The sequence below is a fragment of the Aedes aegypti genome, chromosome 1 (genome assembly GCF_002204515.2).
Source record: "Aedes aegypti strain LVP_AGWG chromosome 1, AaegL5.0 Primary Assembly, whole genome shotgun sequence".
Lineage (NCBI taxonomy): Eukaryota > Metazoa > Arthropoda > Insecta > Diptera > Culicidae > Aedes > Aedes aegypti.
In genome coordinates this window covers 159,039,546-159,111,634 of record NC_035107.1, presented here as the reverse complement: position 1 = coordinate 159,111,634, position 72,089 = coordinate 159,039,546, and the positions used below count along the sequence as shown (strand labels likewise).

Here is a 72,089-nt window from a genome sequence, read left to right as displayed (position 1 = left end):
ATGTTGAAGGTTCACTGTATGGTATTTGTTTTGTTTTAACTGCTATTGTTTTCCTGGAAACTTTGATTATACCACTAAGGTCGAACTTTTGCCCCACCTTACTCTAAAGAGCTGCTCTACATCATTTTTTATTTTATTGATAGCAGTTCTGGTTATCAATGCTGTTCAGGATTCAAGTGGTCATAATTGTTTATCCAAAAAGCTCTTGCCGTGTCTTTGGTGGAAACGTAACGGACCAAAATTATCAAAAATCTTAATGCAAAAAAGGCTATTTTTTGATTGAATAGGATTTTGAAATAAACGCAAGAGTCTTTCAAAAAGTCTTCAACTGTTAACAAAAAAAATCTGCGTCATATCTAAAATAGATAATAATATAATAATTGTACAATGAAGGAAATATGAATATTTTTTGACAAATGCTCTCCTTATTTAGTATACAGTAGAGAATCAACTTGCAATGAAGAATTCATTAAGGTTATGCAATCCTGCATGATGAAATAAAATTATACTTATCCTAAATGATGAAAAGCATTTGTTGAATTAAAGTGAAACTGCAAAGCATTCTTGATATCGATAAAAAGGGTTTTTTCTTCACAGTTATTGAAAAAGTGCAAGATAATTTTTAAAATGCCAGAAAGGTAGGCTTTCGGTCAAATTAGTATAATGATATAATGCTAGTGGTTACTTCGGTATTCTCCGTGAATATTTTTGGTGGCCACAGTTAACTAAAAAAGCAGTTGAGTGCGTCATCAAGCAAGAACTCTTTCTTATGATCTACGAGATGTCGATCTAATTGATACTGATGTCACAAATGTTGGCTATATGTCAAATTTTTATAGGCTACCAATTAAAAGATTAAATCACATGTTGAGTAATCCATTGAAATTAGAATTATGATACCGTACTCCACAGAATCCATAATATATCTAAAATAAATTAAGTGCATACATTATTAATAAAAAATGACACATTTAATTCAATTAAAAAAGAGTTTATGATGACGCCCTAAAAAGCCATTCGTAACCAAGTTTGTAGCACATGGTATTTTTTCTTGATTCTATTCAAATGAAATTTTAATGCATTCTTTAGCAGGTATCATTCCAAACATTACATTCAATTCTTCAATCTAGATGTTCTGGGTTAAGAAACACGATCATATTACATTTAATTTTTTTCATTTGCCGCGGCAGCTCAGAATGTTTACAGCTGAACTAATTTCACCTTATAAATTTACTTAACATAACATAAATGTTATGGTGGTTCAAAATATCGCTTTTGCTCCACACTGAACTTTCGATTCTAATTTTGATCGACCTTCCCAAATTTGAGCTCATTTGGATGAAAACTGAGACTGCACAATCCGTTCGAAGTTTGTAAGGGAATTACTATGGGAATACCCAGTAATTTGTTCAATCGGTTATAGGGTTCTGCATAAAACTCAACCTCTCTCATTCACTCTTCCATAAATTGTGTAAACAAGGCCAGTAAACGTCAAAATCGCATAGAAAATTAAAACAGGCCTGTAGCATTCACCCATGTGCCCTTTCGGAATAGTACTGAGCTAACACTGTTAGAAACATTTATTAGTTTTAACTTTGTCCAAGACTGTTTTCAAATCGGACGCCTCAGAGATATTAACAAAAATGATATGCATACGTCATAGGTGAACCCAACACGATTCTGCACAATCCATACATCATACCAAGGGGTAGGTACACGACGTTCGGCATAAGTACAATAGACATAAATAAAATAATAGTAGTGAAAGCCGATTCTCATACAAAATGCCCAACATTGGCATGCTGTAACTTTGTTTCCCTATGAGCAATCGGCATGAAATTTTGGCAAAGAACTACAAATTTCCTCAATTTCGTTCTCACTAAATATGAATTTTTTACAATACCGGTTAAAAAGCTAAGCACCAAGTGAAATCGCTATGAGTTATTGAGTTTTTCTTTACTCATCGTTTCAACAATTACCACCCAAGCTATAATTGTATAAACAAACCAATTACTATAAAAATGTTACTGAACACAAATTCACAAAAGATAAACTATTATTATTTTGAGCAATTTCACCTGGTGTTTAACTTTTTACCCGCAATTTTTTTTTTATTTTGTGATAATGAAATCGAGGCTGTTTGTAGCTCCCTGTCAAAATTTCATGCCGATTACTCATAGGGAATTACAGCTTTCACTACTATTATTCTGACACAACTGTACATTGGGCTTAATGGACGTAAGACATAATGGACGATTTGCATAATTTTCGAAATTAGTCTGAAATCAGTCTAACAAGAGATGTGTGCAAAAATTTGGAAACATACCTTGTTTTCTTTTTGTGGAAGGCTCAAGAGCTCAAAATCGATCAAGAAAAATTGATAAGCATCATTGGTGATGATGTACATGATTTAATTACCGCTTAAAGGCCCAAGTAAAAATGGTGCCAAACCAAAAAATCGAAGAAAATGAAAACACACAGCTGTTTTATTTGGCAAATAAAAAAGCTGTGTGTTTTATTTTCTTCGGTTTGTCTATTTAAAAAGAGAAAACAACTTTTCCACTTTTGACTTTTGCGCCATTTTTACTTGGGCCTTAACGTTGTATGATACCTACTATGACTTCGTGAGAAATGTGGGTCAATTAAGGAGGATCTAACAAATATGAATATCATACTATAGAAGATGCTATCAACTTTGGTGGTCATCTTTCAAGTGTGGTAATGCATATACAATTGTTATTATTTCTATCACCGGTCTTACCATTGACAAATACTTTACCTTACCTCACCTTGGTATTACCTTCTTCAAATCAAAAGCTGTTCTTTTTTTTCTACTGTCGATAAATGATTGACAATACAATTGTTCCTATTACAATAGGAAGTTTTGCCTTCTTTTGCTGTTCTTCCGAGTCATACCTTACCAATAATTATTGATATTCTAGCTTAAAAATGTAATCAATGATTTTCCCTTTTTTAAATAAAAAGCTGTTCTTTATGTTTTTGCTCGATGTAATTGTTCCCTGTTAAGATATTGAAATTTAAATCACGAGTTCTGTGACAAGGGTTTAACAAATGCTTCTAGTATACTAAAAATCAATGATTGATGGAATAACAAAAATCAGCACCAATGATTCATAGAAAGCTCTCAGTTCACTAACTTTACTCTAAATGCTCTGAAAATTCTCAGAACTCTGAATCCTGGTTATGACTGGTTCGAAATGGAAATGTTATCTAAAACGAGGGTAGGATGATAACCAGAAAATTGCTGTTGAAGATGATTGTCAACCTTGTTCTGTTTCATTTGATTAATGCAGTAGTGTTGATCACTTGCATTTAAATTAATAATGTCTTCTTAAAAGATTTGCTCTTCTTTATTTCTAAGGCTGTTTTCCAACGAGTACATTCAAGAGTAGCAGTAGTGTGGACCTTACTACTGCAACCAAGGCACCCAAACAAATCTTCCTTTTGTCATATAATTCGAAATAGTTGACTAATTTATAAAACGGGTGATTCTCTCGTTGATCACACCACATGGGAAGTAATTTTTTTCATCAGTCACGCATTATCCAATAGTTAAAACATTCACTTCCCCCCTTTCCGAAATATGAGTGTAGTTTTTGAATATATCCGGCATAAATCAAAATCGAAAAGAAAAAATCAAATCAAAAAGAACTGTATAAATTATGGTTTGCCTTACTTGCTTAACTTAGTAGCTAGGGTTTAATGAACCATAAAACGACTTTACTAAGCTACTGGACCTCGGAAACGAACATCAAGGCTTATGGTTCATCTACGATTCGAAAATATTCTCTCTTAGTGGGACAGTTTCGAACAATAATTGGACAATGTTTGATAACATGACATTGGGTGATATGAATAAAAGCGTTAACCTTTACTACATGTAGCATCTACTCAAAAAGAAAATCCACGAAGTTTACTACATTTTTAGTATGAATAAAAAACTTTTCGAACATGAAGCTTTCACTACATACGGGTAGCAGTGAGCTGTATGCTGCACGTGAAGAAAAATTCCAATCAGAGTGTAGCGTAAAATCAATAAGATCAATTATCGCTTATTTACACGACAAATCATGTGAAAATATGAATATTACTGTATTCCCGCTATACATCACGTAATCGATTATGAACACAAATTCATGTAGGCTATGTAATTTACACGATTCTGACGGTTCTGTTTGATCTTTCGAACTTGACGCTTGCTTTTGCCGTGAGCGAGCGCCGAGGGCAGGATCAAACATGTCGCGCGTCCCGGTCTCGTAAGTGAAAAAATGACGTGATAGGGGAGTTCTGGTTGGGCGTAAAGTGAAAAAGTGCCGCGATCCGGTTAGTTCTGTTTGATCTTTCGACCTTGATGCTTGCTTTTGCCCGGAGCGAGCGACGAGGCAGGATCAAACATGTTCGCGCGTCGGTCTCGTAAGTGAAAAAAGTGGACGTGATAGGGGAGTTCGGTTGGAGTAAGTGAAAAAGTGCCGCGATCGGTTAGTTCTGTTTGATCTTTCGACCTTGACGCTTGCTTTTGCCGGAGCGAGCGACGAGGGCAGGATCAAACCATGTCGCGCGTCGGTCTCGTAAGTGAAAAAGTGACGTGATCGGGAAGTTCGGTTGGAGTAAGTGAAAAAGTGCCGCGATCGGTTAGTTCTGTTTGATCTTTCGACCTTGACGCTTGCTTTTGCCGGAGCGAGCGACGAGGGCAGGATCAAACATGTCGCGCGTCGGTCTCGTAGTGAAAAAGTGACGTGATAGGGGAGTTCGGTTGGAGTAAGTGAAAAAGTGCCGCGAATCGGTTAGTTCTGTTTGATCTTTCGACCTTGACGCTTGCTTTTGCCGGAGCGAGCGACGAGGGCAGGATCAAACATGTCGCGCGTCGGTCTCGTAAGTGAAAAAGTGACGTGATCGGGAAGTTCGGTTGGAGTAAGTGAAAAAGTGCCCGCGATCGGTTAGTTCTGTTTGATCTTTCGACCTTGACGCTTGCTTTTGCCGGAGCGAGCGACGAGGGCAGGATCAAACATGTCGCGCGTCGGTCTGCGTAAGTGAAAAAGTGGCGTGATCGGGAGTTCGGTTGAGTAAGTTAAAAAGTGCCGCGATCGGTTCGTTCTTTTTGATCTTTCGACGACTTTGACGCTTGCTCCTGGGCAGTGCGTCAAGAAAGCCCGAGCTATCGTCTGTGTTTTTTTTTCGAGTAGCGCGCCTATTTTTTTTTTTTTTTTTTTTTTTTCTGGGTGCTAGCCGAGCAAACGAGTGAAGCTGAAAGTGGATTGTTGGCTGCTCAGTCAAGGATAACGGATCAATTGGTGAGCTCGTTTCATGCTACTATTTGTAATCTATAAAATAATGTATGACTGCACATTTAATCGTTACAATGGTGGAATGTAAATATGATGTTTCAACAAACTATGGATGGTTCGTCACTGTGAGTGTCGACACAAACTCTGATTCATGATTTTTTATGTTTAACTTTTTTTTTTCGGGGTGTTCTGAATACCTATTTTTGTAATTAAAAAAAACTTTGAATGGTTCGACACTACAAGTGTAGACTTGCGAAAGGTCCACTTTATTCAACAAACTTTGGATGGTTCGTCACTGTAAGTGTCGGCATAAGAATAAGAGTGTTCTATGATGTCCCAACCAATTGAGTCTTTTGTTTTTTTCATGAGTAATATATAATAACACATGCTTTCGTACTGACAGCTGTAGGATGTTTACATTTAGGTATTTGTTTAAACAACTTTGAATGGTTCGTCACCTCAAGTGTCAACATAATTTTCCTCTACATAGAAATTAAATGAACATTATATTTACGTATAGCATGTATATATCTCACAAATCATTGTTTATCATGGTCTAATCGCTTATCAAAGTGAATCCTTTGACCCAACGATCTTCCCCATTAACAAACATCCCTCCCAGTAACCTTTGTGGAGATGCAGAGGCAAACACGGTCTCCAATAGCAAGGTTTACACACTAACATTCCTTCCCTCAATCCCACCTGACTACAAGGACGTGGCCGGCGCCGTTATTGACCTTGTATAAATAGAGGCACTGAATTATGCACACTGAAGAAGATTATGGCCAATCCCAGCTGAACTTCTAGTTGATTCTTTGTGCATTTTCACTGACTTCGGTCAATCACGGAATAGGCAACCATTGATATGTGTAGTCAGTTCTAAGCTAAGCTAAGCTAAGCTAAGCTAGCTATGTAATTTTACACGATTCATAGTTAGTATACTCTTTATGAGCATGAAAATATTATGATGATTCGACATCAAAGATTTTCCAGAGAATTTTGAAATTTCAGCTTGAAATCTGTATCCTATGGAGAGATCTTGAGATTATAGCAACATACAATTAGAAAATTACTAGATTTTTTTAAATTCCAGTACTAAGATTCTGATGTAAAATCCGAAACTCTCGTTGATTCCGAAATCTCATAGATTCTTACAGAAATACCTTCTCAAAGATTACAAAATAATTTCAAAAGATCAATAATCGAATAAAATACTGGATTTTTAATATTTCCACAAGAATCCCAGAATGGCGGACATAATCCCAGAACTATTATAACAAATCTAGAATGTCTATCGGAATCTTCAGAAATTCCGAAATTCCAAAGTAAATCCGAGAACTTAGGATGTGACAATACTCACGTAAAGTTCAGTATTACTGTATAAATACTTGAATTCCCACAGTCATCCAAGGATTCCCCAGAAAACAATATAATTATCGTAATGCCGAAATTCACGCGAAACTTCAAAATTCCTTATGTGTTCCTTATGTAGCATTTGCTACCGAGAATGCAGTAAGCTCAACTTTACAACATTTTATTCATACCGCCAATTAATACTAATCACCGGCTATACTCTTTTACCACAACAAATATACCATACATGTACCAAATTGGTGACAAAAAGCACTTTGGTTAGAATATGGTACGTACATTTTCAGTTAAAGCAAATTTCTATGCGGGTCCTTAAGTAAAAAAGTATATGTTTCAAAATTATTTCCAAATTGGTACACCTATACCAAACGTATATTATGCCTGACGTATTTATAACTAACATCCTTATACCTAACGTTCTTATGTATAACGTCTTTATGTCTAATGGGGTATACTCCTAAGGGGTAAACCCACACTTTTGCACGATAACTTAAATGGCTATTTCAATAATTCTAAGCAGTTTTCCGGTTTTCCACCAAAATTTCGCAAGTGCTCATAAAGAAATAGGATTACGGTTCTGATGACGCATTAATTTATAATATTGGCGATCCAATGCGAAGTAGATTAGCATTTTTTTAAATGTCACAAGTTTAAGTGCAAATATAGTAAATAAAATTATTAAAATGTTTTTGCTAAGATATCTACGAAGTAAAATTATCTCATAGCCTTTCGAATGCACCGTAGGGATGGTACACAAATTATGTCACGCCAAACTTCAACTTTTTTGATTTGTTTTGTTTAAGATTTTCAGTTTGGATAAAAATAAATAATCAATGTGGCCATTGATTATTAATTTTTATCCAAACGGAAAATCTAAAACATCGTCCGATGTAAAAACGATCTTCGATAAATCAAAAAAGAAGTGAACGACTCCTAGGAGCACAAGTCGGCAATTGTACCATCTTTGGATTCCGAGATGTTTCACCTTAACAGTCGAACATATCATGTGAAATATCGTTGTGACCTGGGAGGGAGAAACCGATACGAAATTTATGTACGTCAAGGTGAGCCGAGATTCTGCTGTCACGAACTGTCACTGTGAGCCCAGATCTTAAACATAGCATAAGCATAAGCATAAGCATAGATGACCGTACAATTCGTAGTTGCTAACTCCGTGATTGACCAGAACAATCGAAGTTGCACAGGGAATTAATGAATGGGGCTTGGGATTAGCTTACCATTCTTCAATGTGCACAAATCGAGAGCTCAAATTTAAAAGTCAATAACGGCGCCGGCCACGTCCTTACGGTCATCGGGGAATGGAAGGAATGTTAGTGTGACTACCGTTGTTACTAGAGACCGAGATCACCTCTGCATCTCCACGGTTGTCATGGAGAGGATATTGGGTTAGTGGGATAAGGTAAAGATCTGGGAGTCACCAATGTTTGGTGATGCGAGCCATGATATAATCACGCCTAACCGGATTCGCGAAATAATTCGATAATCGCCTTTAACTCCGAACAAGTGTTCGTCACTCGCCCACGCAAGAGCAAGCGACGCGATCAATAGATCAAACACTACTAGCGATCCGCGGCGCTTTTTCATTTCTCTGAGCGAACGACGCGCGACAAGTTTGATCCTGCCCCCATCGCCCGCCCCCGCAGGAGCAAGCGTCAAGGTCGAAGGATCAAACACTACTCTATTCAAAAGATGTTTTTACCAATGACGAAAACTGAAAATCACATGTACATATTTTAAATTATATGAAACAGGAATAATGCCGACACCTGTAGTGACGAACCATACATAGTTTTGTTTGAAAATTACATATGAGTACCACTGTGCATCTTGTCTCGATATGGTACAAGTTTTAAAAAATACGTCAACATTCACAATGTCGAACAATTCAAAAGATAATTTTTTAATAACGTATAAAAGAGACAAATATATGTATATTGAAATTGTACAAGAAAAAAACACAATGCCGACACTTATAGTGACGAACCATACAAAGTTTGTTTTAAAATTACTCAAAAGTTACGCTTTCAAGAAAATATGTGTTATCACAAGAATGAAACGAACTCACCAGTTGGTAATCCATCCTCGACTGAACACAAAACTGACACTGACAGCAAAACTTCTTGGCGTCCCGAAAACAAACCGTCTTGCTTGTGCCCTCCAAACACCTACCCAGCAAGACGCTCCAAAACAAAAAAAAATCTTAGGAGCCGAAAACACGCGCGAAACCGTGAGCCAAATCTATCGGACGACGCAAAACCGAACTGCCCCGCTTGGGCTTCACGAAGCACTACCCAGCAGGACGCTTGGAAACAGGAAAATAAAAAAAAAAATTCCGGCGACGAAAACATGCGCGAAACCGTGAGCCAAATCTATCGGACGACGCAAAACCGAACTGTCCTGCTTGGGCTTCACGAAGCACTACCCAGCAAGACGCTTGAAAACAGGAAAAAAAAAAATCTCCGGCGACGAAAACATGCGCGAAACCGTGAGCCAAATCTATCGGACGACGCAAAACTGAACTGTCCTGCTTGGGCTTCACGAAGCACTACCCAGCAAGACGCTTGAAAACAGGAAAAAAAAAATCTCCGGCGACGAAAACATGCGCGAAACCGTGAGCCAAATCTATCGGACGACGCAAAACCGAACTGTCCTGCTTGGGCTTCACGAAGCACTACCCAGCAAGACGCTTGAAAACAGGGGAAAAAAAAAAAAATTTCCGGCGACGAAAACATGCGCGAAACCGTGAGCCAAATTTATCGGACGACGCAAAACCGAACTGTCCTGCTTGGGCTTCACGAAGCACTACCCAGCAAGACGCTTGAAAACAGGAAAAAAAAAATCTCCGGCGACGAAAACATGCGCGAAACCGTGAGCCAAATTTATCGGACGACGCAAAACCGAACTGTCCTGCTTGGGCTTCACGAAGCACTACCCAGCAAGACGCTTGAAAACAGGAAAAAAAAAAAATCTCCGGCGACGAAAACATGCGCGAAACCGTGAGCCAAATCTATCGGACGACGCAAAACCGAACTGTCCTGCTTGGGCTTCACGAAGCACTACCCAGCAAGACGCTTGAAAAACAGGGGAAAAAAAAATCTCCGGCGACGAAAAACATGCGCGAAACCGTGAGCCAAATTTATCGGACGACGCAAAAACTGAACTGTCCTGCTTGGGCTTCCACGAAGCACTACCCAGCAAGACGCTTGAAAACAGGAAAAAAAAATCTCCGGCGACGAAAACATGCGCGAAACCGTGAGCCAAATTTATCGGACGACGCAAAACCGAACTGTCCTGCTTGGGCTTCACGAAGCACTACCCAGCAAGACGCTTGAAAACAGGAAAAAAAAAATCTCCGGCGACGAAAACATGCGCGAAACCGTGAGCCAAATCTATCGGACGACGCAAAACCGAACTGTCCTGCTTGGGCTTCACGAAGCACTCACTGTGAGCCCAGATCCAGTGTTGCCACATTTCTATCTGTACTGAAGGCTCAAAAATCTTTTTTATCTGTACCAGTGATTCTAAAAATCTGTACCCAAAATCTGTACCACATCCAACATAAATTGTTGGAAGAAATCCTAATCAAATTGAAAATTTCATATAGTTTTCATTGATATAATTTCACTTATTATGTATCTGTTATTAAATTCAATAAAAATAGTACCTTGCAATAATGGTTTTGAGGAAATCAGTTCCAATTTCAAGTATCCTGTTACAAACATCTTCAATTCCAAAAATCTGTACCAATCTGTACCTTTTCGTGAAAATCTGTAATCTGTACCGTACAGAATCTGTACCAAAATCTATCAGAAAATCTGTACCTTTCCAGATAAATCTGTACTTGTGGCAACACTGCCCAGATCTTAAACAATGGACAAACATGATAAAAGCGCGTAATTCATCAAAACACATTTTTGCATTTTATCAAATGTGACAAATAATCGATTGAAAAGCTATTCATGCTGATTCAAAAGTAATGTCACGATAGCAACTTTTATTCTGGTTGAATATAAAGTATTCAAATACTCATAATTGTACTTTTTCCAATAAAAACGAAAATTAACTGCATAGAAAACTTTGGCCCTTTTTCCATGTTTGTCCAGAAAGATCGAAGGTACACAACAAAAGAAAGCTAGCGATTTTCATCAAGTCTGCCTTGATTGTCGTTGGCAAGTTGGAGTTTTCTTGCAGTTTGAAATAACTTTGTGTCATATTTCGTGTGTAGTATCGGTGCCTCCCTCCCAGGTTGTGACATCTTCATTCGATGTTTATACACGGAAAAATGGGGCATGCGCAGTAGCTTTGTTTTTATACATTATCGCAGATGTTTTTCAAACTACCCCTCATTACCGTAACTAAGGCAAGAGTGGTTGGTACTTTGTTACTGAGCTTCTAAGTTTTGCCGACAAATTACAAATTTCAACTTTTCGATTTGCGATTTTTTTCCCAACGACGTTACACGGCTGTTCCGCGAGACCATGCTTAGAGTAGCTCGTAGATTACAAAAAAAAATCAGTTTTTTGGCATGTTGTATGGTGAGCACGGTGCCCCGACAGACTGCTGTTATGAAAAAAAGTCCATTAAAACTGAGTACATACAGGGCTCGATTCCTGAAGTCGCTCTGCACCTCTGGGTAATTTTTTCCAAATTTCTAGGAGAAATCTCGAGAAATTGTGACTTGAAATGTTTGGCTAACTTTGTATATCATTCATATTAAAAATACGCAATAACACCGAAAAACCTACAAAAACACTAAAAAAATGCCCAAACTGTTATACACTAGTATATAATTGTTATCATTGTTATGTTTAGAAATATTTACAACTGACTAAGCTTACCAGAGTGGCTTAAGTATATGGCTTAAATCAGTAAGCTTAGTTTAATTACATATGAAAAAATGGGTTCTATAAAAGTAACACATTAAATGACGAATATTATTTTATTGAGCTTAGTTTTCGACTTTCAATCTAAGCGACCAGCCCACCGAAGTCTGCAGCATTTATTTTGCTTAATAATATTAGCTTATTTGTACATCTGGTACTACTCTTGATGTATAGGTATAGTTTTCCACTGAGTATACTCAACACTTTACGTTGAAATTGTTGTATTCTGCATTCTCAGCCACATCAGAATTTTTACTACATCGAAAACATCATTGTCACATGTCAAAAGTGTTCCAAAGATTACCAAAGCCTTCAACAACTTCAAACAAATGCCCAATAAGTACTACCCAAGTTTCAATATCAATAGGACACCCACTCTCTTGCTACCATGTATTGCAGTTTGCATTTGACGTGCACATCCAGTCTAACTGGGCTTCAAATGCGGTAACACAAAGTAACTACACGGTTAAAAACGAAAATACTAATTAGCGTGGTAATTATTATATTTATAATATAATCCTATTTTATGCATTCTGAGGATTATGAAATAAGCATTCAGCTATTTCATTTTATACTTTGTCATGCATTTTCGCGACTTATATTTTGTCGGGCATATGGACTGTCTCTCACTATTCTTGAGACTTGTGAAATCAAACTTTTTCATTGATCGTAAGTTATCCACGCCGTCGCGCGGGATCTCACCGCGTTTTCTTAGAAATCTCTTAGGTTTCGCGATAAATTTAAACATTTCCTCAAGTTAAAAACCGTGTACTCGAGTGGTCATCGTGGCTGCACATCTGTTAACCGGGTTGCAAGCTAAAATCAAGGCAGAAAACCAAAATTGTAAGGAAGGTTCCAGGATAATGGGCACTCCCATATCGTCGGCTATTCAACTTTCCTCCGAAATCGCTTCCGGAAGGATTTGCTCCCAAGAAAAGTTTTCACCCGAAGCGATGATGAATATGACGGTAAGTCGACTGATTGCAAAATTTATGGTGTTCAGTTATCATTATATCACTATTTCGCAGTGAATTTCGTTGAGGTGTTTGATCCCGGTGGTCGTAAGAAGCGAAGAAGATTGACAACAGGAGCAGTTGCTAGCACGGAGAAACACAATTTCAGCGATACAGCGGTGGACAAAACTGGAATGACGTTGTTTGCCTAGGCAAGCAGCAAAAAGTTTTATAAAAATGTTAAATAAAGACAAAATGTTCATTATTTTTTTGTTTTTCTCTTTTCATTTTTCAAAACAAACAAAAATGGCTAATTTTATTTGTTTTATAGAATTATGCAGCTTTATGCATTACCAATAATAATTTTAGAAAATTCTTTCGCCGATATAAAACCAAGTTATACTAGCAAAGATTTTTGCGCTAAAATGCATCCCAATGAGTGAATAGACTGAATGTAGTTTTAGTATGACATTTAATCTTTTTAGTATTTTCTTTTTTCTGCGTGTAAAGGCTACTTATCACCGCCAACCTAGCAAAGAAAACTAAAGTTTGACTTCTCCTTCCTTGTTAAAAATCTTACCGCGTTTGGTGTCCCCGCATTTGATATTTGCGTTTCAGACGCACACAGCAATACTTAGTTTCTAACGAGAATTCATCGTGAAATTACATGGATTAGAAAATCTTTGACATCCAAGATGGCACATAAAAGTGCATGATGGCGATCTTTGGGTGTTGGAAACCCAACCCACCAACCAAAATGTACGTATAACGAAGCTTAAGTGTGCTTATGTGAGGCTTACATGTGAAAAATATCGCGAAAAGGCCTTATGAACTCAGAAATTAGTGTTTAATGCGACGAAACTCATCAATCTGACGATTTCATCGACCGTATTTTGTGGGTTTGATGTAATTTTCATGAATTAACGAGCTTTTACGAGAATTTGTATGCGACTTCTGGTTGTCTGGGAATGCAATATGGGTATTTTCAAACGAGCTCGACAAGTAGATTTCGGAAATCGATGTTTCGATCCGTTTTGTGAAAAGCAATGAAAACCTAAGATTTCCTGGACAAGCTCAACAAGTAGATATCAGGGATCGATGTTTGACGTCATTTTGGATTCCAAGATGGCTGACCAGTGAGCAAGATGGTCATTTGAATTTTATGAAAACCAATGGAAATGTATGCAATATGAGTATTTTTGGAACGGGTTCGACAAATACATGTCGGAATGTGTGAATTCCGACATCTACTCGTCGAAACCATTTACAACCGGAATTCGCAGCCATCTTGTTCTCTGCCCTACCTATACTACATAGGTTCCAAAAATACCCACACTACATAGATTATCAATGATTTTCACAAACCAGAGATAGCCATATATCTCTTTGATCGTTTACATTGATTAAAAAATGGCATCAAACTTCAAATTCCGATATCTACTCACCGAGCTGAAAATATCCATATCGCATAAGTTATGTTCTAGGACCTTTATTATTTTCCTTGTTTATTAACGATCTTCCTAATACTTTGCGTTTTTGTTCGATTCACTTATTCGCCGATGATGTTCAAATCTATTTCAGTGTTACCGGTATTTTTAGTATGGCTGAAATAGCTAGGAAAATTAATCATGACTTGAATTGCATTCTTCAATGGTCGTTAAATAATTTGTTGGCTATAAATCCGTCAAAAACAAAAGCTATGATTATATCAAAACTAAGATACCCTCCCGTAGAACCAGAGCTTTATTTTGATGGTCAAAGAAAAGAATTTTACGACAAAATAGATTATCTAGGGATTATCTTTACATCCAATTTATCATGGGATGCTTTTATCAATTCCCAATGTGGAAAAATATACGGTTCACTCAAAAGGTTAAATACTGTGAGCAGGCATTTTGAAATCTCAACAAAAATCAAACTTTTTGAGTCGTTAATATATCCGCATTTTATGTACGGCGAATTTATTTATAGCAATGCATCTGCTGTTTCACTCAATAAACTAAGAGTTGCATTAAATTCGTGTATTAGATATGTATATAATTTATCGAGATATTCCAGTGTTTCACAATTTCAAAGTTCTTTAATCGGATGTAATTTTGCCAAATTCCATGAATTTAGAAGTTGTATACAAATGTACAGACTAATCTAAGTCTAAGGAGCCAGAAGGAATACCAGAACAAATAGTTTATTGATTCCTCAGCATTCAACATCATACTATGGTAATTCAATGTTGTTGAGGGGCATTGTCACCAAACCTTAAATTAACCAATATTTTAAGTAGCTTTAAAGAGGGTCCTTACGTTACATAAATCAAATGAATAAAATAAATAAATAAATAAATATATAACTTTCCGTTGAATTTCACAAACCGAAAGTATCCATTATGCTCTCTGAACCCCCATGATGGATTCCGAAGAGGGTGGGACATTTCGCATAAATACGATGGGCATAATGAGAATTATATGCCCCTTCTTCTTCTTCCTCTGGCGTTACGTTCCCACTGGGACAGAGCCTGCTTCTCAGCTTAGTGTTCTTATGAGCAGTTCCAAAGTTATTAACTTAGAGCTTACTATGCCAATGACCATTTTTGCTTGCGTATATCGTGTGGCAGGTACGAAGATACTCTATGCCCTGGGAAGTCGAGAAAATTTCTAACCCGAAAAGATCCTCGTCCGGTGGGATTCGAACCCACGACCCTCAGCTTGGTCTTGCTGAATAGCTGCGCTTTTACCGCTACGGCTATCTGGGCCCCATAATTATATGCACCTGTTCCTATAAAAAACTGCTTTATGCGAAATGTCCTTTATACCAAACGGCCGTATGCGAAACGTCCTTAGGCGAAACGTCTTTATGCGAAATGGGCCATCCCCGATTCCGAAATGGCGTCTGAAATCTTCTTGTTCTGAAAATACGCATATTGCATGTGTAAAGTTATGATTTTTACTTAATTTGGTATCTTATATCACGTTGCGCCCCACCTCACGTCTACCACAACTAAATCAGCTGTATTTCATTTGTAAATTGTCTTTTTTTATTCGTAGATCCTAATACAACACAAAAATCAGTTATATACAATAAAGAACAGCCAAGAAAATATGGTGGGTTAGAAATGGGTGGCACAATAGATGTAATAACTGGTACCCAACAGGGAAGAAAAGTCGGAAGTATTCCATTTTTGTCGTTATTTTGTTTCTCTATCACCATCCCAACGAATCCGGCAGTAAATGTGAGGTAAAATTTTGCCAAATCTGTTTTGAGAATTCAAAATTGGCGTTTGCAAGACAACTTTAATTGTGATAAAAGTGTAGGAAAAATGCATTTTATTGAAATCTTTACAAATATTACATCATTTAGGTAACGGCTAGACAGATTAAGCATATTCAATATATAAGTTTTCATAAAAATAACCCAACTTTTATTCGTCAATATGATACTTGATATACATATTTTCATTAATAACAACATACTTAAGGCTAATTAGCCCGTCATTTGTTTTGGGAGCCTACTATGCCTTAAAGTTAATTCTGTATTCCCAACAAGTTTTGACCACGCGAACGCTTACTTTGCAAAGGAAATTTAGATACAATCATAAAAACAAACTCCGATATTGCATGAATCGATAACTGTTTTTTTCTCATTGAAACTGTACTGATAACATGAATTTCAAAATCCGAATTCCATATTATTCTCACTAAGGATATTTTTCTCACTTCTCATTGCTTTTCCGTAGTATCACGGTAATGAATAAATTTCTTCCTGTTACTCCTGTCAGTAGAGTATCAACATCGGTCGGGCATGGACGCGAATGAAATTCGCTATTCGGTGTGACTAATAGTGTAGAGTAGGCCTTTGTAAATTAGCACAGCTGGAATCTAGCTTGCTGCGATTATGCCTGAGAAAAATGTAAAAAGCGCTCCAGTTATTCAACAAATGGCTAAAATTCGATTGCACAGTGATTTGAAATCAGTTGAGACCAATAGAGGTGTCAAGTTGATATTTTCAACTAGTCAATTTGGAACCCCCGTACACCATTAGCATCAAAATGAAAAAATCATATTACGACTGTGCTGTACATCGATAAGCGACATACAAGAAGAAAATACGCTTGATATCCATTTAAATGAAGATTTCTTGATCTCTCTTGAACTCTTTGAAGAATCTCGGAGGTCAGAATTCATGTGAGAAAAATTACCTCATCGAAAATAAAACCAATTATCGATCCTTACACCGCTCAAGTGAGCTGTAGTTCAAGTGAAAAGGTTTTTTTCCTGTCTGCTACTTTGTAATGTACAACAATTGGTGTTTGAGCTACTTTATTCCGATGAAAAGTGCGCGGTTGAAAACCTTGGAAAAAAGGAATTATGAAAGTGATTAGTTAAGTGAAAAATAATATTTTTTTTTAATTTTATTTTATTATTATTATTATTTTATTTTGTTAAAAACACGGTCAACTGCAAGTGAAGAAAATAAATGCACGACTGATTTCAGTACAGAACCAATATCGAACAGAATAATGATAACTAATACCTTTCTTACAAGAAGGAACTTCATTAATTTGTCGCTTTGTCGGTGCATTTTACTGTATACGTGAAGTAAGGAAAATGTCAAAATGAAAATGCACGTCTGTCTAAATGTATTGGTGCGTCTATCCGTACGCCGAAAGATGCACAAAGCAAAACAGTGTGAAAACAAAGTCATGTGCAGAACGTAATATTTACAACGATAAACCATCACCACAGCCACCCACCACCCACCGCCTACTGTTTCATAGCAAGGAAGGCAACATGCGTACATAATGTCAACAGTCATCGCGATTCCGCCAGTGCCAAATTTCATCAACGCAGTTTACATGAAAAAAGATCGGGATATAATCAAAATCGTTCGTGCTTTTGATGACCACTGCTCATAAATTGTGTCACCTGTTTGTCATAAAAACATCGGTTTTGTCCATGCAGTCGTAGCTAAAATCACACATTCAAGTGTGTCCATTCATAGCTTCATCGTATCAATCAACGGCATTGACACCCATCATTCATCTGTCGAATTCAGACAACCACAGCAGTGTAATATGGACGGTAGTATAAAACGATATAGCTCTCAAAATTTTCATTATTTTCGAAATGGGCATTCTCATAATAATGTATTCAAATCTTTTTTGTTATTAAAAGTTTGTCAGAAATACTAAGGACATGTTTCTGCAAGGATTATTACAGAAAATTGAATTGCTTGGTAATATCTCAAAAATCGCTTTTTGGACAAATCTACTTTTGGAGAATTAATAATTTATCTTAACCTAAGTTTCACTTTTGAGGAATCTATACTGCCTAATTTGTAACAGTTGTTCTGGCAAATATTCACTGTCATATTATGTTTAACGCAATATTATAGTGAACATTTTAGCATAGCATAGCATAGCATAGACTTTAACACAATATGATAGTGAACATTTTCCACAAAAACTCCTCCATAAAGATACATTTTCCACAAAAACTCCTCCAAAAAGATACATTTTCCACAAAAACTCCTCCAAAAAGATACATTTTCAACAAACGTCTAGGAAGATTTTCTTTTTCATTAACAAAGCGTCAACAATTCTCCTAAACGATGGTTTGAAATAAAAACTATATTACCTAATATCGACTTATAGGAAGTTGACTGTATTTATCGATGCTACAAGCTGGAACCCATTTAACTACTTAAGGACCAGTGCCCAATAGGCCATCCCTCATTTTTCGAAAATGCAAATTGTTATATGTTCGCAATAGTAAAGTGCTCGTTTTGGTAAGAAAAAAAATCAGGTAAAAATGTGAAGTCCGTACGTGGACGCTAAGTGGTCCCCAACGGCCCTGAAGGTATCAAGTGTAGATAACCCCTGTTCGCAAAATCGAGCTCGCTGCTCTAGTGCACGCAACATGAGTATGAAAAGCCACTAGCAACACTCCTGCGCGCCTTGATAGTCAGCATTTAGAAGAAGTTTTTTTTCTTTGTGGTTATGAATGTTATGTCAACTAGCTTTATTCAATAGATTTTTATTGTTAAAAACACGTTATTACTCTGGGCTAGTGCCACATTGTTAGGTAAATGTTGGCGAATAAAGAAATAGTAGTTTACGGAACAAGTTGCAGAATGAAGATTTTTACAGCACGAGTCGTAAATTTGTCCTACAAGGCTTGTCGAGTAAGATAATTACGACGAGTGCTGTAAAAATCGAGTTCTGCAATGAGTTGCGTGCAACGTTTTTTGCAATTTCGCAGAAGACCACTTGACGCTATCAGAAATCATATCAGGTTACATTATCATTATTTTGCAAATTTTGAAAATTGTTGTGTAATTATTCATTACGACACTCAAAGCAGTTGCGTAATGAAAAAGCGTTGCGCAATGAACCATTACGCAACTGAAAATAGTTGTGTAATGACTATAACAGCACTGCATACTTCAGTGCAGGAAAGTAGGCCGTTTAATGACAGATTGGCGTGAGGAAATAGGGCCTATTACGATGAGAAATTGCAAAACACATTTTTTGCAATTACGTAGAAAACAACTTGAGGGTATCAGAAATTATATCGGAATGCATTCACCATCATTTTACAATTTCTGAAAAATGATTCATTACGCATCGCAAAACAGTTGCGTAATGAGAAAGCGTTGCGTAATGAATCATTAGAACACTGATTTCAGTTGCGTAATGACTATTCCCGCACTACATACTTCAGTGCAGGAAAGTAGGTCGTTTCATGACAGATTGGCGTGATGAAAAACAGCCTATTACGATGATAAATTACAAAAATATGTTTTTGCAATTTCTCATCGTAATAGGCTGTTTTTCATCACGCCAGTCTGTCATGAAACGGCCTACTTTCCTGCACTGAAGTATGCAGTGCGGGAATATTCATTACCTAACTGAAACCAGTGCTGTAATGATTCATTACGCCACGCTTTCTCATTACGCAACTGTTTTGAGTTGCGTAATGAATCATATCACAACAATTTCTCAGAAATTGTAAAATAATGGCGAATGCATTCTGATATTATTTCTGATACCCTCAAGGGGTCTTCTACGAAATTGCAAAAAATGTTGTACGTAACTCTTTGCAGAACTCGATTTTTTTTTCGTGATTATCCTACTCGGCAAGCCTCGTAGGATAAATTTACGACTCGTGCTGTAAAAATCATCATTCTGCAACTTGTTGCGTAAACTACTATTCTTTTACTCGATCTAAATAAGTGACTGGAATAACTGCCGACAGGTGAATTTTCAAAAATTCTAAATGTCCTCGCAATTTAAGACATCTGTACTTAATGAGTACCAGCCCAAGTTAAAATAACGTTTTATATTATGGACATCTCTATAACAGTGTACGCTGACATAAAATTCACGGTCGACCAACAGATCCGTGAATTCCGAACGAAGCATGTGGATGTTCCCGGATTCCTCGATGGAATTGTTGCAGAATCCTTCGTCGGAATCCGTCGGGGACGACGACTCTGTCGCCGAACATGATGCAACCGTCGCAAACGCTGAGCGATTCTCGGCGTTGGAAGTAGGATTACGAACTTCTATGTTCACTATCAATGCACGCAGAAATATTTGTTTCTAGTGGCTTTTCCTACTCAAGTTGTGTGCCGTTGAGCAGCGAGCTCGATTTTGCGCTCAAGGATCATCTACATACGGACTTCAAAATTTTACCTGATTTTTTTCTTACCAAAACGATGAACTTATAACATTTCGCATTTTGGAAAAAATAAGGGGCAGCCTAGTACCCAGGTTTTGAGTTTTCAAAATAATTGATTTATGGATCAATTTTTGCGTTAAGTTGTAGTGATTTTTAATAAAATTTGTGTTCATCTCGGTAACTCCGGGATTTTCGATAAGTCATAAATCCAAGGTTTTTTTGTCCCGGATGAACACTCTAGTGATTATATATTGTAATACGATTCAACATTATGATTCTAAAACCAATTTAATTAGATATATGTGCTCATTTTGGAACCGATATCGGGATATGCGGGATAAGCGGTACCGTAAAACGGGGTAACTTTGATAGTTTTTTCGAAGAAAACTTGAATATTTATGCATGCTGTTTCAAAGAATTATAGTTTATATTTTTAAAACAAGTACTGGCATCCTAGCTATCGATAGCAACTGTAAGATTGCCGAAAGATTTATTTTGAATAAACAAATAAACAACTAAGCGTATGGTAAATGGACTGTTGAAGACCCATGCCTGGAAAAGAGACTAAACAGATACAAAAACAAGCCATCCTTGAAATATTCCTATTTTTTTTTAAAGATTCTTCTTGACGTCGGTTTTTGAAATAATGCGGTTCTTACGCGGTAAAAAAACGATTGAAAAAAAAACTGCGCAAAAATAAACCGTGTAATTGTATGACTCTCAACAACTCTTCAAGAGTTGATCCAGTAATTCTTTTACGGATTGCCCAAGAAAACCCTCCAGGATGTTTGATATCTTTCCCAGGGAGGACTTCAGACCTTCCATCATTTCTACTCAAGATTATTGATTAAAACTTTTTCGAAAATTCAACCAGTAATTTCTCTTAATGTTTCTGATTTATCCTTAACATTGAAGTTCGTTTTTTTTGTCATTTCAACTAGAAATATCTTTATGGATATTAAAAGAAAAATATTTCTGAAATTTCCAAAAAAAAGTTTCAAGGAATATGTATAGACATTCTGCCAGGAATACGACCTAGACTTCCTCCAGGGAACTGTCAACCACACCAAATTCGCAGACAAATACTGGTGTACACTCTGGAAAAATCATGAATCATGTGATTTAACGCCGTTAAGATGTACATAAAAGAAGCGAGCCGAATGGCGTATATTTGTGTCGAATTTTAAATACGTTTGTGTCTGATTCGGAAAATGTCGATCGCAGATAAGATCTGATGGGATGCATGTATTATCATCCAAATATTTTTCAACTCAATACTAGTTAGATTTATTTGTTATCTTTGTTATCGAGACTTTCAGCCTTTGGCTGTTTCGTCTCCGGAACTAGTTAGATGTTTTTAAAGTAGTTTCTGACAAAATGATAAAATCATAACAGAATAATTTTCAGAAATCAAAAAGTGAAGTTTTTGATTTCTGGGTAAAGTTGATCAATTGTTGACGAGCGTTTTCTCTGTAATTGAATTTTTATCCTCGATGCAACAATTTTCAAAATGTAACAATTTTTGATTGTAATAGGTTTTCATATAGTCATTTCAATAATGTATGCATGTTTAGTGTAACGCACTATGATGAATCTGAAACGTTTGAGCTCCTTTTCAAAAGTTATAATGTTAGTGAATCATGAGTCACGCTGTTTATAACACGCTGGCTAGGAAAATTCATCGTGCCTCGTGTTTCCGATCGCCATTCAGCAACATTAATCGTGACTCTTCTAAAAAGAACCGCGATTCGTTCACTCATTTTGGAGAGTCGACTCTTTTGATTGATTCGAATTAAGGCTCCCCCAGATCTAAGCGACTTTTTACGGCGACAGCGACAGTCAATCGCCGCGATTTCGCTGATATTTCGCTGCATGCACTGTTTGATGAGCGCGTCTAAGCCACAGCGACGCGAATACGCAGCGATTCGTGTCGTGTCAGTCAAGATGGTTCCATAGAAGAGTGCTTGCAGCGACACAACAACTAAATCGCGACATTTTTTTTTTGTCGCTGTCGCCGTAAAAAGTCGCGTAGATTTGGAGGAGCCTTTACGGTACTTGATCGAATACATGGATAAGATCTGTTCACATTTGGGTCTGAAGCAAGTTTCCTTTGTATTATTTTAATTCTTCGTGTGACTTCGTTATGTATTTCTACATAGATTGAAACAATTAAATTTCATCGGAAAAATCTAAATTATAGTAGTAGAAATTACAGCACGAATCGTACATTTATCCAACGAGGCTTGCCAAGTTGGATAATTAAGACGGGTGCTGTAAACATCGAGTGCTTCAACGAGTTGCGTACAACATTTTTTGCAATTTCGTAGAAGACCACATGAGGGTATCAGATGCATTCTCTATTTTTAGCCATTTTTGAGCATTATTGTGTTATTATTGAATACACAACTCAAAATAGTTGTGTAATGGAAAAGTGATGCGTTATGGTTGTTACCGCACTGCATAATTCAGTGCAGGAGAGTAGGCCGTTTCATGACAGATTGGTGTGATGAAAAACAGCCTATAACGATGAGAAATGAGGATTTTTCTGATATACTATGGTAAAATAATCACACTTATTTGAATCAGTTTAGCGCTGTAATAGTAATATAGTAGTTTACGGAACAAGTTGCAGAATGATGATTTTTACAGCACGAGTCGTAAATTTATCCAACGAGGCTTGGCGAGTAGGATAATTACGACGAGTGTTGTAAAAATCGAGTTCTGCAATGAGTTACGTACAACTTTTTTTGCAATTTCGTAGAAGACCACTTGAGGTTATCTGAAATAATATCGGAATTCACCATTATTTTATAATTTCTGAAAAACTGTTGTGTTATGATTCATTACGCAACTCAAAACAGTTGCGTAATGAGAAAGCGTTGCGTAATGAATTATTACAGCACTGGTTTCAGTTGCGTAATGACTATTCCCGCACTGCATACTTCAGTGCAGGAAAGTAGGCCGTATCATGACAGATTGGCGTGATAAAAAAACAGCCAATTACGATGAGAAATTGCAAAAAATATATGTTCAATGATTTAGAGAAAATAATAAATTACGATACCGTGCGGGGTGACATTGGGACATAAGATTGACTTAAGTTAGTTACTTTTACTGAAAACTAATACCAGAATAATAATAAAAAATAAAAACAATATGGCAAGCTTCAATAGTTTGTTCTTAATAGCCATTATATGGTCATAGATTAATATTTTAGCGTTCATACTAGCCATAAGATGCATCTAAAAGGGCGGTCGAAGTCCAGGTCACCACTGATTTTCGTTGTTTTCAAAATCATGCAATCTGAATACGACTGCGCAATAGACTGATGCAAAATTTGAAGTTTTACTCCCTTATGCCTTAAAGATGACAATTATGGTAAATATCATCCTCCAAAAGTTTGAGGTGATTTGAAAGAAAGCTGAATGTGCACTCGCCGTTTGAGGTTTATATGAAAATTACTTTGGGAAAAGCCAACTCTTTATCTTAAGTCATGAAACTCTTCGTCTTGATATTCTATGCAAAAGTTTATACACTCGTCTCAGTTGAAATGCTACCAGTTACAACTTTGAAGAAGATCACATTTTGATAGAACCTCTAGGTAATTAGTTATTATCGATATCAAATTCTATACCACGCTTAGATGACCATTCAGTTACTTTCAGAGCAACACTGCTTTTTTGCAGTACAACATAAATACAGGATTTATTGGAATACTTTGACCTGTTCTTCCAGTTAGGGGCTGCATTGTTGCCTGCCGAGCAGTTGGTGAAGCATGTTACATGCAAACCCGAATTTTCTTTATTTCCTATAAATACTACTGTAATCCGGGGTATCATTGATCAGCGGGTTAACATTGATCGGAACGATTCATCTCGTATAAGTTGGTATCGTCATTTATTGATGAAACATTTCCAAAGCATGAATGTTGCTTCTCTTTCTTATACTTATAAGCTATTAAAAATTAAGATTTTTGCAAAAATTGCGTTAACTTTATGCGTAAATTTGTCAAGTTTGTGAAACAATGATTTCAATGGTTAAGGATGACACTACCAAAGATTCATGTCTCACATAAGTTCTGCAAGCGATATCAGCAAGGAAAATACGGTTCTCACTAAAAATGGCATCGCCAAAAACGATTCCGTTGTCACAAATTTTATAAGTATGTTCAATTAGGAAACATTAACGAATTACTGTTAAGAATGTAGAATTCCCTTAGGAAATTGCCTACCTTTAGGCGTATTCCGCTGTTCGATGTGTTTTTAATTTTAAAATAACTCAAAAAGTAAATGAGATGTAAGAGTTTCGGCATCATATTCGGCTTCAGGGGCCATGATTTATGTAAGTAACGACATTTTCAATATTACCGAACATTGTTTACATGGGTGATCAATGTTACCCCATATCAGCTAAATGAAAAAATCGCCTAAAACATTTTTGTAAACATGCTTAAATCTTTCAAAAAACAAACTACAGTATATAGTCACGAGCTATGAGTGGCAGTACTTGTTTTAAAAATATAAAACTCACAACATTTACATTTTTGGATGAAATATTCAAGAAATATCCTGAAAACTGATCAATGTTACCCCGGATTACGGTACTTACAAAGCAGAGGCTAATAGATAATTTAAAAAATATTTTCAAGTTTACCGTCATAGGGGACTACTTTATAACAAGGTTCATCACATGTGGAACTCTCTACTAGCCAATACCAATAACTAAAATGGTTATTTTTGTCTCCATTCAATACGATATATGTATTACCCTTATATTACGACGGATATGTAAAATATTACACTAGATCAGCACTAAATAATGGTAAAATCTTTATGCAGATAAGTAAAACGGTACTTAACACGCCAAAAAAACATGTTATTATTGAATGTTTTGAGAAAAAATCACTTTGGGCGCAAAAATATCAGCTATTCCCCTACTATACTTCAGAAACCACTACTGGGCCTCATTTTGGTTTATTATTATGATTTTGTTGATGATGTTTACATTTTCATAAATTTCACTCCAACAATCTTCGTTTACCATATAGGTGGCACACTTGCCCCAACAAGTATAGACTTCAACCAAACTGGATTTCGTATGTAAAACTATATACTTTTTTCATTCAAATGCCACTATAACTTACGCATTTGAATAGTTTCACGATGTGCAGTACGTTAGATAAATCTGTTAATAATTTACCTTTCATCGTGCTATTTAAAAACAACGAAATCTTATAAGAATCTACTCGAATTTGGTTGTTTTTACAAAAGTCGATGTGAATACGTGAAAAATAGAGTAATTTTCATCCTATTTTGATCATTGCACATTGGACCGAATCGACAATTTAGCCGGAAAAAAGTGTTATCTCTGTTCTCGTCGAATTTAGACGTTCGATGTCTTGAGAGAAGTTATTCGTAATTGAGTTTTGCATCTTTTAAGGAAAAAGTTTAATAGGGTGGCCCATATTTAAGCTAAAATTTTGACTCAAATTTTTTTGTTTGATGAAATTTGTGGCTACGCTCTTCTGCAAACTTTTATAAAACATTATTTTGAACAACTTTGTCGAAGACACTTTTGATCTAACTCTTCATTTGAGCTAAGTAAATTGATTTTGAAAGTATTAACCTAGGGTGGACCCAAAAAATCAGTTATTTTGATCTAACTTTTTTGTTTTCAGTTTTACGTGAATGTGGTCTTTAGAAGAGTTGTAGAGGAAGTAAAGATACACGTTTTTGCTGAACATCGCTAGTTTGTAATCCTTGTGATTTTGAAGTTATAAGCAAATTTAAGTGAAAAACTATGAAATCTTAAGATGCCCATAACTCATGAAGTTGGTTCGATAAAATTTTTCTTTAAGTGGCATTCGAAAGGCCATACAATAGGCAACTTTTGCTGCAAAAACTGCGAGAACGTATTTTTTGTAAATTGAGAAAATTCACTTCAAAAATATACTTAAAAAACTCGAAATTCGCTTGTAACTCACAAGATTTTAAAGTTAATGGCGTGCTGTCTTCTGCAAAGTTGTAGAATTTAACTAGATCTATAACTTTTCCATACTCCAATTTGAGGAGAAATGTGAAACAAAAATATTAGAACTTATAAAACATTTTACTATTAATTAATACAAAATTATTCAAGTAGTAGCAATATAATTGTACTTTTATTCTATCAATAATTTTCCAAACCTGCACACTTTTTGATAACCTTGGCTTCTTCAATAATATTAGATTATTCCACCATTTCCATAGTTCTGTATCCCAGGACACTATTGTATGTATTCAGTCACAATAATAGCAGTCACAATGACGAAACAGTTAAAGTTTCTTATATTGCATTGGCATAATTTTACATTTTGAATTATACGTGAATTATACCACTGAGTACTGATAAAATAATAATAAAATCATAATACCATACAAAGTTTACAACAGCAAGTATATGAAAGCGACTGCTGATATACTAACTTAATGTTTTATAGTAATAAATATAAGGTGACCTACATCTGATTCGTATCATCATTTCTTCATATTTTGTTGCACATTTCTCTTAAGATTGGTGTATGGGAAAGTTGTAGATCTAATGAAAGTCTTCAACTTTGCTGAAGATAGCACGCCGTTAACTTTAAAATCTTGTGAATTACAAGCGAATTTCGTGTTTTTTAAGTGTGTCTTTGAAGTGAATTTTCTCAATTTACAAAAAATACGTTCTCCCAGTTTTTGCAGCAAAAGTTGCCTATTGTATGGCTTTTCGAATGCCACTTAAAGAAAAATTTTATCGAACCAACTTCATGAGTTATGGGCATCTAAAGATTTCATAGTTTTTCACTTAAATTTGCTTATAACTTCAAAATCACAAGAATTACAAACTTACGATGTTCAGCAAAAACGTGTATCTTTACTTCCTCTACAACTCTTCTAAAGACCACATTCACGTAAAACTGAAAACAAAAAAGTTAGATCAAAATAACTGATTTTTTGGGTCCACCCTAAGTTAATACTTTCAAAATCGATTTACTAAGCTCAAATGAAGAGTTAGATCAAAAGTGTCTTCGACAAAGTTGTTCAAAATAATATTTTCTAAAAGTTTGCAGAAGAGCGCAGCCACAAATTTCGTCAAACAAAAAAGTTTGAGTCAAAATTTTAGCTTAAATATGGGCCACCCTATTTAACTTTTTCCTTAAAAGATGCAAAACTCAATTACGAATAACTTCTCTCAAGACATCGAACGTCTAAATTCGACGAGAACAGAGATAACACTTTTTTCCGGCTAAATTGTCGATTCGGTCCAATGTGCATTGTATTGTGAACTATGAGGGAACATATTGTTAAGTTCAAAGATAAAATATATTTTGTAGTTTTTATAAAAAGCAGGGGTGGCACACTTGCCCCTATGGCACACTTTCCCCAATGTCCGCTACGTTATACTGATTATTTTTTTATTTTATTAGAGAAGTTTTGATATACTGATCAATATTACCCCGCTGATCAATGATACGTCTTTATTTATTCATATATTTTTTAATTGTTACAAACATTTCAGTTTACTTTCATTTCAATCATGTTACATCAATCTAATAGTCATATCCAATGGAACGTTCATAAATTAGGCCACGCAAAATATTGCCATTTTCTATCCCATCTCCGCCAGTGCTAACCTTCTTGTATGAAGACTTTTAACATTTTGTTTGAGATGACACGTTTTCCTGAATGCCCGCCCCCTAAGAGCATGGATCAATTTATGAACGCCTCCAAATCAACTAATTCATATTACATGCTTTAATAGTTCATCATTCAACCCTTTCACATGTAGAATTAATTCCTTCAATTGTGGTATTTTAGTTGTTCATATTAATGGTATTAATGGTAATTTGTAACTCTAAAATAGTCTATGAAGCAATGTTAGTCAATAATTATGTAGCGTTAAAATTGGTAGTGACATGATGTACAAAACAAAAATGAAAAATTGCTCAAAACGTGAAAGAAGCAGTGATTACATTCCATCAGTAACTTGTACAGCTCCATCAGTAACATTAGTACCGTGTGCCGAATTGTGCCATCTGCCCTACAACATTGAACGCTGTAAACTTCGATACTCCTGACATGAGTTCAATACTTAGTTCTTTGAAAAATTTGGCCATTGGTGTAAATGCGACGAACAACGGAAACGGACACCATATATCATCAGAACTTAGCTGCTACCAAGGTTTGTACAAGCTAAAAGAGCATAACGGAATCAGCGAAACACATATTTTTGATGAAAAACACAATTCGATACTTGTTATGCTCAAACAACCATTTCAAAATAATTCAATAACCTAGCTCTGCTAGGTTTATACATAATGATTGGCGATTGGATTGCTGTAAATTTATTGCAGCATTCCCTGCAATAATTCATTAAGTTATTTATTCAAATGGTATTCTTGTGGTTCTTTGAAAAAATATTTAGTTTTTGCTTTAATCAAAATCATGAAGAAAATGTATAGAATCCTTCAGGAACTTTCAAAAAACGAAAACATTGTTATAAAATCCCTATCTGAATACTTCCAAAAAACTACCGCAAATATTCTCAACAATTTCCGCCAACTGCAATACATTTTTAAGATTTTTCTCCAGATTCTAAAAATTTTGTTTTCAGTGTCAGTATAAACTATTGGCACAACCAAACGTACGCAAACGCGCAGCATCTTGAGGTAACGGGGCCCATATTGCCGTAGTGGTAAGCTTGACCGAGCTGTGGATTGGGGATTCAAATCCCACCGGTCGAGAATCTCTTCAGATCTGAATCTGAGACGTCCCAGGGCATAAAGTATCTTCATCCGGCAAAGAATGCCCTCAGTTAAGAACATTGGAAGTAGTCATAAGAACACTCAGCTGAAAAGCTGAGCCAGTTCATGGATATAGCGCATGCTGCAATGATGCAGCAAGGAACAAATCTGTGCTGTTTTTTCAATATGGCCTAACTGATGTGAGCAATTTCTCGTCATCGATCCTCTCTTTCGCTAATAACTTCGCTAAATTAGTTAAATCTGTAATATTTCTTGTTAATGAAGCAAGATATTGTGTTTCTTCATCCTACAGCACAAAAATATGTTACGAAAAAGAGAGCAACGATGAAGAGAAATCGATTAATGCAGATAAGCCCTTATGAAAAAACAGTACAGACATGTAACGATATAAAAGAAAGTAAAAGCTGCATACTAGTCTATTCGGGGACAAAAAGTGCCACGTGGAAGAAGCGGAATGGCTAGAAATGTACACAGTTAAAAATAATGAAGATTACACGTCATGTAAACTTAATTTATGCGATGTAAATATAACGTCATGTAAATTTAAGTCTGGAATCATGTAAACTTGTGTTATATGTCACGTAATCACACAAGATCCTGCTGGATTACATGACATATAATTGAAGTTTACATGACATATCATGTAAATATTCATTATATACCACGCTCCAATTATGTGCATTATATGTCTCAGAAATTTACACGTTTCGTTCGAACTGTGTAGCGAATCTCCATTTATAAGGAATACGAAAGTTCGATGAGAAGCTCGACGCATTACGAAAAGGAGAGCTGATATGTGGAGGCGAAATCCACGATGGTCGGGGAAAAATGGCTCACTCTAGTGCAGGGATAAGGATGAAAGCAGCATTGCACCAGAATGCATCCAGTTGACCTCGTTCGGCACGAGCAAATTGTGGTACCTTTCGTCGGTGTTATCAGTGATATCAGCACACCACATGCCACACACGGCGAAAGTCAGTGGATTCAAGCTGCAGATAGCTCACCACAAAACAGAAGTACTGCTAGTCAGCAACTGCAAGGCGGTTCAGCTGATGGATGCCAACGTAAGAGGGTGTGTGATTGCACCAAAGCGCGTATTGAAGCACCTGGGAGTGATGATCGACGATCGGCTGAATTTTAACAGCCATGTTAATTACGCATGAAAAAAGGCAAGAATGCAATAATCAGAATCATGCCAAACTACAAGTAGTCCAAGTAGCAGTACGAGGCATCTGCTAGCTAATGTCTCGTCATCGATACTGAGGTATCGAGTTCCTGCTTCGGGTATGGCACTGGATACAAAACGGAACCGCGAAAAGCTGAACAGAGCGTTACGGCTGATCACAGAGCGAGTCGCGAGTGTGTATAGAACGATATCGTCAAATGCTGTATGCGTTATAGCCGGTGTAATCCCCACCTGCATCACTTTGGCAGAGGATATCGAGTGCTACTGATGAGGAGACATAAGAAACGTACGGAAGATGGTCAGAGTCGGATCTATGGCGTGTTGGACTGCGCGTAGTAAGAAGGATGAACCCACCGGCTCATTCCAAACCTGTCGACGTGGATGAATAGGAAGCATGGAGAGGTGAACTTCTCTGGGGGCTGTTCATTAATTACGTAGTACAATTTTCGGGATTTTTCAACCACCCTTCCCCCATTTGAATTTTTTGTATGAAAATTAAAAATAAATTGTATGACACGTAAGAAATCCGAAACCCCGTACGTAATTAATGGACGGCCACTGACATACCTACTTTCTATCAGGTCATGCATGTTTCAGAAAGTATCTCCATAGATTCGGGCAAGCAGATTTTCCACACTGCCCAGATTGCCCATCATCGAGGAAACACCACTACATGCAGTTTTTGACTGCCCAAGATTCGCGGAAGTGCGGAACGAAATGCTCGGAAGCAGCGATAGAGACCTGAACTCCGGCAGAAAATATGTCAACACGTAAGTACGAGACAAGCGGTGAACAGAGAAATAACACAAATCATGTCGTCGCTGCAACAGAAATGGCGAGAAGACCGCGATCAGAGTAGGCCTGGTTCTACGTCGGGAACTAGGCCAAGTAATTCGAGCATCACGTAGTATCGGTGTTGGGTAGTCGGGGCACTTGTGAACCGGAAATCTTCCTTCACCGAAATCGCTGGCCTTACCTCGGCACCAAACCGACCAGCATCGAGTTATTGGTCGGGGTAGACTAGGTCCGCCGTCGGGGACTAGTTGGGTGGACTGCTAATAAGCATCGGCAAATGGTCGTCGAGGCGCCTGTAAATCGGAAATTATCTCCGCCAGAATCGCAGGACCGATCACGGTAATGCCCAGCCAGCTTCGGAGTAGACTAAGTCCACTTTCAGGGACTAGTTGAGTATATCGAGAAGTAGCACGGGTAAAAGGTTGTCGAGGCACCTGTGCACCGGAAGTTTCCCTCTACCGGAATCACAGGACCGACTATTTCGAGTAGTACGTAGTACCATGGTCGTCGAGGCGCCTGTGAATCGGAAGTTTCCCTCCGCCAGAATCGCAGGACCGATCTCGGTAATGCCCAGCCAGCTTCGGAGTAGACTAAGTCCACTTTCGGGGACTAGTTAAGTAGATCGAGAAGCAGCACGGACAAAAGGTCGTCGAGGCACCTGTGAACCGGAAGTTTCCCTCTACCGGAATCACAGGACCGACTATTTCGAGCAGTACGTAGTATTAGTACGTATCACCGGCTTGAGTCGTCGAAACGCCAGCGAACTGGAAGCCATCCTTCAATCTGAATTGCTAGAACGACTTCAGCACTCTATTGGCCAAGAACGACGCGAAACGTTACCGGTTTCGAGAGATATTTCTCCGTCGAGGAACTCACCATTGGAGTATCGATCTCGACGAACCGCCGGCTTTGGGTAATCGGGGCGCTTGCGAACCGGGAGTCACCCCTCAACCAGACTGACCTCAGTAATACCATAAGGTCGTTCCGGGAGTACATCCGCTTATAGCCTAAGCTAAGTAAAGGTGGTGTGGTACAGAGTTCTTTTCCCCTTTTTTCTCTGTTACTATATTCAGGACGTGCATACATAATACACCGTTGAGTGAGAACCACAGAGCCTAAATCCCAATAGCACCCCAGATATCAGGGTTAGGTGAAAGTTTCTATCTTTGCTAGTAGTGCGATAACTCTATATAAAAAGGTCTTGATGGTGTTGATGATATTAACGACAAACAAAATCGACTGTACACTAAAAAAGATCTATAATGAGTATCATAATCCTACCCTAAATAACGAAAAAAAATCAAGCTACAAATTTCGTAATCAACTCTTTCAAATATATCTTACTCTTGATATTGTAACTAGTAATGCCCATTTTCCATGAATTATTTATTTTCAATCAATGTTAACAAAATGCAGCATTATGTTAATCGCAATGTTCTCACTTATCTTTGCTTTGCTTCTTAGTGAGCGAATTGGAGGAATTAGCTTTACGCACATCACCACCTCCACCTCCGCCTCCATCAACGTCAACGTCCGATCATAACCTTAAAAAGATGGGAGTCCCGGATTCTCAATCCGATTTCAATCAATGGCTTCACGCTATGAAGATGGTGGCACGCCTTCCAGGTGGAATGCCCCCAGAGTTTCGACGAAAGGTATTGTGTTCAACTCATATGACAATGACATGTAGCTTTTTCTATTATTGAAGCAAATTTGTATTTTTCTAGCTTTGGCTGGCATTGTCTGATAGATATCTCAAATCTAAAGGCATCAACTGGGAAGAGGAAGGCGCAAAATATTTGACTGATCAATGTGACGAGGATGACGAAGAACTTGGAATACAAATTGTTAAAGTAAGTATTAAAACAATTATTTGCCTTACTTGGACACATATGTAAAACTGACCTTTTCTAGTTTATTTCAACACAGTTTTTACGCAACAATATCATTTTATCAGTAGGACGCCATTTCCCTCTTACTTAAAAGCAAATAACTTGTGGTCTAACTAGTTCACTTACACGATTCGCCAAACTAGAAATGCATTGTTCACTTGCATCACGCATTAAACATGAAAGAAAAATAAGCAATCAGTCAAAGTGGATTATACTAAATACTTGCTCTACCCTAACTATAACATTCTCTTTTTCTCAGGACCTTCACCGTACCGGATCCAGCATATGCTCTGGGCCTTCTGGAACAATCAATCAAGCCAAGCTAAAACGAGTCTTGCTGGGATATTCAAGGTTCAATCCCGAAGTAGGCTATTGCCAAGGTTTTAACATGCTGGGAGCACTAATACTACAAGTTATGGACAAGAACGAAACCGATTCTATCAAGGTGATGATACTGTTGATAGAAGGCCTTCTACCGGCTGAATATTTTTGTGGTTCGTTAGGAGGATTGCAAGCCGACATGGCTGTGTTTCGAGATTTATTAGGTACACGCCTACCCAAGCTCGCTCGTCATCTGCAGAAATTGCAGGGCCCCGAAGGTGCTTTCGAGCCACCTCTGACTAATGTTTTTACGATGCAATGGTTCCTTACGCTGTTCTGCACTTGCTTACCCATCAACTCTGTGCTGCGGATCTGGGACCTGATACTGATCGAAGGCAGTGATGTGCTGTTGCGAACCGCATTGGCTATCTGGGGCTTACTAGAAAGGTAAATCATTTCGTTCATAAGTTGAAGAAAAAAAAAGACGGAAAATGTACATATTACAGAAGCGAACCAGTTTCAGATATCCACCTCGATTACTCTATCGTATACAAAAGAGACGTTTGGGTTTTTGTACATATGTAATCAACGTTTTAACGTCTTTCCACTTTACGGAAAACGTCATAGTCGCATGCCACAAATATTCCAAGATAAAAAAAATCTTGAACAACTTCGAACACCACTAGGCTCACCTCTATCTCTACCTGTGACCATGCACTGCATTATGGTAGAAATAATGGTCAAGTCTATTCTCGTTGTCCCCCTCTTCAGATTCACGAAGGCCTACTTGTTTATCATCAGGCCAAAGCCAAGGAGCAAATGTTACCGTTTGATGATCTAACGTTGCACGTATCAGCCTAATTAGTTTCGCCGGAGAACCGTGTGCAAAGATTATCTGAAACACCTGTTTTTTTCTCATTGCATCGCACGCTGTCTTGAAATCAATAAACAGATGTTTGTTTGCAAGTTATACTCTCTGCATTCATGTAAGATCATTCGCAAGGAGAACATCTTGTCTGTGTGTGGTTGCGCAGCCCTCACGTAAAAAGTTTCCGTCTGTTAAATAGGATGCGTGAATGTAAGCCGAACCCAACCGAGTACCCGAGTAGTAATTTTGTAGTTGGCTCACTCCAGTCTATTCCCTTTCTTGTAGATTGGGCGTAAGCAATTGTTCTGTCTTTTATATGTTCAAAATAATACGATGCAGGAACAGCAGCCCACTTTTGTCTTTAACAAGTTCAACCGATAGCAGCCCAAAGAGTTATTTAGCTTCGATGGTTCCACAGCATGCTGTGCTTGCAGATCAACTTTCATAACATCCGATCAACAGTATCTCAAATTTCTTTTTAAAGCTGGCAGCCATCATTGTTTTATTTATTTATTTTTTATTTATATTCCAAGTTGTATGGTATGAACTCGATTATTAAAAGTGGTGGATGTTAGCAATTGGTTCACTGCTGAAATGTATGTTGTTTCTATCTAAATCATCAATTCAATTTCATACTTAAAACGTAAATCTTTATATTTTTATTTCGTTAAACAGCCGTATATTAGTGACAAAAACAGCAGACGATTTCTACTGTAAAATGGGAGCGTTATCATCTGAACTTGTAAATGGAAATCTGATCGACTGTAACGGCCTAATACAGCGAATCGTAGATATCGGTCCAATAGAGAATTTACAAAAATTGCGAGAAAAACATTTCAACAACATTACCCAGCTCAAGGACTCCTCCAATCTCAGGTAAAATGCTTAAGATGACAACGAATTAAGAACATTCTAAACTATTTGTCTGCATTCCAGAATTTTTTACTCTGACGACGAAGGTGAATCCGATGAGGATTCACGCTTAGCTGTTACTGCCACAGCGTGGGGATTACGATCTGGCAGAAGAGCCTCATTAGGTATACCCTCAAACCTAAAAGGTGGAAATGAAGGAAAGGAAAAAATCAACCTTGATATTTCACTGCTGAAGAAGCAATATGACAAACTGAGAGCACGACAACGACAGGCACATATCATCTTGTCAGCGGCCGTGGCTAGACAACCAGCATCAGGTCCACCAAATAGCAATTCATTGCAGGTCAATCAGCTACTGGTTGGCAAAAATGCTATTCTTAGCAATAAAGGAAAGCGACTCGGACCACCACAAGGTGCAGTGCCTCCAATACGCTTGCAGAAGTCTGGAAAATCGTCGAAATCAGGTGCTCCAAAGTCGCCCAAACCAACCGAAACTCTGCACTGGAAAGATATGGATGATAAACAGCGAAGAGGCAGCTTGAAGTGGAAGGACACAAAAAAGGATAGCAAAGCGCCACTTGTAAAAGACGATTCGGAGGTCCTGAAACCGTAAGTATGAATCCTCACCTCAAAACTTATCATGAAGAGGTCATGTGGCCCATTTTTATATAGAAAAAATAATCGAGATGTAAAAATCTAAAGTTACACCCCCTAATTTTTATTCATCTGGATCCATAGAAGCTACTGTATATGTTTAGGCGGAATACAATGCTGCTCTGAATAAAAGCAGTGCATGTCGATTTTAATACAAAATTCTCAACTTTGGCATGCTCTAGTTTTGTTCCTTTTCTAGCAGTAGAGCAGTAAATTCTCTCCATAGAGCATCAAATATGTTCTATTTTGTAACCACCAAATTTCATTTTTTCTGAACCTCTTCTGGAAAGTAAGAATTGTTCGAAAAATAGCAGTTTTAAAAATTGGAATAACTGCTTGGGGACCATTGACTCTTGGAAATCATGGATAATAACGTTCGTTGAAAAGCTTCTCAAGAGGACCATTATAGTATATCGACCAAGATATCGACCCATGGAGGTTTGACTATAACTTCGAAACGAAGTGAAGCAAACTTGAATCACTGGAATATTTAGTTAATCAGATCTGAGACACTTGAATATATATCAGTCCATAACCATTGGAACATGAAATGATGCGGAGCTGATTAACTCAGATATAAAGTGAATCTTACCTGAATCACTGAAATATGGAGTGATTCAGACCTGAATCTTTTAAATCTTTTAAAGATGCACTTAAAACTTTTCATGGTCATGTTCTGATCCTGTCGGGGACGACAAGCTTCATTATCAGGCAAAGGACGAATGCATTAGACCATAGGTTCCCAAACTTTCCGGATGCACGACCCACCTAGCCCGTAAGCTAACTTTTCGCGACCCACCAAAATGAAACAGTAAGATAAAAGTTTTTGTAGAACAATGCTATTGTTTTTCAGCTTTTATAATGTTTCAGTGATTGACAATCGTTTCGCATGCTTTCCCAAAACAAACTAAAAATGAAATATATTAATATCAAATTGAGCTAAATAGAAATGTATATCAAAATAATATTTTAATTTGTTTATACCTTAAAGCATAGGTTCCCAAACTTTCCGGATGCACGACCCACCTAGCCCGTAAGCTAACTTTTCGCGACCCACCAAAATGAAACAGTAAGATAAAAGTTTTTGTAGAACAATGCTATTGTTTTTCAGCTTTTATAATGTTTCAGTGATTGACAATCGTTTCGCATGCTTTCCCAAAACAAACTAAAAATGAAATATATTAATATCAAATTGAGCTAAATAGAAATGTATATCAAAATAATATTTTAATTTGTTTATACCTTAAAGTAAAATAAGGGTCATCGATGAAAATTGATGATTTTTTGGAGAATATTTCTAGCAACGTAATTAAATTTATTTCATTGATTCATTTTGTTTCCTATTTTTTCGAGTGATGTTATGGATGTCAACAAATCATCCGTTGAACTTCATGGAGAATAATTCATGATCTCGCTCTAAAAGCCAATGGTAATCGAGTGCGTAGCTCGCAGTTTTAAGCAAACGAATGAACTGAGATAAAAACTGTCACTATTTGGATGTAGGGGAGATCTCCTCTTCATAGCAGCATTTTTAAATAACTTGTAAATTCATTCGGTTGCCCAACAACATGCTACACACTTGGTTACCAATGGCTTTCAGGGCGAGATCAAAAACTAAGCGAGTATTAAGATGAAATATTAAAATCCATACGCTTCCTAGCTTTGGTTTCGTTCAGATTTTTTTTTTGGAAAATAGTTCACCTGGTTAAAATTTTATAACTTATCGGAAATTTTTCAAATATCGTTTGATTTATCGATTCAAATTTTATGGTGAATATTTAAGTTAACTGGAGTGTTGGAAATTTAAAACTTCTTGAGTTAGTCTATGTTTCGATAAATACTTTGGTTTCATGGAGAGTTATTGATCAACTAAAATTTTTGAGAACTATAGATAATTTTTCAAATATTAAAATCTCTCGAAAAAAAAAAACTATTCAAATCTTGGTAGCTGGCTTGTCCTAAACAAATATTCCATACAAACCATCAAAATAGAGTTTGTTGCAATCCTGAACGTGATGCAGAATCTTCAAATGGACTATGGCTTAAAACTTTAGCTTTCCTTCTTCAAACTCAACCTTGTGCAAAATAAAATTATTGTCTTGGTAACTTTTGTAAGACAGTTTACAAGTTTTTTAAAAGTATACGAAATGGTAGGCGAAAAAACACGAAACAAGAAATTTTTTCGCGACCCCCCTGGTAAACGCTCACGACCCCCCAGGGGGTCGCGACCCACAGTTTGGGAAACTATGCATTAGACACCATGATCTGCTTGATCGTTGTTCGACTTTCAGCCAACCCTTTGGCAATCATTCGCCGCAAGCTGTAATTTGCCCTGGACAAAGCGAATCTCCTGCCCCAGTGAACGAATTTGAGATATATGCTCCAACCAGGAATCTCCGCTCCAGAGCATTTCTTAACCTTGGACACCAATACGGTTTGCACGATCCAATAAGGTTTATGTCAGTCAAATTCAACGAGTACTACGAGCATTTTGACAACCGATCAGCACTCGCTTTTCGACATAGCTTACAACGTGATGCGGTCCGTAGGGCTTGATCTCTTGATACAGTTTTTTGGCAATTGACATAAGGTTCTTTTATCTCGTTTGATTAATTTCAAACATATTAAAATCAATTAAACAAAATAAAAAATACTTAAAACATAATGTGTGTTAAATTCTAATTGTTAGATATGAGTTTTTAAAATGCTTGTGCTGAATCATTTGGTTTTGAAGTAAATAAGTTATAAGATTTAATCGCATATGCAGTTTCAGTATCAACCATTTTAAGGAACCGATCAGGATAACTCAGGACGGCTACCCGTAGCGCAGGTAGATCACCTTTCCTTGGTGCGTTACGGGGTAAGATCTACCAATTTGAACTCTAGTCTCATCTTGTTTGTCGGGCAAGGGTAATATGTTCTGGTAATTCATAGGATTCGCGGTACAAAGTCCTTGTTACTAGTAACAGTTTCTGAAAATTAATCTATTTCACCTAGCAGATGGTTAAAGACTCGGAGTTGGTCAGTCCAGAGACTACACTTGAAGCCAGGATAACAATCATGAGTATTAACTCAACAAGAACTGTTAAGCTTTGGTAATTCAAGGACTCACGTGAATTCTGATTACTAAACAAATTTTCTAGCTTGATTCGGTTTTGCTGCTAGCATAAAGCCCCTTTTTTTCTAGTATTTTTCTGGGACTAAACTAAAAGCGAAACAAGGGTGTGACTAGAATTCCGTTGCATGGTCAAATATCAGTAGGGGTTTGTTCTGCTTCGTCGTAAGCGCTATTATTCGTCGTATCAAACTTTAAATGTTCCACTACGGCGGATATTCAAACTAACCAGCAACATAGATTCATTATCCAAGTGTAATTTTATGAAAGCTGTTATGGTTCGTACAATTGTACACCAAAAATGCAATAAAACTACTGTATTTCGGTAAATAACTTCAGTTCAATTATCCACTTTGCACTTTTTCACCGAAATCACATGGACGAACAAGATTTGAGAGAAATGCTTAACGATCGACTGAGCCACACCACTTTCCAACACAAGTTTCTTCCCGCCCCCGTGGGTGACTTACTTCGCCGGGCATTTATTTTCACTATGGAAAACCTTCGTACTTTTTCACTGAAGGATTTCATTCCAATCACACGCCGTAAAACTTCAATAAATCACCAAATTTTACGAAATTTCCTCAACCGCCGTGTATAATTGAGAATGTAAACAAAGTTCATGCCATAATTGTACGGTCAAAAGGAATTGTGTTCATATGTTTGGGCTAAATTTTGATGACGAACAATTAATTTTAAAGGAAATTAGTATATTCCATGCTGAAGGAATGGGAGGAGATGCCCGTAGATCTATATATTCTAGTAAAACATTTTATTATAGCGTTGATATGTTGTGTTTTAACCACTCAATACATCACAGTGAGCCGTAAGTTGTGAGACGATTCTGGAAACTGATTGCGACGGAGTTGAAAACGATACGACGGATTGAGAATACGGTAAGATACATTTTCTTTGCATTATTTCCAAAAAGAGATCAAGATTTATCAAAATGTTATTGTACAATGCTAAAGCCGTTTTGGGAAAGAATTGTTTGGCATCGGTTTGTATCAGCATCATTCACTGCAACACTGGGAAAATTACAGTTCTCGCTGATCAATGCTTAATACGATGGATACTAGCACATCACCCTAGTACCGATTTGGTTCCTCAGAAATTTAATCGATTATGTTTGCTAAGGGGCGCGCCTTCGCTGAGATGTAAATTTCTATGAAGGGGTGTAAATAGCGGGACCTTTTCATCGTAGTCGATTGTTATCAATATCTGAGGAATCAAAACAAGAACTGTACAGAAATCGATGCTTCATTACCTATCAATGGAAATGGAGTAATGCGACATGCACTATACACTAAGGATACGGGTAATGCCACAATAGATCTAAATACTGGTCGCAGTGGCGCATCCGAACAAAGAAAAAAAAGTGACGGCTGTTTGTCTGTCATTGTCAGGGGTGCTACAGACATCACTTAAGGCCCAAGTAAAAACGGAGCAAATGTCAAAAATAAAAAAGCAGTTTTCGTCGTTAAAATTGATAAATCGAAAAAAATAAAAACACACAACTGTTTTATTTCCAAAATAAAAAGGCTGTGTGTTTTTATTTTTTCCAATTTGTTGATTTCAAGGGCGAAAACTGCTTTTTAATTTTTGACATTTGCTTCATTTTTACTTGCACCTTAATTAACAAACGATACTGCTTCTCTAGTGTATGATAAGGTTTTGCGCATAAGTTGAGGAAATAAAAAACATTTTCATGATAATAAATTTTTCGAGCTGTATAGTATAAGTATAAGGAAATAATGACCAAATTAAGTACTACACCATTAAATGCCACTAGAGATTGTATCCTTTGACACACTCAAAATAATCCACACGTCAAGGCTACGTGGAAACATACGTAATTTTTTCCATCGCACTTTTCACGTAGCAGCTACGTGAATCGAAGGTGAAGATGAATGAACGCATGAATCGATAAACATTTTTCATTCCAGCGGTGACCGGTTGTTGCTACGTGTTTTTTTGGAATATTTCATAGAGTGCATTGGTTGAACGTAAATGGAGATCCGGTGCATTGTATCAAGTATAAAGATGTATATCAAGTTGTTTTGAGTTGATTTTCATCAAATGTGTCTATATTGATAAATGTTGAAAGAATTTCAAATCAATCAGTATTTAATCGTTCTTTATTCAACAGACTGCCTTAAAATTATTGTTCCTTGGTTATCCGTAAACGTTTTGGTAGTCCAGTTGTATCTTCACGATGGACCAATGCACGAGTTTACTAATCTGACGTTTGAGCGGTGCCAGATTCACTCGTTGCCATGGTCACATAAATAACACGGCACCGCTCAAACGTCAAATAATGAACTCGTGCATTGGTCCATTATATCATTCATGATTCCAGATTCCTGTAAGAATACACCGGAGACGAATTTGCTATAGTTGAATCATTAGATTTTAAATATTTACTTACTTTTGGTATCCAAGGAAATTAATTTGAATAGTCAGCCTCCGATTGCTTAGGTTCCGTTGGTTCCGATGATAAGCGAATTAGATACGTTTCATGGTCACATAATCCTCTACTTTTGAATTCAACAGATAATATTCATTGATACTGTTTATTTTCCATCATTTTTATTTCAAAATATTATCAAAAAATGAGTCAATCAAATTGATCACCAGTTGTATGGTCTATTTTCAATAGGCACCATCTTTACATGCATCTATGATTCAGAATGAACACAACATTCAGCTGTCAAAGAATGAATATGCCGTGGTACATTAATTTCACGTAAGGTTGACAGGGCCCCACAGTACATATGACAGGCAGTTCATTTCATTATCATCGATGTCCCGGTGGTTGTTACGTATGTCTGGTAAATTCTAGAAAAAGTTTATTTCCGAGGTTCTACGTGATTTTTCACGTAGCCTTGAAATTTGGATTATTTTGAGTGCAGTATTTCAACCTCAACCGTAAGGCCGTCTTCAGTGTCGCCTACTTTCTTCGACTTGAAGTCGAGTCTAGCACACAACACTATAGACGACCTTACGGTTGAGGTTTAAATACGTGTATCTGTCGTAAAATAAAACCATAGTGAAATCAAATGGTATAGTACTAAATTCGGGTTTTATTTACAACCATTTTCATACTTTGATGATTTTGTTCAAAGGTTACATTCAAATGTTTTCGATTCATTCCAGAGATTCTCCAAAGCTCAAAAAATCATCAAGCGCATCATCAGCAATCAGTAATCTATCCGAGACCGGATCTTCATCTATCGGAGCAAAACGACGCAGTGAATCGTCTTCATATAGCGAAGAATCTGATGCTGATTCGAGCACCAGTACATCACTTTGTGACGATGATAATCAACTCCTCAGCGCATCTTCTCTTGAGGCTTCGCCAATGAAAAGACGCCTAACACCTGATAGTATCAAAGAAGTGCCTGATGAAGAACATTTGGTTGTGACCACTGAGGATGCTGATTATTCAGAGTTTCCGGTTCTAACTGATAAACCACGCATTGACGCTACTCTACCGGACATTGCTGAGGAAAGTCACTCTGAGACGCAAAGCAGTTCAAACGATGCTAAGCCCACAGTTAGTACGCTAGATAGCCAAAATACAGAAGTATTTGAAAGTTCCGTTAAAACCAAAAACGAACAAACATTAGATTTTAGTTCTTTGGAGAATAGATCTTTGTCAATTGCTATTACCAGTACTAGTCAACTATCGCCGATTCCCGATATCACCCACTACATAAGCATTTCATCAATTAGTCCGCTGAGAACTCCATCATCTATTATGGACTATTCTGATTACCTTAACAATATACCAAGCGATAATACAATAACCGGTGATATTGTTGTGGTCGACCCCAAGGATAATGAATCGTTTAATGTGGATGAAAAGGGAGTCACTAATCAATTATTTGAAAGAATCAATGCTGCGGAAAGGCCTAACCAATTAGACTTGAATGTTATCAAAGAACGAAAAGTTAGTGAATCTTTAGTTAATACCACGGAAAGTGTACTGGATCACAGTGATGCTACGTCAAAATTAGATAATTATAGCTTTACAAACGTTTCCAATAGATCTTCAATGTCTTCATCGTTCGTTTTAGAGTTACCGGTGAGAAGTAGTTTTCAACATGATTCCCCTCTCTTACCACCAAACACCGATCTCTCGATAATTCCATCGGAAAAGTCCCCAATCATTCATAAACCACATAAATATCATATTGCTGAAACTCCATCGCCCAAAGAATCTCCAGAGGAAGTAGACAAATATCTGGCCAGCCGTATAAAGTTTTTAAAGGAGAAATCGTTTTCCATGGATGATCCAGTAAAAGGAGAAGATGTATACCTTGAAGACATTTCGAAGCGGTCAGCATCGGAAGGCCTCGTATCAGCTGAAATTAACTGTTATAAAAGTAATAAAATGTCAGAAATAATAATGGAAAATTCATTGATTTTGGGTCGCATAGTTAGAAAAACTAATCAGCTGGATGAAAGTCAAACAACAGAATCACTACAACAGGAAGAGCAATCTGTTGAGCTTTGTAATGACTCCCCAAGCCCACGATACGACGACGAAATCATCGATCCCAATTTAACTCTAGAAGTTAACGCGTTGTTAGAGAAAATTAAGGCAAAAAGCAAATCTGAATTGTGCGTGGACCTCGAAGCTGAAGACAATAAACAGTCTGCAGTGATCGATGACGATAAATCTACCCAACCTCCGAAAACTAAATTAAGTGATGTAGTTTCAGAATTAAATAACTCAAAATCTGTTTATGATGCTCAATTTGATACCAACATTACGCCCGAATCAGAGCACGCATCTCCCAAACCAAAAAGCATAGTTTCCGATAATGAAAATCTTGACATAGTACCAATGAATTCCAGAGCAATATCAAAAACCGATCTCGTGATTCAACGCACAGAAGAGCAGCTGGCTCGTTTCAAAGAACCTGAACCAACGTTTTATGTTAGAAAAGATAACTTTAGAGAGATAATAACTCCTGAGGAGGAAAAAGACGTATCATCTACTAAAATACCAGAAGACATAACAAAAAACATTACGTTGCAAGAATTAGACACTTCGTCGCAAGATAAAGCAGAAACTAAGCCTCACAAAGGAGATACACAAAAGCAAATAAATATCGGCAATAACGTCGGAGAACGATCCAATTCATCAGAGGAACTACTAAAACCAACGATAAGCGTTGATGCAACTTCTCCATCTAAAACAGATGAGCTAATCAAGAAAACTGAAGAACAACTGGCAAGGTTTAGAACCGACAGAAATGTCTTAGAAAAGCTGGAAAAACGCTTGTCACTAATAGATTTAAAACTGGATGAAGTACCCAATTCAAGTATACCCGAAAGGAAACCCTCCAATAAAACAGAAGAAGTTATAAAGAAATCGGAAGAACAAATCACACGCATAAAAAATGAAACAGCATTCATTGTGAAGAAGTCTCCTACCAGAGTAGTGATGGATGATTCAATAGTCATAGAAACAAAACCTGTTTGTTCGTCTAAGACTGAAGAAATAATTAAGAAAACGGATGAGCAATTGGCTAGATTCAAAGCAGCAGCCGAGAGTAACGCTGAGAAACGAAAGAGCCGTCACGAAATTGATGAGTTATTGCAACAGAAATTTGATTCTCCTTTATCTAACAGTCATTCGCAAGATAGCATAAATTTTGATGACATTTCTATACGCGATCAAGAGGAAGCAGTGATAATCAAACATGCACAGGCCGAGATTTTGAAAACCATCAAAATTCCAGAAGAAGTTAAAAGTTCCAAAACGGACGAAATTATTCGAAAAATTGAAGATGGTAAACTAAAACTTGGGGACGATTACATAACTACAATTAAAACCATCGACTATCTTAAGCAGTCAAATGCCAATCTATCCGCTACATTATCTTCTATTGAAAGCTCTATCAAAGCAATCGATGGACTCTGTGATCATGACTCGGATATTCAGTCCAATCGAATCAACGATACTATAGACAATCTAGAAAAGTCCTTGAAGCAATTTGATAACATAAATTCAGAACCTCCACTTGTGATGGTTCATGATTATTCCACGAACTCGCATGAGAGCCGTTGTAGACCAGCTGCAACCAATAGACCAAGTAGACCGCGTAAACGTAAGGAGTATTCTCCGAGACGAAAGAAAGAGAAGGATCGTGATGGAAAACCTCACAGCGCATACCGAATAGAGCCAGAATATTCCGAATATTCCTCAGATAACCAGTCAGCTGATAGGGAATCTCCAAAAACCTATACTTATCACTCGTACTACAGCACTTCTCCTCCCACAACACCAAGAAGTATTTCTCCCGTAAAAAAGAGTACAGAGCCAATGGAAGTTATGCGACCATCATCATTCAAAAGCATATCGCATGATCGGTACCTCCTACAACGAGAAACCCCACTCATAAAATTCGATAAATCTCCATCATCACCAATAATCAATAAATCATATCTCGAGTCATTAAAACCGGCAACCCTGATCGCCTCGGGACGCACTACAAGATCAGCTGAGAACTCTCCGCCCTTTCATCAGCAGCAACCACAGCCTGCTTTTCCTGCAATAGCTCCTAACCAAGTAGGCGGATCCCACGCAAGTTCCCTTTTAAGGCATCAAATCGGGCACGATGGGGAGCATTCTCACATAAAAAGTTGTGAAAATCTTCTAATGCGTTTCGACTACAAAAATATATCGGCCATAGCTGCCAGTTTCCCGGTGTCCAGTGGTGCCCTTTCACCGTCGCCAACGAAATTCCGTAGTCTGGATTTTAAGCATGATGCTGCGCTGAATTTCAGTCTAACATCGTCGCCAAATAAAACATTGAATTAGACGTAATGTGTGTAAGTCAGTTGTAATGTAAACAAAAAACTGTTTCCTCTGTGATATATGAATAGCTATTAGAATTTACGTGCCGCATGGAGTTTCAATTTTAAACAAATCGGTTATAACTGGGCGACGATAGGTTAATTCAAAAGTTTAAATGTATGCATACAAAGACAGATTCAGCAGTTGATTTGTTTGGTTGACGATGATCAGTCTCAAAACTTTTAGTCCATTCCATGGAATGATTTTAGGACACGTTATTTTTTATAAGGAAATCTTAAAATTTACACGACAAAAAATGAGAATTTGTCCAGTTATATACAGCCCCCATTAGGCAAAACTATAAAATTCACTGACAATCTTCAAACAAAATTTCAAAATTGATCATTTTTACCACATACAAACAGGCGTAACACTGATGAAGTTTCCATCGATAATGCTTTAAAGGGTCGTTTTTTATATCCCATGTTTCATACTTCACAACCAGAGACACATACATTGTTTTTTTTTTCTTTGTGTTAAAATTAAACACTACACGCAAATAAAATTTGTTGTGCAAACTACCGAATCCATTGTAAAATTAAAAACTGCAAAAATGTCTATTATTCTTATTAATCCACTACAATATACCGGACTGTATTCACTGGAATAATAAAACTATTTGTATTTGATGATCACTAGACCTCGATAAGAACATTCGTGCAATACACTTCGTAAAACCAACATTTGAGAATTTTGCCTCACAAATAATTTACCTTCTAAGCAGTTTGCTAAAGGACATCCGTTATGAAATGTATGTTTTTATCCAGTAAAACTACTTCAACCGATGAATGTATGTTGCCTAGTTAGAACAAATGAATTAATTTAGCTGATTTGCAATCAAATGTAATGTTTTAAGTTGGAATTCGCGTTATATTCATTATGATGATAACTGGTACAAAAAGTGTATGAGAGCCCAATTATGGCGATAGAAAATCGTTCCCAGTGTTACTTCTGTTTGTCTGTGTTGTTACTGACTGCATATCGGTAACATTTGCGCTATTGTACACTCCCGTGCAAAAGTTTGGGTTCACCCCCTCAAAAACATACAAAAGTGTTCTGTCCATATCTCTGTTATTACACGTCCAATTGAAACTCTTTACTTTTTTTTAACTAGTTCATTTATTTGAGGATCAATCGTAATTGAAACACTTTAAGCCGCATTCGAAAGGCAAAGAGTTATTCTTACTTCGTACGTATTTTTCCAAAAACTTTTTTAAAAATTTTGTATACTAAATTTTAACTTAAAGTTGGGACATTCTTTAAAAAACAGACAATGAAAAATCATATCTAATTTCTTCAGCATTGGATCGACCAAAATTTTAAAAGAAGGTGTCATTAGAATCGTAATATTATATTCTTTGAAGAGCGCTCACGAAATTTTTGCGGAAAAATCTGAAAAGTATTCAAAATCAATGAAACAGTCATTCAAGTCATCGTGCAAAATTTTGGGTTCACCCCTCAGTATGGTGTATCGTGCAAAAGTTTGGTTTCACCTGAACTTACTTAAAACACGAAAAACCTGTGAACATTTTATGGGGTCTCTTCAAAGAATATAAGATTACGATTCAAATGACACTTTGATTTAAAATTTTGGTCGATCCAATGCTGAAGAAATTAGGTATGATTTTTCAGTGTGTTTTTTGAAAAATGTCACAACTTTAAAGTTTGTTAATGGGGAGGATCGTTGGGTCAAAGGATTCACTTTGATAAGCGATTAGACCATGATAAACAATGATTTGTGAGATATATACATGCTTATACGTAAATATAATTGTTCATATAATTTCTATGTAGAGGAAAATTATGCCGACACTTGAGGTGACGAACCATTCAAAGTTTGTTGAACAAATACCTAAATGTAACATTCCTACAGCTGTCAGTACGAAAGCATGTGTTATTATATTTTACTCATTTGAAAAGAAACAAAAGACTCAATTGGTTGGGACATCATAGAACACTCTTATTCTTATGCCGACACTTACAGTGGCGAACCATCCAAAGTTTGTTGAATAAAGTGGACCTTTCGCAAGTCTACACTTGTAGTGTCGAACCATTCAAAGTTTTTTTAATTACAAGAATAAAGGTATATAAGGGGTGTTCTGAAAAAAAAAAAAATGTTAAACATAAATAAATCATGAATCAGAGTTTGTGTCGACACTCACAATAAATTTAGTATACAAAAATTAAAAAAAAGTTTTTGGAAAAATTCGTACGAAGTAAGAATAACTCTTTGCCTTTCGAATGCGGCTTAAAAGTTTCAATTGGACTTGTAATCACAGAGATATAGACAGAACACTTTTGTAGGTTTTTGAAGGTGTGAACCCATTTCATATTCGATTTTATTATTGTTTTCACTATATAATAATAGCTCGATAAGTCACCGTAACGCCATTCAATTCAACTGCTGAGCTTTGTTGATCTAACCGATAACATCGTTTTAAAAAACAGGTAAAAACTTTTGAAATTCTAGAAACACATAAAATAGATTCATCATCTTATGAATAAATGATAAATCAAACCATTGTCTGTAAAGAGAGTGAAGATATATAATTCACCTATAGCAACTACATATATGGGACGATACTTAAGAATTGTAGAAACGACACTCGTAACCTAACAATTTGTGACGCAGAGATTTCAAGACGTTTGTTTACTATTGCCACGAACATGACAGCTTTATCGTTAATTATTTCCCCCCCTAGTAAAATCAAATGTCATGTAGAATTTCTAAGAATACAGTCTCAACTTGATAAGAAACGAATTTGAAATATTTATTGTGCAAATGTGCATAACATGGCATTATGTTAAGAAAATAGTTACATCTGTATTGTTCAAATTTATTGCAAATTAGAAATATTTCGTAAGTGATTATGTTTTGTAACCCAACACGTATAAAACTGACGAATTGAAATCGAGAAATTGCATGCGTTTGATGCGCGAATGTACTTGATTCATCAGGTGTTTTAGTTTAATCCGAAAATTTCCCTTCTAGTTTTTGGCAATACATAGTTCAAATCTGATAAAAACGAAAGTATAGGAATACAGTAAAAAAATCGCAAATATTATTTCAATCACAATTTTTCCCTTCTTTCGATAATAGATGGTGTTTTCGATGTACACCTCCAAAATTAAAATTTATATTGAATAAAAGTTTTGTCATAAATATATTCTTTTAAAAATGTGTTGTTCATTTGAGTAATGCTGTGAGAAAGTTTTTTATGCGTTAGAGTCTTAAGCATTTTAAACGAAAAATAATTTGCTTTCATATATAGGCTACTTTTTCATTATGCTCCAATAATAGAGCTTTTAATATATTGCAAATAAATTTTCTCTTTTTTTATCAAGTGAAAAGTGAAAATCAAGTGTTTCGTCCAAGCTGGAACAGAGCTTGATCTCCTGCGAAATATTCTATGAGCGTTCCCTTTATTAATAGCTGCGAACTTTCTTTACCAATTTATTATTTTCAAATATGTATATCGCAACAAGCTGAAGGATACTCTATGTTCTGGGATGTAGAGAAAATTCTTATTCCGAAAAGATCTTCCACCAGACCTTATGCCAAACGGGGTGCAATCGGAAATTCTGCATTATTTATAGTAATTTGTGTATTAGGCTTAACTGAACATATTTATGAAAGTTTTGTCAGCGGAACGGTTTTCGGTGATATCATTTATTTTTCACATATGTTTAGTAGAAATCGCATTTCTCTTGCTCATATCATTTCCAGAACTCATGTGAGACATGATTCTTCGATCAAGTCATCCATGATCATGCAAATCATTGTTTCCAAAAGTTGAAAAATTTACGCATGGACATAACACAGTTTTCGCAAAAACCTTAATGTTTATTAGCTAATGAATAGACGGAAGAAAAAAACCATTCAAGCATTAAAAAATTTTCATCGATAAATGTTGTATCGCATTTTTTTATGAGGAGGGTCGTTGCGATCAATGTTACCCCGCTGATCAATGTTACCCCGGATTGCGGTACTGCACAAAATGTGCCAATTTGCGATTATTTACCAAAAAATGTCGATTTTTATCGGTATTTCAAACGTTATCCATTCCCCAGATTTGGGTCACTGGAAGAGGAGGGTCCGTATTATCACGGAGAAAAATAAATAGTAAAAACAACCAATTATTAGTTCATTTCAAACAAAACATTAGTTTGAATTATGCACAAACAAAATTAGGGTTTGAATCAACCAAATGCATTGTTGAAAACAAACTAAGATTTCATGTTGTTCGTACCAACATATTCTAGATGATTTCAACAAATCTTAGGTTGAAACAACCAAATCATTTGTTGTTCAATTTGACAGTTCTTGAAACAACCAAGAACGTAGGTTGTTTCAAACTAAGAACAGTGGTTTGATTCAAACAAGAATCATTTCAAAACAAACAAATTTGCTGGTTGATTCAACCAATTTTCTGGTTTTGGGTGAGGTACTTATTCGCGTTTTATCTTTTCATTTTTTTATTGATGACAAAGCATGTTTGTTGTAGTATCATTTATTCAAGATTCCATGAAATACATGTTTTTTTTAATAATTATTATTTACAATCCTGAAACAACAAGCCCTTCTATCAAAAGAATGTCGCCGTCAAAGATGATCTCTACTGGCGGTTTCTAGCCATAACTCACTTTCTGTTCATCTGAAATTAAATTTACGATATTTATAATCAGCACATCCAAAACTTTGAGGAAGTTTGTCTTACCACTCTGCTGAAGAATAGAATAGAAAAATGGAGGACCAGAAGCAGCATCAGTTTCTCGTTGCCTTGGATACATGAATATTTTCACATTCATTTTAACGAAAGAGTTCAACCGGACCTTGAAAAATGAAAGTATTATTTAGATAAGATAAAGAATGAATACTCACTCAAATTACATTCATAAGAATATTCAATTGAAAAACCTTTCACTGAAAACACACTCAATTATGTTGTTCTCTTTTCGATTCCGAGGGTAACTGCAGTTAACTATACCTTTATCTGACGGAAAGCAAAAAAAAGAAACAACACATGAGATTAGTTTGTAACAAACTAAAACTTTGGTTGTTTTTAACGTGATTAAAATCTTAGTTTGTTTCAAAGCATTGCTTTGGTAGAATCAAACCTTTTATTTATCTTGACAATTATTGTTAGTCGGAGAAACAAACAACCTTGTTTTTGGTAAAATCAAACCAGTTGTTTGTGAAAACAAACTAAAAAATTAGTTCGAAACAACCATTATATACATTAAAAAGAAACAAAGATTCTACATTGAAACAGCCTATAAAACAAATTAGTTTCAAACAAAGCAATGAGTTTGGAACAACAAATTTTGGATTAAATACAACAAGATTGTTAGTTTGAAATTTAACCAAAATTTTGGTTGTTTCAAACTAAGGTGTTTTTTCTGCGTGATGGATCAAATCGACTCATATCATGCATCAGAACACTACAACAGCAAATTATCTGCAAGGTAAATGATTGGTGTGTTAGTAAAAGCATACATACGTGTTGGCGTTCCTTTCGGCATCGTCTTATCTGGGATTCTTTTAAGTTAAAACTGTGGTACCGTAATCCGGAGTAACATTAATCATTTTTTTGAATATTTCTTAAATATTTCGTTTGAAAATGCAAATGTTGCAATTTTTTATTTTTAAAACAAGTACTGACACCCATAGCTCGTGACTACATACTGTATTTTTTTATGAAAGATTTAAGCATGTTTAAACAAATGTTTTAAGCGATTTTTTTTATTTAGCTGATATGGGGTAACATTGATCACCTATGTAAACAACGTTCGGTAATATTGAAAATGTCGTTACTTACTTACGTAATCATGGCCCCTGAAGCCAAATATGAACTCCAAACGTTTACAAGTAATTTACTTTTTGAGTTATTTTAAAATTAAAAACACCTCGAACCACGGAATATGCCTGAAGGTAGGCAATTTCCTAAGGGAACTTTACATTCTTAACAGTAATTTGGTAATGTTGCCTAATTGAGCATACCGTCGTTGGGGGTGAGAATGGGTCAAAAAAGGATATGTAGGGGAACATGGTCCAATTCGGACCTAGTAACAGTTTTTTGGCCATATCTATTTAACACGATGGACGGCATGAAAAGTTTTATGTTTTCTTGAAAGCCTGATTTAGAGCGCGTATTTTTTCTCTCAGAGAGTTTTGTGATATCTCTTACCAGGACATGACTAGACACGTTTGTACAAAATTCTCCAAAAGGTCCGAATTGGTTCAGCCCTGTTCTAATTCGGACCCCCCATGTTCTAATTCGGACCATCCTATATTTTATCGTTTTATGCTATGGTAGTTATTAAATATAGCTCCGATTTGTTTGGTATCGAAGCTTGTTGAAGTTCTTCTATAAGCGCAGGCATAAAAAATTAACTCAATGTGTAAAAAAATTCCAATTAAGTTCGAGTCAGAACTAGCTCAAATAAAATGTTAATTTCATTTAAAAAAAAAACATGGGTGAAATCCGAACCATGTTCAAAATTGAGAATAGTAAACTTTCTCTAACTAGATTTTAAACTGACCATCGTGTATGGAAGATAAAGAGATAATGAAATTTTTTTTTTATTCTGGAGCTTTTTGTTATATTGCCAAAATTCATTGGAAAAAGCCATTTTTGCTTGTTAGAATATAGTAAAAATTCAACATATTGAATCATGTCATAAAAATATCGGGTTGAAAAGGTGAACTTGTTCGGGAAACTGAAAGAGACAGCATCGAATTTCGGGACAACAAGTTGGAGTAGTATTGACGTACATTATAGGGTCAAAGTACGCTATATTAAAGTGATTTTAAAATTAAGCCAAACTTCAAATTTTAATGTTCCAAACACATTATATCAGGTAAGGAAAAGTTGATTGTATTGTTCTCAGCACTCGTAGTCGTTTTTTTTTGTATCGTATTGTCAAACAAATTATGAAAGCTGTATTCAAAATAGACTGTGGTATTAGGGATGGTACACAAATTATGTCACGCTGAATTTCAATATTTTTGACCAACTTCCCCCCCCCCCCTTTGTCACATTTTATGTATGAGTTCTCCAAAATTTTTTATAAGGCTTGTCACGTTTGGTTTAACCCCCCTCCCTCGGAACGTGACGTAATTTGTGCATGACCCCTTAATGGTGATGCTTTCCAAGTAGCTGGTTTCTTTTTTTTTTGAGTAGTCTGCCGTATTTCTTAGATTTTTTCGAAGACTATTTCTTGACTGCAACAGAAACAAAGGTACAATCCATCAATATTACAACTTCTGTGATTTTCTACCAAGCCGAGATGACTTTCACGGGGTGGAGCTTATGAAATAGAGTTACTGCTCTTTGAAAATGAGGAGGTCCGTATTGAACCATATTAAAAGGTCCGGATTGGACCAACACACATTTTGAGATTTTCAAACTAGCTGAGCACGAACAGTGCTAGACATATCAAAACCATATGGTCAGATGAAAGCTAAGGCTAAGGGGATTCGTTCATAAAATAACACAGAAAGATTGGAAAATTATTGTCAATTGCAGAAGCTTGAAAATGATGCTAACCGTTAGCACACTAGAGCACTTCAGAACAACAAACTAATATAAAAATCAAACGAATTAACTGAATGGTGTCAACTGTATTGTGTTAGATCCTAGCCAGACGGTGGGTAGAAAAATGTTACACACGATCTTTACAATAGCGCCAGTATTGAGAAATGCTTGATGGTCCGAATTAGAACAGGGTCCGAATTGGACCAGCTTCCCCTACGATTTATTTATTGAATAACTTTCGCAATTTAACTCCAATAAACTTTAAAATTTGGAGTGTATGTACTGTGATGGTACTGTAACAACTGTCCAAAATATTATAGAAAAATATTGATTCACTGCGGCGTGCGGCGCTACATGTGAATGAAAAATGACCCAATCTCACCCCATAGAGGGGGTGACATTGGGTCACTGTAATTGAAATAACTTGTTTGTGAGAATATGATTGCAAAATCATTCACAGCTGAAAAATATTGATGAAATACGATCCAAACAAGACGAGAAGACATCTAAGATGTGTCAAGTATGATAAACTCACTTAAAAGAACAACTATAGCAAAAAATTGAAGAGCTATGAGAAAAAAAATCTGTAAACCCAGCATTTATCGTTAAGTTTACACAAATTTTCTTGTTTCCCCCCTCAAATTGTCTTCAAAGTCTCATCCCTATTTCCATAAAACCTATTCAGTTTCGCCAGAGGTTCACAGAAACAGTGAATATTAAAAACATTAGCAAATAGTTAAATTTCGGTGTGACATGCCACGATCAATACATTTTAGGCAGATGTTGACGTCATAATCCCGGTATTTAAGCAATCCAACTCATTTGTACTTCCGTGAGATGTTTCTATAATATGGAAACACTAATAAATAATTAAATTTGAAAAAAAAATCCATTTGATAAAATAGTACGATGTTGTTGCGCACGAAAAACAGTTGCTGGTTTGAGAAGTAGTCAAAATGCGTTGCATTGTTATTCAATTCCCTAACACATGAATTATAAATTTTAGTAATATCAGCGTTATTAGCTGAAATATTTCATAAATCATATTTTTCCATGTTGACCCAATCTCACCCCCAGACCCATTGTCACCCCCATCGACGGTACTTATGAAAGTTTTGACAACGGAATTGTTTTCGGCGATGCCGTTTTTTTTAGTAAGAATCGCATTTTTCTTGCTCATATCTTTTAGAGAACTTATGTGAGACATAGGGTGACCATCTCCTGGAGATTCAAAAGCAGGACATCTTGCAATTTTCCTATACAAATTACATTTTGTTTCAAGTTCTGCACATGACTCATATTCAAAACAGCAGCGATCACAAAGATTTCAATTTTTAATGTACGATATCGAGAAGCGGGAAAGAGCATAAGGACTGTTCTTTTTATAAAGTGGACACGTTGTACATGCTATATCTTTTTAATATATTAATGAATCGGTTGCTGTGCATCGTTCAACTAATATTGTACAATATTGTGATAATAAAAAAGCCATCAAAATATATCAATTTCACACGAATAAAGCACAACGTTTAGAACGGACGATTTTAGGAGGTTATCATAATTAATAATTATTAGAAATTTCTGGAAAATTCTACAACCTATTTTTTTTAGAGCTCGTTCTTCGAAAGCATCGTCAATTCAAAGCCTGCTGCAAAATATCAAATTATTTTTGGAGCAACAATTTTCTAGATATCATAAAACCATTTTCTCACCGATTTTTTTTTAAGAAAATATTTTAAATTGAAAAGTAACTGATATGAGTATATTTTTTAGGTTTAAAGTACGTCCTAACGGAAGTACAAATATTTTTATAATATGAAAAATAACCTATACTTTCATAGAGTTGCTTATTCAGTTCCCACGTCACATTTTAAGTACAATAGAAAAACAAATGTTTTATTTTCAGAAGACCTCTCAAAGCACTACGAAAATCATCAAAATTGGCAACACTGCAATAATAAAATCGAATTTATTTTCCACGTATTTTTTTCATAATATATTATTCTGAGATTTCCAATCGAAATATTAGGAGCAAAACGCCTACAATTTGCTGTAGATCAATAAATATGCGTAAATTATTTTAAAAGCATGAGATTTTTCAATAAAACGACCATTAGAAGTGAAATTTTTACTTAAGAATGCGATTAAAACCCACGATTTAGCTCTTATTTATACAAATATAGTTTCTTTAGTAATCTAAACCAATTTTTAACACGCTTTCTACTTTACTTTTTTTTTGGGAGTAAAAGGATGGTGTATCAGCAAGTTTGGCCATAAATGATAAATCCCTAGAGTGATCTAGTGTCAGAAAATGGTGGTACATTGTTGATTTTTCTTAAGCTCTACCTATATCAGAATAGTAAAGGATTCAAACACACAATTTGTTCATAAAAATAAGGATTTTAACTCTGCGAAAAATAATGCTTAACTTTGATGAACAGTTTTTCTTATGAGTTTATGGAAAAACTTTTAAATCTTCAACCAAAACAATTTTGTAAGATTTTTTTTATTTTCAGAGCATTGTATAATAATAGTTCCATCGATTGGACTGCGCTCTTTCACGGTAAGACGACTGACGACATGGTATGTACATTTTATGACACCGTGCACGGAATTCTTCACGAATATGTCCCACGTAGACGACGTAGGTGTCAGCCCTATAAACATCCTTGGTGGACATCTGAGTTGCAACACCTTCGCAACGTCCTTCGTAAATCGCTTAGGCGTTATTTTCGTGCGCGAACAGCCGAAAATCTTGACAATCTCCGCTCTATCGAAAATCAGTACGGTGAATGCCAATCCGCTTCATTCCAATCCTATGTTTCACGAATGGAAATGATGGCGAAACAAGATCCATCTTCTTTCTGGAATTTCATCCGTAGCCGGAAACGTCAAAATCGGATGCCGGCCGAAATGACTTACGAAAACCGCACCGCTGACTCTCCTGAAATAGTAGCCGATATGTTCGCAGATTTTTTCGAAAGAGTGCATCGCACAAGTTCCCCATCTTTTACCCCTGCCAACCTCAGACACTGTCCAGTATATGACGTAAACCTCCCGCTAATTGATATTACTTCGGACGACGTGTCATCGGCGCTAAAAGGACTCGATGTCTGCAAGGGTCCAGGGACTGATAATCTACCACCTGTGTTCCTGAAAGAATGTTCGGAATCTTTACAAACGCCGCTGTGTGCAATTTTTAACAGCTCGCTTCGCAGCTATGGAAAACTGCATCGATCAGCCCAATTTTTAAATCTGGTTCCAATCAAACAGTCGAAAACTACCGCGGTGTTTCCATTTTATGTTGCGTAGCGAAAGTGTTCGAAGGATTAGTTCATAAGGCTATGTATGCTGCTGCCAAACCGATAATTTCCGAGTTTCAACACGGTTTTGTTAAAAACCGATCAACTACTTCGAATTTGCTGTCCTTCACGAATGACGTCTCAACTGCGTTGGAGAGCAAACAACAAGTGGATGCTATTTATTTCGATTTTTCCAAAGCGTTCGACAGAGTTCCGCACGACCTTGCTGTTGCGAAGTTGCACCATATTGGATTTCCTCGATGGATTACAGATTGGTTGCATTCCTATTTGACGGATCGCAGCGCATTTGTCAATTTCAACGGCACACGATCTCGTGATTTCGCCATGACATCCGGCGTCCCACAAGGCAGCGTCCTGGGACCGCTAGTATTTGTTCTGTTCGTGAACGATCTCTGCTTTCGCTTGAAATCAGGCAAAGTGCTCTTCGCCGATGATCTGAAGATATATCGAACAATCTCATCTCTTCACGAATGCTGCGCGCTTCAAGCCGATATAGAAGAGCTTCAGCAGTGGTGTATCGAAAACGGCATGGAATTGAACACCAAAAAGTGCAAGTGCATTACCTTCACCCGAAAACAGTCACAAATTGAATTCGAATACTCTGTTGGATCAGAAATTTTGAAGCGCGTCGAATCCATTCGCGATCTCGGTGTCACCGTTGACAGCAAATTACAGTTCAACGAACACATATGCATCGCCACAGCTAAAGGGTTTGCTGTCCTTGGATTTATTCGGCGTTGTACCAATCACTTCAAAGACATCAACGCTATTAAATCGTTCTATTGCTCGCTAGTCCGAAGCATTTTGGAATACGCCGTCTGCGTGTGGTCACCGCATCATACGACGCAGACTATCCGGATGGAAAGAGTTCAACGCTGCTTCATTCGATACGCTCTTCGCCAGCTGCCCTGGACACATCCAACCGATCTCCCGGATTACACAAGCCGCTGCAACCTCGTCGCTCTGGAAACACTCTCGGCTAGAAGAGCTAAATTGCAGAGACTTTTTGTTTTCGACTTGTTAGTAGGTAATGTTGATTGTCCATCGTTGCTACTTAATGTGTCCCTGTATGCTCCATCTCGTCAATTGCGTGAACGTGATCTGCTGTTTGTTAGACGTCATAGGACTTCCTACGGATATAATAATCCGTTGGATAAATGTTTTCGTTCGTTTAATAATGTGAGTGCTGTTTTTGATTTTAATATCTCAAAGTATGTGTTCAAGAATAGGATAAGGAACTTAGAATAAGCTACAGTCTGGGGAATTGTTTTTTTATGATTCAAGACGATGACAAATAAATAAAAAATAGTTGAGCGATGCACAGAAAACCGATTACGATTTTATCAATAAATAAAAAAGATATAGCATAAACAAGGTATCCGCTTTATAAAAGTCCTTTAAGTATACATTTTAAAATACAACTACTTTTGCTAAGACAATAATCTATCACTTTTCCGAAAACACAAGTGTGTTTTGACTTTTGATTTTGCTAGATATCAGACAAGTATTTTCTCAAGGTAATTGTTTGAAGTCTTATAAAAACCACAGAAGGATCCTCTGTGCAATACTGTCGCTTAAAATTACAGTTTTTAACACAATTCTGAGAGACATTCGTTGGGAATCTTTCTAGAAACTTATGGAGTGCGAGATGCTACGCGGTCGTGCCCCCCTGGTTTAAATTTGAAGATTCGGCCATGATTTTTATAAATATTAACTCCACTGATCTTTCAACCAAATGGCCGCAGTAATAATACGCCGAACACAGCATAGCATAGCATAGCATAGCATAGACTGACTGTACATGTCAATGGTTGCTACTCCGTGATTGATCGGAACTGGTAAGAATTGCACTGGGATCCAAATGAATAAGAGATGGGAGTTTCCGCTTACTCTCGAAGTGCAATTTTAGCAGATCTAATATTATTGATCAATAACGACGCCGGCCAAGTCCTTACAGTCAGTTGGGATGGGGAAGGAATGTTAGGGTGTAATGATTGTTCCTTCTAGAGATTGAGAATACCTCTGCATCTCCACAATCACCACGGGAAGGGTGTTTATTAGTAAGGGAGGAAAAGATCTGGGAGTCACCTCTGGTCGGTAATGCGATCCATGGACAAGGGGAAAATATACGACTTATATTTAAAGCTAGTTTTGTACTTTTGTCTCGAGAAGTTTTTGATAGAAGCTTTAAAAAATACGTCAACATCTATAATGTCGAACAATTAAAAAGACTTTTTTATTATTGACGAAAACTGAAAATTACATGTATATATTTTAAATTATATGAAACAGGAATAATGCCGACACTTGTAGTGACGAACCATAATTTGTTTGAAAATTACATATGAGTATTACTGTGCATTTTGTCTCGATATGGTAGAAGTTTTAAAAAATACGTCAACATTCACAATGTCGAACAATTCAAAAGATAATTTTTAATAATGTCAAAAAGAGAAAAATATATGTGTATTGAAATTGTATAAGAAAAAAGCATAATGCCGACACTTTAGTGACGAACCATACAAAGTTTGTTTTAATATTACATAAAAGTTACGCTTTCAAGAAAAAATATGTTATCATAAGCATGAAACGAACTCACCAGTTGGTAATCTATCCTCGACTGAACACAAAACTGACACTGACAGCAAAACTTCTTGGCGTCCCGAAAACAAACCGTCTTGCTTGGGCCTTCCCAAATACCTACCCAGCAAGACGCTCCAAAACAGGAAAAAAAATCGGCGACGAAACCACGCGCGAAACCGTCTGCAAAATCTATCGGAAGACGCAAAACCGAACTGTCCTGCAGTTCGGGAAGTCTCTCCACCGAGCCTACAGCAGCCAGTATTTTTAGCTCAGAAATCTCGTAGGTATGAACCAATAAAAGGTACCAGAATCGAAAGGTAAAATAATTAATATTGCTTGAGATAGGTAGACATGACAGTCCTTCCTCCTTTAGAAACATTCTAATAACTCTTTAAAAGCCAACAACAATCGAAAATATACCAAATCCGTTATATTATCTTAAATGCGCAAATTTTCTAATTCCATGACTACAACAAAACGTTCATATCATTGGATTTTCACTGCTCAACATTACATTTGACAAATTCGCCAACACTAAAGTACAGTTTCGTTCATCTCAATACAGCAGTCGCTTCACAAAAGAACAACTCTGTTCACAATAAACGACAATTTCGTCACCTCTGAAGAACAATTTGGTTCAACTCAATTTGGCAATTTCACCACACTTTTTAAAGCAAACACAATTGGCAATTCACCACCCCAAAGAAAAACGATTATTTTCAACACACGTTTCCATGATCCTCGTCGCCACTTTTATATCCTGCAAATAAAGAATAAAATAATATGTTAATCAGTCCACAGTTCGGGAAGTCTCTCCACCGAGCCTACAGCAGCCAGTATTTTTAGCTCAGAAATCTCGTAGGTATGAACCAATAAAAGGTACCAGAATCGAAAGGTAAAATAATTAATATTGCTTGAGATAGGTAGACATGACACACAGGAAAAAAAAAACTCCATTAAAACTGTAAATTGTTTTACTTTGAAAACATCTTAAATGATAGCAGAAATCGTACAAGCTTACTAATTTTATATGTCTTTGAATTCTAAAAAAATATGGCAATATAATATGATAATGCCTCATTTCGATGCATCAAACATGTATTGCAAAAAGTTTGGAAACAATTTTATGTTCCCATGATTGCTGCCATCTGTGCTGAAACTAATAATCGGACGCTCCGGAAAGCTCATTCATTCAGCGATAGAGTTCTGTGAAAATACATAAAAAATGATAGCTTGTGTTTTTGTACGAGCCCAAATGGTTCTACTAACAACATCAGCATCGTCAAACATCGACTGAGCCGATACAGTATGAAATGAATCCCACATTTTCTATGTGGTCGAAGTCGATTTCTGAACCACAAAACCCAACATGGATTTTTGGGATAGATGCCATTTTAACATTCTTGCTGGCTTTTGTTTTTTTGTACTTATTAGGTTAGCCTTTCCTAATTCGAATTCGATTTTAATCTCTTTTACATTCTACTGTGTTTGCAAAGCATGATAAAGCAGGACAAAACTTAAAATATGAAAAATAAATCAGGACGCCTCAAAAGAATCTCAAAATCAGGACATGTCCTGCTAAATCAGGACGGATGGTAACCCTAGTGAGACATGAATCTTCGGTAGTGTTCCTTAATCATTAAAATCATTGTTTCGAAAAGTTGCCAAATTTACGCATAAGGAAAACGCAATTTTCGCAAAAATCTTCACTTTTATTAGCTTATGAATATAAGAAAGAGAAGCACCATTCATTATTTGGAAATGTTTCATCAATAAATGATAATACGAACTTTTTACGAGATGAGTCATCCCGATCAATGTTACCTACCCCGCTGATCAATGATACCCTGGATTACGGTACAGATATGAATCAATGCTTCTTGGTTGACATTTTATATCCTACGGGCGGCAAAAATGTGCTTAAGCAAGTTAAATATTGATTGCGATGCTGTGTTGATTTATGTTTCACGTAGGTAAAATGTGTTATACGCAGTGGTGGAAAGAATCATGCCGCAAAATGAACCAATATTAAGCAGGATCCACGCTCACACGCTCCGAACCAACGTCGACCGATTTGGTCACAGATTCTTGCATCGGAGAACCAGAACAAAACAAATGTAAAAAAGAGTGTGATTGCTGGATGAGCAGAGTCTGCTCACAGCCGTTCTTTTTTGCGTTCATAGCTATTTTTGTGAATAATTGGATGGATTACGATTATAATAGATAGATTACAAACTAATGTACGACAGTATTGATAAAATTGACCGATATGTGGTTTTATTGTAGAAATATCACAGGAAATCGGACGCGTGATTGCATGTCAAAATAAAATGATGCGATGCCCTTTACAGTATATGTGTTCTGGCGATCGTGAGCAAAGAAAGCAAGAACGCAATCGCACAAAATAAACCACCGATGCGATAGCATTTTTCTGGTGTACATGAACAGACTCTGTTCACCGTTTTACAGCACTGGTTATACGTACCTAATTGCAACTCTTTTCGGTAAGATATCCTCCGTTTAATCATACTCTGATCCATATTTGTGTGCTATCCATAACTGTGGGGCGACTGTATAGAAGATTTTGTTTGCCTTTATTGCCATGCGAAACAAGACTTTAACTTTTTCTTAACTTCAAATTGGTCCGTGGTTTCAATATTATTGGACATTTTCATTTGAATTACATGTGGAATAGACGACTAATAATCATGACTAGGTGGCTTATAATAGTATGGGCAGTGTATTACATGAGTTGAAGTGAGAATTTGACATCGAATTCATAACGTAGAAGATCCATTAAACACTTAAGGTGAAGATGAAATGCAGCCATACCTCATATTTTCAACAGCACTAATCTAGAGAAACAGATGGCCGATTGAGCTGAAAACATGATCGATTGGCATTGGCGTAGGGACAGGGGGGGTCAGGGGGGCCTGGCCCCTTCCAGAATCGTCCAGGACACCCCCCCCCTCCCCGAATTTTTGATAATAATTAAATAAAAAAAAAAACAAACAATTTAACATAAAGCAACATCTCCTGAATCAATGTACATGACTCTTGTTATTGACAAACATTTCTTCAGTAGTTGCGTTATTTTATGTTGTACAACACTGAGAAAATCTCGCTTGTCTTCTACAGCATCAGAGTGGCTGTTCTGACTTTGGAGAATCGCGCGACAACCGAAAGCTTAACCGTCCGGCTGTCGATAGATTGGTAACTGTTAGAACTAGTTTCTTGTTGTATGCGATAAGCGCTATTTTTCCGTGGTACAAAAAATCGGAAGTTATAATCCAAACAAAGTGGGGTGATGATGATGATTTCCCTTATGAGAATTCACTAGAAATGCATACATTAACTTCAACTCGTATAATGTCCGAAAAAATGAAAAGAAGGCAAAATTACTGAAGGAATTTCTCAGACAATGAATAGCGGGAAGTTTTGTCGAAAAAAATAACTTTCAAGGAATTTCGGCACGCCCAAGTTTTCTTCAGATGGAATTTAACCTGGTGTGAAAAATGTAACAAAATCGATCACAGTGTTTTATTCCAGCTCTCTTTGACTTTAATTAAATGTTTTAAGTATTTTGCATGAATAAATTTATTGCTTAAACTATATTTTTACATGAAAACTTATTAATTCATAAATTATTTGATTATTTTTCAACAAATTTGTAGCTAAATTTTTCGAAAAACCTGATGGCTTCAAAACTTTTGCAAATCTACTCGAAATTAGTCAAATAATATTGTGGGACTTGTTCATACTTTCAAAGCGAATTCCTGATGGACATCCATTCCTTCTATGTCTACTTTTCATTAGCAAATTGATTCCGGTAAATATTCCCGGATTTGCCTGAAAATAATCTAATACAGAGATATTAACTGATAGTCCTATTAGAAACTCTTCTGTGAATTTCTTTTAATAGTTTCCCTAGAAATTTTATTACAAATTCTTTCGCGAACTTCATCGAAAGTCCTTAAGAAGTATTTCCAAAATAATAAATTGTAAAGAAGATTCTGATGGACTTTCTTGAGAAATTTGGTTTTATTTTTAAATTAATTAGAGAGGTTTTAACTATCCTGTAATTTACTTCAAGAGAAAAGATTATAAATTATCTTTCATTTTACCATTACCCATCTATTGTCCATCCACATATTTCCACTAAGATTTAAATTCATAAAAATCTTACATTTTCGCGTTGAACTTCTACAGTACTACAAAATAATCGATAATAGACGCAAAAAAGGTAGAAAAAAATGGATTCTACATCAATATATTCACCATTGTATCAGGAAACTTCGGAGTTTATACAAAATATTATGTAAGATTTTAGTTACTAATACTTTCAGTAAAAATTCCATCCGTTTTAACACATTTTCATTATGAAAGACGTAGAAAAAAAACAAGGTTTTTTGTAATAAATCCTACAAGGACTACTTCAGCTTTTCTGTGAGGTACACTGTCAACAAGTTTCAGAAATTCTGCAGTTTAATTTGTGAATTTTACGACAGCAATTTAGTAAAATTTTCAGACTTGTTTGAGCTGCAATTATTCAAAAAATTAACAACAAAGAATCCTTGCAAAAAAATGGAGTTATTAGAACCTGAAAGAATACTTGATGGAACTTCTGGAGATTTATTTTTTGGAAGTTCGAGAATAAATTGCAAAAGCTTAGTTAATCTGGTGAAAAATGTCTTCAAAAAATCCAAAACAACAAAAAAATTTGGTTAATGCTTAGATGAATCTTTGATATTTTTTTCAGAAGATCTTTAGGGAAACAATAATTTTATTCTCTAAGAAATTTCTGAAAAAAATACATGGAGAATCTTTGAGTATTTTCGTGGAAGAGCTTTTGAAAGAACAGTTGAACGTATTCCCTTCGCTAGGAACTTTATATAAATAATGGAGTTCTTAAAACATTTCTTAGTTTGCTATTTTTGAAAAAAATAAAAAAAAATCGAAAAGGTTTTGTAGGAATGCGAGATGTTGCTTCTTGATAAAAGATAAATCTAAAAAAATATTATCTGTGAAAAATTACAGATAGATTTGCGGAAAACTTCTCTGAGAAATCATAAATAACGTTTTTCCAATTGAATTCCTTTTAATTGCTCATGAAATTCTTGTGCAATATTACGAGGAATCCTTAAAGTGACACCCCTGGAACAGTCATTTAATTTTTTGCTACGATTTTTTCAAACAATCCTGCAGGGAAACTTTAGAAAGAACTTCAAAAGCAAAGTTCAAAAAACTGTAGGCGAACTCTTGGAATGAATCCTTGCTTGGTGATTTTGAAGATGTTTTTGGTGGGACTCCTAGATTTTTTTGGAGAAATTCTTAGAAATTCCTGAAAATCCTAAGCAAATTATTAATGAACAAAGGAGGATACTTTAAACTAACAATTGGAATTTATATGTAATAAGTACCTAGAGGACCTTCCAGGAGAAATAATTAAAAGAATTTCTAATGCGTTTTCTGGAGAAATTCTTCAAGAGATTTTTAGGCAATTCGATAGAGATTGTCCGAGAAATTTTCAGAAATTCTGTGAACGATTTTCCATGGGAATCTCAGGACGAACTCAGTGAAAACAAGTAAAGGAGTTCTTGAAGAAAGTACTGAAAAGTACGAATATAAATAATGAAAAAAATCCCGTAGGAATTCTCAGAGGAATCTTTTCAAAGCATATGATTGAATAACTGAAAAGATCTAGGAAGAAATACAAAGAACATTCCTTGTGAGTTTATTTCTTAGAATTCTTGAAAGATTTTTGAAATAAGAAATATATGAAAGGTGGTAGGTTATTTGATGGTAGGTTATTTGGCATAAAGCCGTTTGGCATTTGGCATAATAGTCGTTTGGTATAATGAGCCTGAAACCAAGGATTTCTTAAGATGACACTCGTTTTCACGTTTCTATTGAATCCCTCTGACGACATCAGGCTTATTTTGGAGTCAATTGATACAAAATGACACTTTATTCCACAAACATATGCTCTTGAATAAACTAAAGCATATTAGGAAAGTTGTTGCCTATAGTATTATATCATTTATCTAGAAATTACCCTTCTTACAAATATTAATTCTTCTTTTGAGTTTCGCAGATTTTTGCACTTAAGATTTTGATATATTTAGCACAAATTTGCTTTTTTTTTCAAATATTGGATGTTCTATCTAACATACATATACATACATTATGCATATGCTGTTCTTTGGAGCTATATTTTTAGATATTTTTTTATTTCCAACAGATATGAGGGCGGCAATCGATAATATTGATTTGCTCAAGTTATCAGTGAAAAGAGAAATTGATTACTGTAGTAACTTCGATAATTCTGAACGCAATTTTTGATATCTTTTGGTTTTAGTACGCCGTAACATTTTTTTAAATAGTTTTAATAATAAATTTTGCCTTCTTTTAATAATAAGCTGTTCTTTATACTTATACTGTTATAAGATAAAGTTTAGTAAAGCTAACTGTTACCCATTTTTATATTTTGCTGTTTTATCAATTCTTGCAGGCCGTACTGTTAGAATTATCATAACTTTAGATCCTGCTTATATTCCTACATATTATGAAAGCAAACACACGATCTTGATGATTTCGAGGTATGCTGGAAAAATATTATTCCAATCACAAATTTTTCTTTTTTTTTGATAATAGACAATGTTTTTGACGTACATTTCCAAAACTACAATTACCTACTATCGAATCGTTCGAAAGTTTTGCCACAAACATTTTTTTTAACAAATGTGTTGTATATTTGAGTTATGCTGTGAGAAGATTTTTTTGCGTTTAGACCTTAAACATTTTAAACGAAAAATAATCTGCTCTCGTATAAACGCTATTTTTGCATTTTGCTGCAATAATAGAACTTTGGATTTGTTACTACCGATGACGCCCACGCGTCTATGGCATGGACGTCCTCACGTCCCGAGCTAGCTCACCTGTATTTTTGCCTCTCAGGGTCGGCACACGTGTTTGGGGAATACTCACCGTAACAGACCTCGATCGTTCTCAACCTGCAAATCTTTCTTTCGGTTTCACAAATTCTAAACACCAAGCTTTTCAATTTAAAATACAATCTAACTCTATTCAATCTTCTGGGGGGGGGGGGGGTAATTTAATCTGATTTTGATTATTCTTCGCCTAGCTCACTGCTCGAGTTACCTTGACCTTGAAGGCTGGAACCGATGACTGCCGGATCTTTCTGGAGCGCTTCACCCGTACCAGGGCTGGGGTTTCGTTCCAAAACGTGGAACGAAGTGCTTGGCCGTGTAAAACAAATGGCCACGGTCGTTTCGTGACGTTACGACCGGCTCAACGCACCCGGGAGAGACTATTCACTGCACTCGTATCTTCTCGTTCGCGAACTTTGCCCTTAACTTTCACGGACAGTTCGTTTTCTCGATTCACACTTACACACCGGATTTCACTATGACTGGCCCCAACGTGGCAATAAGGGGGTCCAGTTTTCTCGAAAAACAGACCGGATGGGTGATATAATTGCTACCCACAAAATCACTGTCCGGATTGTAGCACTTCTCGTTCACTTAGGGTTTATCACTTTAGATTACAATACTTGCACCAGTCTTCTTCACTGCCCAGGATGTTCACCAAAAGAGAGCTGCTCTAGGGTGCGAGCTCATTTTATACCCCTCCAGGTAGTTGGGGTTCTATTGTGCGACGTTTATCCCATTGTCTTGCGCGAATCGGCTACAAGCTTGTTCGCCTCGGCAAATGAGCTTCCGCCGCTCAGGCACTTTCGAACAGTGGCAACACTGAGTTACCCTAAAGCCCTATCAGTGGATCTACTATGCTAGTACCTCCCTTGATTTTTTTATTATGGTGTTTAATATTGGTCATGAAATTTACAATTATATATATACATATTTTTTCTTTTTTTTTTTTTTTACAATCAGAATAAAGTGCAAAATAAAAATAACCGAAACAGATTTTCCCTGTTGGAACATTTGTCAAATGTTACAGATTAGAGCTTTCAATGTTTTGCAAATGAATTTTCCCTTCTTTTACCAAGTAAGTTCCATCAAATGTTACGTCCCAACTGGGACAGAGCTTGCGATCAAGCAAAAATGTTCTATGAGCTTTCACTTTATTATTAACTGCGAACTTTCTTTGACAATTTACTATTTTCAAATATGTATATCACAACAAGCTCAAAGATAATCTATGTTCAGGGTTGTAGATATAATTATTATTTCGAAAACATCTTTCACCAGACCCGTCACGAGTTTTATTTAGTTATGTTTTCTAATGTCACAACAATGTTTGACATCCATAGCTAGGAAAATCTCTGAACGAACACCACGCTTGTTGAGAACCTAACATTTTTTTTGCTATAAAATGCCAAACGGCCTTATGCCAAACGGGATGCAATCATATGAAATCAATACGAATATGATACGAAAACAAGTATTTGCTAGGCCCCCCCTAGGCCCCCTCCAGAAAAAAATCCTAGCTACGCCAATGTCGATTGGTCATTTGTAAGTATCGACTGTAATTTGTAGCTCTAACATATTCACGCGAAAAAATAAGAATTCGCACTAATATAACAGAAAATTTCTAAAGAAAATTTCTAAATAGATTATAGGCAACAACAATATCGAAGGATGTCAATGCAAAATTAAACATAAGCACTAAATATCAATAAAATTGTCCAACAATATTGAAAATGTCAGAAATCCATAGCGGTAAACGCGCAACTATTCAGTTAGACCAGTAAGACACCGCGTCTTAGTCGAGGATGGATAATCGATCGGCGAATATATTTTATTTATTTTATTAGTTTATTTATTTTTTCATTATTATGCTAACTTTTTAATGTCTCAACACTAAAAGTGTCGGCGTATTATACGATTCATGTTTTCTTCAGATCTTCAGAGACCGATGACTTTTTAATTGATTTTTGATTTTTTGTCATTCAAAAGATTTCACTTTCAAGGCTCGTTTTAATAAGCATATTCCATAGATATCTATGAAATTTTATAATGCCCACGTCTTGACTATGTATATCAGTTGATGATATGACTTTTTGATTTATGATTTTCATGATTTGTCCGGAATTCGACCAAAGTGCCCGGAACATGAAGCTAAAGAAATGAGGGGCCGGAATAAGATTCATGAGAAGTCCACACATTTCTATTTATTCAAAATTGTTCAAGTTGCGGAAGCAAAATCTTCCATTTTATTCAGCTCTTAAAACACGGAAGATTTTGTTTCCGCAACTTGAATAATTTTGAATAAATAGAAATGTGTGGACTTCGACCCACTAACAACAACTCCTTCATATAACATGGAGATGCAGTAATCTCGAAAATGGTTTATTCGAAAATGTACATTGATGATGTTAGGCTACTCCCGAGCTACATTCTGGTCATTCACGAGGTAGCAACTACGAATTGTACTGTCATCAATGCTCGTGCTTAATGTATCAAAATATCATAAAAATAATCCAAAGCAGATGATATTGTGTCGCAGTGTGTCAACTCCTAGAATCTCCTCCTCCGGTCGACTCCTAGATTTTAAATTTAAACTTGAATCGGCATTTTGTTTTCTTGGTATTGTAACACTGTTTCGAATTAATTTACGATTTATTAAACGATTCAACGATACTTGTTACAATGTGGGAATAACAGAAATACGGTTTTCCATTTATTCATAGTCGGGAACCATAGGAGGGCAAGTACAAACTAGATGTTTGTCACCGTAGAGGTCGTCAATACGTCCGACAGTTGGCCAAACTTTGGTCTCTGGCTTGACAAATGGCTGTAAAAAAGTTGAATAAATGAGACTGATCTAGTTTAACTAAGTGGCAAGGCGACATACCGCTGGGAACGCCCCTTGTTCTCTCGGATAAGGACGATTCCATTCGGAAGAAATAGTCTGCTTCTGAGTATGTGGTGCCATCTTTAGCGGATTGACTCTTATATCCATGCGACCTTCCTCAATGTCTTGAATTTCTTTTCGAATTGAAATCATTGCTTCACAAAAACGATCCAATTCTTCCTTATCCTCGGATTCGGTAGGTTCCACCATCAGCGTACCCGCAACGGGCCAAGACATTGTAGGAGCGTGGAACCCATAGTCCATCAAACGTTTTGCGATATCTACAGCTTCAATGTTGGCGGTCTTCTTGAAGTCACGAACATCCATAATGAATTCATGGGCTACAAGACCGGTGTTCGGATCAGTATAAAGTGTTTTGAAATGATTCTCTAAACGTTTCGACATGTAGTTGGCATTCAGAATGGCAACTTGTGTTGCCCGACGTAAGCCGCGTCCACCCATCAACTGAAATACATTAAACGAATATGATATTTTTATAACTAAGGCATTTGAAAGTCGTTTGAAGTTTTACCTTGATGTATGACCATGATATTGGTAAAATAGATGAGCTCCCATAAGGCCCGGCACTCACAACACCGAAACTTTTGTTTTCACATCCTTCCAGGGGATCAATAACTGGGTGGGTAGGCAAAAATGGGGACAGGTGGGCTTTCACGCCAATTGGTCCCATACCCGGACCTCCACCTCCATGAGGAATACAGAATGTTTTGTGCAGATTCAAATGAGAAACATCGCTTCCAAAATCTCCAGGGCGACACAATCCTACTTGGGCGTTCATGTTGGCTCCATCCAAATATACCTGACCACCATGCTTATGGACAAGTTCGCAGACATCTACAACGTTGTCCTCGAAAATGCCATTAGTTGATGGATAAGTTATCATTAAGCAAGAAAGATTCTTGGAATGTTCTTCGACCTTTTCCTTCAAGTGGACAGTATCTATCGTTCCATTGTTAGCGTTTACCCGAATGGCTTCTACACGCATTCCAGCCATTTGAGCTGAGGCAGGATTTGTTCCATGGGCGCTTATTGGAATCAAACAAATTGTTCTATTGGCTTCCCCTCGTGACTCATGGTAACTTCGAATGGCTCTAAGACCAGCATATTCTCCTTGTGCTCCGCTGTTTGGTTGGAACGATATTTTGTCATAACCCGTAATTTCACAAAGATCCTTCTCTAACTCATCAAACATTTGCTTGTAGCCTTTAGCTTGCTCAATCGGAGCAAAGGGATGAAGTTCTGTGAAGTGGCGGAACGAACAGGGTATCATTTCGGTTGTTGAGTTGAGCTTCATTGTACATGATCCCAATGGGATCATTGAATGCACTAGTGAGATATCTTTGTTCTCGAGCTGCTTCATGTAGCGAACCATTCGGGACTCGCTGTGGTGTTTATTGAAGATTGGATGAGTTAGGAAAGGTGAAGTTCGTTTGAATTGCGTTTTGTGAACTGACAAGGCAGTTGCTAATGGATCTGCCAGAGTTGTCTCCACATTTGGACAATTGAATACCCACAAAAGATCGGCAATGTCAGTTGTTTTGACTGTTTCGTCCATTGAAACACCAATGGAATCATCGCTGAAATAACGCAAATTGATCTTTTTCGCTTTCCGCTCTTGCTTTGACCTCAGTAGTACTCATTCCATGAGGAATAACGTGTAGGGTATCAAAAAAGGCTTTGTTCAGTTGTTCGTGACCGGCTTTAATCAATCCTGCATTTAAGGTTAAAGCATAGTTGTGAATCCTGTTAGAAATATTTTTCAATCCCTCAGGACCGTGATAAATTGCATACATGGCGGCCATATTTGCTAGAAGGGCTTGAGCTGTACAAATATTACTGGTAGCTTTATCTCTTCGAATATGCTGTTCTCGAGTTTGCAGTGCCAAGCGATAAGCATCCTGACCATCCATATCTCTGGTGACGCCAATCATTCTTCCAGGAATTAATCGGGTGAGCTTTTGACGACACGCAAAGAAGGCAGCGTGGGGTCCACCGTATCCCAAAGGCACCCCAAAACGTTGTGCTGATCCCACAGCAATATCCGCACCGAATTCTGCCGGCGGTCTCAAAAGAGTCAATGCTAAAAGATCCGTAGCCACAGCAACAAGGGTTCCATTCTTCTTGCAATCAGCTGAAACTTGCTCGAAGTCTTGAACATCTCCGAAGGTATCCGGGTATTGCAACAGAATACCGGATATTTCATGATCTGCAAAATCTATGTCTTTCACGGACCCTACCAATACTTCAATGCCGAAAGCTTCCAGACGAGTTCTGACTACTTCAACTGTTTGTGGATGTAATTTTTTAGAGATGAAAATCTTCCTACGTTTATTATAACGGTGACACAAACTCATTGCTTCGGCGGCAGCTGTACCTTCATCCAGAAGCGAAGCGTTGGCAATTTCAAGACCGGTAAGCTCGGTTACCAACGTTTGGAAATTGAGTAGAGATTCTAGTCTACCCTGGCTGATTTCCGGCTGATAAGGGGTATACTGAGTGGTCCATCCAGGGTTTTCAAAGATGTTGCGTAGAATTGGGTGCGGTACTAGGCAGTTGTGATAGCCCATACCAATGTACGAGCGCCATACTTCGTTTTTGTTTGCTATGGCTCGGATGCGATCAATCAGCTCATGCTCATCTGCAATAAGTAAATTCAAATTTCGTTGAATGAGATTTGTTAAAAAACCAGGTCTTATGAATAATGGACAAAATGTGAATACTAAGCAAAGTACACTTTAGATGAAAATGTATTTTATAATCTATGTGTGATACATAAGTTAGTCCTACAATGTATTTCATGCTGCTTTTTATGTGCAAAGCCATAGTGTTATGATTATGAAATGAGATTATTTTACTCATACATGACTGGTGATGCTGCTATTTAGACCAAACTTGAACCTATTGGGTCAGAGCTTCTCGTTGTGTAACTAAATTTATTTGGTAATTTTTCAAGTTGCTTCCTTCATAGTTAATTTTGATGTTAGTTAAAGTTTGATTGGAAGTATCTAAAATTTTCTTTCAGTAGTTTGTGTAGTCTAATGTTCTACTTGATCTTACTATAGATGAGGACAATGACTATCGATTCTGCTTCCCAAGCTCTCGATCATGGGTTCAACCCCAGGCCCGCCCTCTTTTCATATTTGTAACATTCTCAATAATAGCGCTCTTTCTTAATCCCTCTGCGTCATCCTTGAAAATTACATCAAACATCATCAGT

The 72,089-nt window shown here is 36.5% G+C and overlaps 2 protein-coding genes and 1 long non-coding RNA gene across 8 annotated transcripts in view; 1 reads left to right on the top strand and 2 right to left on the bottom strand.

Moving 5' to 3' along the window:
- Window positions 1–16,291: 16,291 nt before the first annotated feature.
- On the top strand, window positions 16,292–46,169 carry LOC5564417 (serine-rich adhesin for platelets). Of its 6 annotated transcripts, none has more exons than XM_021852345.1 (9): window positions 16,292–16,437; window positions 17,077–17,241; window positions 28,095–28,412; window positions 32,441–32,631; window positions 32,704–32,829; window positions 33,128–33,636; window positions 34,733–34,933; window positions 34,994–35,539; window positions 41,856–46,169. In XM_021852345.1, exons 3-9 carry the CDS (start codon window positions 28,310–28,312, stop codon window positions 45,532–45,534), a joined length of 5,355 nt encoding a protein of 1,784 aa, XP_021708037.1. In that variant the 5' UTR covers window positions 16,292–16,437; window positions 17,077–17,241; window positions 28,095–28,309; the 3' UTR covers window positions 45,535–46,169. The 6 variants fall into 6 exon arrangements, with proteins under 6 accessions (XP_021708037.1, XP_021708047.1, XP_021708029.1 ...); XM_021852355.1 differs by having other exon boundaries at window positions 17,074–17,241; XM_021852337.1 differs by having other exon boundaries at window positions 16,993–17,241.
- Window positions 46,170–50,053: 3,884 nt separating this feature from the next.
- LOC110674537 lies at window positions 50,054–50,974 on the bottom strand. The gene is made up of 3 exons (XR_002498963.1): window positions 50,462–50,974; window positions 50,289–50,403; window positions 50,054–50,225 (listed from the first exon to the last, which is right to left on the bottom strand). It is a non-coding gene; the product is annotated as an uncharacterized LOC110674537 (long non-coding RNA).
- Window positions 50,975–68,597: 17,623 nt separating this feature from the next.
- The window catches only part of LOC5564415 (glycine dehydrogenase (decarboxylating), mitochondrial), a 16,548-nt gene continuing 13,056 nt past the window's right edge, over window positions 68,598–72,089 (bottom strand). Inside the window, 4 exon segments of the mRNA XM_001648711.2 lie at window positions 68,598–68,791; window positions 68,852–69,316; window positions 69,384–70,475; window positions 70,477–71,510. Of these exon segments, the coding sequence (XP_001648761.2) occupies window positions 68,678–68,791; window positions 68,852–69,316; window positions 69,384–70,475; window positions 70,477–71,510 (2,705 nt within the window). The 3' untranslated portion in view covers window positions 68,598–68,677.

Excerpts from the sequence above, each read along its gene's own strand:
- LOC5564417 (XM_001648710.2), top strand. The coding sequence starts at position 28,310 with ATGAGTTCAATACTTAGTTCTTTGAAAAATTTGGCCATTGGTGTAAAT. Across the intron at positions 28,413-32,440 it reads AGAACTTAGCTGCTACCAAG|TGAGCGAATTGGAGGAATTA; the intron begins GTTTGTACAAGC and ends TTTGCTTCTTAG. Across the intron at positions 33,637-34,732 it reads ATCTGGGGCTTACTAGAAAG|CCGTATATTAGTGACAAAAA; the intron begins GTAAATCATTTC and ends TTCGTTAAACAG.